At 54.8% G+C, this 69,554-nt stretch overlaps 3 protein-coding genes across 6 annotated transcripts; 1 reads left to right on the forward strand and 2 right to left on the reverse strand.

Annotated features, from left to right (window-relative positions):
* The first annotated feature begins 26,428 nt into the window (after positions 1-26,428).
* CALM3 (calmodulin 3) lies at positions 26,429-35,812 on the forward strand. The gene is made up of 6 exons (XM_081108146.1): positions 26,429-26,604; positions 31,284-31,314; positions 33,384-33,527; positions 33,651-33,757; positions 33,929-34,064; positions 34,169-35,812. Exons 1-6 carry the CDS (start codon positions 26,602-26,604, stop codon positions 34,195-34,197), a joined length of 450 nt encoding a protein of 149 aa, XP_080964272.1. The 5' UTR covers positions 26,429-26,601; the 3' UTR covers positions 34,198-35,812.
* An 8,367-nt stretch (positions 35,813-44,179) lies between these two features.
* On the reverse strand, positions 44,180-48,052 carry PTGIR (prostaglandin I2 receptor; the record flags this gene model as incomplete). Its single annotated transcript, XM_081108241.1, has 2 exons — positions 44,180-46,326; positions 47,273-48,052. The coding sequence occupies 2 exons, from the start codon at positions 48,050-48,052 to the stop codon at positions 45,940-45,942; spliced, it is 1,167 nt and encodes a 388-aa protein (XP_080964367.1). The 3' UTR covers positions 44,180-45,939.
* Positions 48,053-55,536: 7,484 nt separating this feature from the next.
* GNG8 (G protein subunit gamma 8) lies at positions 55,537-59,700 on the reverse strand. Of its 4 annotated transcripts, XM_081108535.1 has the most exons (5): positions 59,605-59,700; positions 58,158-58,319; positions 57,462-57,490; positions 56,321-56,406; positions 55,537-55,721 (listed from the first exon to the last, which is right to left on the reverse strand). In XM_081108535.1, the coding sequence occupies exons 4-5, from the start codon at positions 56,402-56,404 to the stop codon at positions 55,593-55,595; spliced, it is 213 nt and encodes a 70-aa protein (XP_080964661.1). In that variant the 5' UTR covers positions 56,405-56,406; positions 57,462-57,490; positions 58,158-58,319; positions 59,605-59,700; the 3' UTR covers positions 55,537-55,592. The 4 variants fall into 4 exon arrangements, with proteins under 4 accessions (XP_080964661.1, XP_080964660.1, XP_080964659.1 ...); XM_081108534.1 differs by lacking the exon at positions 57,462-57,490 and having other exon boundaries at positions 58,158-58,309; XM_081108533.1 differs by lacking the exon at positions 57,462-57,490.
* Between the last annotated feature and the right edge of the window lie 9,854 nt (positions 59,701-69,554).

Genomic DNA, 69,554 nt, shown 5'->3' on the forward strand with positions numbered 1-69,554 from the left:
AGGCTGACCCTCCCTCCACAGGAAAGAATGCACTTAGCATTCTTCATTCTTGGCCAGAGTGTCCCCAACCTGGGTATAGTGGCTGAATAGTGTCCCCCCAAAATGCATGCCTACCTGGAACCCAATAATGTGATCTGGTTTGGGATCACGGTGTTTAAAGATGTAACTGGGTCCTGGTCAGGTAGCTCAGTTGTTTAGAGCATCATCCTGATACCCCAAGGTTGTGGGGTTGATCCCCAGTCAGGGCACATACAAGAATCAACCAATGAATGCATAAATATGTGGAACAATAAATCAATCTCTCTCTCTCTCTCTCTCTCTCTCTCTCTCTCAAATTAATTTAAATTTTTTAAAATAAAGATGTAACTAGTTAAGACTCTCAAGATGAAGTATTTCTAGACTTAGGGTAGACCCAAACCCAATGGAGATTTGAAAGCACATATGATCAGGACCCTTTTTTACTCAAAAAAATCATTGAGTACCCCTAAAACCTTTGCTTATGTGCATTATATTTATGTTCTTCTTTACATTGACCTATATACAAATATTTTATTTATATATTTGTTTGTCATATATTTACCATAATAGAAATTAAAATTGAGAAATTAGAAAAATATGATAATTCTCTTAAATGACAATGATAAATCTACTATATATTCAACACAAATTAGCGATTTTCTTTTTCTTTTTTAGGCTTATAAATGCTTGTTTAACAACTAAATGATATGGATTATAATAATAGTCATGATGAAGGTGATGTGGGGGCAACGGCGCAAGGATGGCAAGAAATTAACTGTTATTTGGAAGAAACTGCCTCTGGAATCTCTTCTTCCTTCAACTCAGGCACCTTTAGTATTTCCAAATTCCATTCCAAGGTTAGATTCCAGAAGTCCAATCCTGAAATTCTGGTTTTGGCAGATTTTTCAGATATAGTATGACTCAGTGCCACTGCTGGAGGGCCCCGGCTGTTCCTCTGGAGGCTTCTTATTCCCTTTCTAACTTTTCCTCCTCCTGATAGGATTTAGACTCAGGCTCAGACTCCCCTACAGACTCATTCTGTATCCATCTCCTTCATCCACACTTCCTCTATATTATGTGTCTTCCTTCTCTTCAACTCCTTTATTTTGAAGGTGCTCTTGCACCTTTTTAAAGGTTTACAACAATTTATCAAAACCTTTTTAAAAAGCCAATTTCAATCCAGGAAAGGATCCATATTAATTGCAGTATCAATGAAGACTTAGACAGAGTGTAAGACAGTATTCAATTTCCTTAGGCTCATCTTTACCTCTAATTCTGGAGATTTGTCTTCTTCCTTATCTATACTCTTATCACCAAAACTTGAAACTAGAGTGACTTCCTAATTTCATTTTCATCGATATTGATGAATTTAAAGCCCATCCATTTTTGCGGACTCTGATTTTCCCCCCCAATGTCTTCTAGGGAAACATGCATAATCATTCACATCATCATCCCAAAGCTGCCATCAGATTTTCGTAAGAGCAGCTGGTTTTATATCACCCATTGGCTCTTTCATCGCCACCAAAGTATGGTGTACTTGTTGCAATGTTGTACTTGTTGCACTGTTTCTTTCCAATCAACATGTGTGTTTTTTTTTTCAATACAGTCAGCAAAGTGGTGAAACATATGCTTGGTGTAAGACTTCCTGAATGCTTCAGTTATTCCCTGATCCAAGGGCTGATGATAGCCAGTGCCTCCCAGAGGGAGAAACACACAGTATCATACTAGGATAAACAAAAAATATTAAGTCCGGGAATGGGACCTCTGCCCAAAATTGAATTCAACACTCTGAATTCAAGAATTCTGGTCTTAATGGGTAAAAATTATGAAACCAATGCAAAAAGAGGCAGTAGTTACTGATAGTCCGGTGACTGTCAGGAAACAGGAAGAGTTTCTGTTGTTTTTTCATCTTTTTCCAAAAGACAAGTGGGCCCTAATTGTTCTCAAAACTGCCTGGTACTGGCACAAAAACAGGCATATAGATCAATGGACTAGAATAGAGAGCCCAGAAATTGGCCCGAACCAATATACTCAATTAATGTTTGACAAAGGAGGCAAGAACATACAATGGAGTCAAGACAGTCTCTTCAATAAATGGTGTTGGGAAAATTGGACAGATATATGCAAGAAAATGAAACTAGACCACCAACTTACACCATACACAAAAATAAACTCAAAATGGATAAAGGACTTAAATGTACAACGGGAAACCATAAAAATACTAGAAGAATCCAAAGGCAACAAAATCTCAGACATATGCCGAAGCAATTTCTTCACCGATACAGCTCGTAGGGCATTGGAAACTAAAGAGAAAAGGAACAAATGGGACTACATCAAAATAAAAAGCTTCTGCACAGCAAAAGAAACCATCAACAAAACAACAAGAAAGCCCCCTGTGTGGGAGAACATATTTGCCAATGTCATATCTGATAAGGGCCTAATCTCCAAAATTTATAGGGAACTCATACAACTTAACAAAAGGAAGATAAACAATCCAATCAAAAAATGGGCAAAGGATCTAAATACACACCTTTCAAAAGAGGACATTCAGAAAGCCAAGAGACATATGAAAACATGCTCAAAGTCACTAATCATCCGAGAGATGCAAATCAAAACAACAATGAGGTACCATCTCACACCTGTCAGACTGGCTATCATCAACAAATCAACAAACGACCAGTGCTGGAGAGGATGTGAAGAAAAAGGAACCCTTCTGCACTGCTGGTGGGAATGCAGACTGGTGCAGCCACTATGGAGGACAGTATGGAGTTTCCTCCAAAAACTAAAAATGGAACTCCCATTTGACCCTGTGATCCCACTTCTAGGAATATATCCCAAGAAACAAAACACCAATCAGAAAGGATATATGCACCCATATGTTCATAGCAGCACAATTTGCCATAGCTAAGATCTGGAAACAGCCTAAGTGCCCATCAGTAGATGAATGGATTAGAAAACCGTGGTACATCTACACGATGGAATACTATGCTGCTGTAAAAAAGAAGGAACTCTTACCATTTGCAACAGCATGGATGGAACTGGAGAGCATTATGCTAAGTGAAATAAGCCAGTCAATGAAGGAAAAATACCACATGATCTCACTCATTCATGGATAATAAAGAATTATAAACTTATGAACAAAAATAGATACAGAGGCAGAGCTGCCTCGAACAGACTGTCAGCAGGAAGGCCGGGAGGGTTGGGGGGCAGGAGGGGGGTGGTAAGAGATCAATCGAAGGACTTGTATGCATGCATATAAGCATAACCAATGGACATAAGACACTCGGGGGTAGGGGAGGCCAGGGGATTGTTAAGGGCAGGAAAAAAAAGGAGACATATGTAATACTCTTTGTAATACTGTAAGCAATAAAACAATTTAAAAAAAAAAAAAAGACAAGTGGGCCCTAACCGGTTTGACTCAATGGATAGAGCCTCAGCCTGAGAACTGAAAGGTCCCAGGTTCGATTCCGGTCAAGGGCATGTACCTTGGTTGCCGGCACATCCCCAGTAGGGGGTGTGCCGGAGGCAGCTGGTTGATGTTTCTCTCTATCCCTCTCCCTTCCTCTCTGTAAAAAATCAATAGAATACATTTTTTTTAAGAAGGCAAGTGGGATTATGGTCTTTATAAAGCAGCAGTTATTTTATCTTTTTGTCACTTGCAGCATTGGCACAAAATGAGGAAAATCCTGTTATTAACTTCTTCTAAGACTTCTAGATTGTATTTTCCCCCTGAAAGTACACTAAGGGTGCACTTCCAAAATAAGCTCCTGCCCTTGGCACGGAAGACCCGGTGAGGCACACAATTTCTGGAGTTGCCTGCAGTACTTAGGTGTCCACTGGGCATTTAATTTCGCAAACCATAAAGATTTCCCAAGCCACCCCTTTTCCCCATGAAATTTATCTGGGTTTCCCTTCCTAGTGGTTTCCACTAGACGTTTGTAATGCATTTGGGATGGTTACAGATGGCCTTCAGCTTCAGAACTGTCTCTCTCCTTCCCCTCTCCCTCTCCCCCCGCCCGTTCCCACCCTCTACCTTCTGATCCCGTCCTTGACCTAAAAGGTTAACTCGTCTCCATCTTCTTGATGTTTACACCCTGGGGAGTGCAGTAGAGAGAGGGGCGAAACACTCCGTGACGGCCTTCTTGTTTTTCTCAATAGTGAGTGAGCATCGTTGACTCATTGATGCCCAAAAGCGCCTCACGTCGGCGTTACCCCTTCTTTCACCCAGTCCCGATTGGCCGGACCCCAGCTTCAAGCTAACCTACTGGTTGGAGCATCTGCCCCCTGGTGGTCAGTGCTCATCATAGCGACTGGTGGAACAGTCAAATGAATGGTTAAATGAATGGTCGGACACTTTATTACATAGGACTAGAGGCCCAGTGCACAAAAATTTGTGCACTGGGGGGGTCCCTCAGCCTGGCCTGTGCCCTCCCGCAGTCTGGGACCCCTTGGGGGATGACCAACTGCTGGTTTAGGCCCACTCCCTGGGGAATTGGGCCTAAGCTGGCAGTCAGACATCACTCTGGCAGCCTGGGAGCCCTCGGGGGATGTCCACCTGCCAGCGGGGAGCAGACCTAAGCTGCAGTCGGACATCCTTAGCGCTGCTGAGGAGGCAGGAGAGGCTCCCACCACCACCGCTGTTCTGGCAGCTGGCAGCCTGGCTTGTGGCTGACCAGAGCTCCCCCTGTGGGAGCGCACTGACCACCAGGGGGCAGCTCCTGCATTGAGCGTCTGCCCCCTGGTGGTCAGTGTGTGTCATAGTGACCAGTCATTCCCAGTCGTTCTGCTATTAGGGTCAATTTACATATTACCCTTTTATTATATAAGATAGAGGCCTGGTGCACGGGTGGGGGCCAGCTGGTTTGCCCTGAAGGATCAGGGTGGGGGTCCCGCTGGGGTGCTTGGCCAGCCTGGGTGAGGGGCTGATGGGTGTTTGCAGGCTGGTCACACACCCTTCAGGGTGGGAGTCCCCACTGGGGTGCCTGGCCAGCCTGGGTGAGGGGCTGATGGCTGTTTGCAGGCTGGTCACACACCCTTCAGGGTGGGGTCCCCACTGGGGTGCCTGGCCAACCAGGGTGAGGGGCTGATGGCTGTTTGCAGGCTGGCAACACCCCCTTTAGGGTGGGGGGTCCGCACTGGGGTGCCTGGCCAGTCTGGGTGAGGGGCTGAGGGCCATTTTCAGGCTGACCAAGCCTCCCCGGCGACGGAAGCTCCCAGCCTCTCCTTTTTTTCTTTTTTTTTAATTCTGGGATTTATTTACCTTCTATAATTAAAACTTTGTTGCTTTGAGTGGAGCTCATAGCCACCCGCAGCAGGCGGGAGGGAAGCCTCCTGCTCGCTCCAGCTCCATGGCCATGGCCGGCTGAAAGCAGGTATCTGGGGTTTATTTACCTTCTATAATTAAAACTTTGTTGCTTTGAGTGGAGCTCAGAGCCGGCCACTTCAGACAGGAAGTTGGCTTCCTCCATCATTGGGGCAACCAAGCCTCCTGCTTTCTCCAGGCCCGTGGCTGCCAGCCGCCATGTTGGTTGGGTTAATTTTCATATAGTTGCTCTGATTGGCTGGTGGGCGTGGCTTAAGGTGTAGCAAAGGTATGGTCAATTTGCATGTTTGTATTTTATTAGTGTAGATGGTTTTGAGATGTGAATTAAAAAGTCCTTCTCATTTCAAAGGCAAAAATATTTCTTCTATTCCTTTCAGTGTATTGCCTGTTACATTGGTCTTTAATGTATTAAGAATAACCTCTGATGATGTCAGGGAGGGAGCCACCTCTCTCATCTCTTACCAGAGACCAGTGTTTCACTTTAGAATTGTGACACCATTTCCTTGCTGTATAAAATCCCCGTGTACACACGGATCTGTCCCCGAGTGTGTTTTCCCAACAACTGCAATAGCAACATGATTTTTCCTCTTTACTAATGTGAGGAATTATACTGCCAGGTGTTCTGACATGAGGCCATTCTGGCATTTCCTGTCATAACCCAGCTGGATCCTAATACGGCTCTTCTGGTTGATAAAACATTAGGTTCCATCACCTAACGCTTTCCTTTGGACACTTGCCTCTCTGGTGTGATGGCTTATTCTATGTGCCACTTTGACTGAGTAACGGTGCCCGGTTGTCTGGTCAAACCCCAGGCTAGTATGTGTGACTCATGCTAGTGGGGGCCCCGGGAAGCATCGCGCAGGGGTTGGGGAGGCAGAAGCCACAGTTTCAGCTCCGCGTGCTGCTGGGGGCTGGTCCCGCCTCCTTCCTGAGGGGCAGCTGCAGGCCCACAGCTTCTCCAACTCCTGAGCCAGGAGCACAGTTAACCTCATCGCCAAGGCTCCCCTGCTTTCTTCTGAGAAGGAGTTCCGGAGGCCAGCAGCCGCCAAGGCCTGGGGCTTCCCCTGCAGGATGCTCTCTTCCAAGAAGGAGTCCCAGAGGCCAGCAGCTGCCAAGCAGGGCCCAGGCTTCCTTCCCAGGGCAGCCGGTTCTCACGGATCGGATCGCAGTCCGTCCTGCCTCAGCTCCATCTTCCCTCCCGACAGCCTGCCCCACTGATTCGGGCTCTACGGCAGGTGCAGGGGAGCCTCACCGGGGACTGTCCGCTGGCTCTTGCAACCAGAAGGGTCGGACCCCCACAACATGGACTGTCCCCCAGATCCTGCAACTGGGAGGGTCAGGTCCCCACAACGAACCCTGTCTTGTCCTCAGGGAAACGAAAGCTGAAGCAAGCTCATTGGTTGCCTAGGAAACCAGAGGCCGTGAAAATAACATCCCAAGCTGAAGGAGCTGTGTATATGCAGGATCTGAAGAGAGCTTTCATTTGCCAATGAAATATTTTCCTACGTGCTCATGAGTGTCTGCATGTTTGAAAAGCAAATACTAGAACTAACGAGTGTGTCCTTCACCCCCTCATTGTTCCACAAGCTCCTGAGCACCCGGCCCCGCGGGCCCTTGCTGGGCTGTGTCTGAGGACACGGAGGTGACACGACTGAGCTGTCCCTGCCCTCACGCGTCCTAGTCCAGTGTCGGGGGAGGAGACGTTAAACACGTGTATTGGTTACCTACTGCCACGTAACAAACAGCCCCAAAGCCGAGCAGCACAGAACAACCAACACGGATTACTCTCCAGCGCCAATGTCAGCTGCCGCACGTCCTAGCAGGGGGCCCTGGCTCTGGGCCCCCCGGGGGGCTGCCATTAGGGGGTCGCTGGCTGGGCTGCGGTCTTCTCAAGGCGGCAGATCCGCTTCCAAACCCACTCTCCTCGCTGTGGACAGGCGGCTGGCTGTGGGCGGGACACCAGTCCTTGGCTGTGGCCCCTCCGTCCAGCAGCTCACAACAGGGCAGCGGCCCCCACAGAGCAAGGAGGGAGTGAGGGCGGGCAGGGGAGACAGGGATGGGATTGTAACCTAATCCCACCCCTTCTGCTATGGAATTGTTAGAAGCAGCCACTGGGTGCTGGTTTTCTAATGAGTTTGGGTTCCTTTCCTCTGAGTTGTGTCGTCTGATGTCCCGGAAGAGCTCTTTGGTGGACCTTGGCGAGGTCATCATGCCCTCTGGGAAGGGAGCCTGAGAGAGGCATCACGACCTCACCCTCCTGCCACATCTTTCGGTTCAATATCATCAGAAGGACATGCCCGTCACGTTTGGTGGCCTGGGCTGTGACTCATCCCACCCCATGGGTGCTCAGAGGCTAAGGATGCAGCTCCCACATGGCCACCTCCTCCTCCGCGGGCTCATGGGCATTCTGCCCCCTCGTGGAGTCACGTCTCTAAGATATTTCCATCTGATGACTCCTGGTCATCCCAATGTCTCCATGGCCCAGCAGGGGTTTCCTTACGCGCTCCACCAGTGGCTGTCAAATGCATCACCAAACCCATGAATGAAGGCAGGGCAAACATCTCAGAGATACCAGAAATAGGTGAGGACTGCCCTCCAGGTAAGACTCCGAACTGCAAAGCTCGAAGAAATCTCCCATTTGTACATTGATGGGTTTCATCTCTTCCTTGAGACACTGTGGCCAGATGACCCATTTCCCAGGCAACCCCCTGACTTAGGCGTCATCCTCCACTCCGTCCGTCATATCCGTCCTGACTCTCTGAGATGAGCAAAACTGTATGAAGGACCTATAGTTTATTTCTCTATTAAATACTAAAGTGTTGCCCTAGCCGGTTTGGCTCAGTGGATAGAGCGTCAGCCTGCGGACTGAAGGGTCCCGGGTTTGATCCCAGTCAGGGGCACATGCCCAGGTTTCAGGCTCAATCCCCAGTGGGCATCTGATCAGTGATTCACTCTCATCATTGATGTTTCGATCTCTCTCTCTCCCTCTCCCTTCCTCTCTGAAATCAATAAAAATATATATTTAAAAAATATATATTAAAGTGTTAAAACAATACATGCTCATCGTAAACATTTAAATAATTCGGAATCAAAAAGGAGAATTGCTTCATCTTCCAGAAACCTCAGTGTTTGCTCTGAAGGCCTTCACCTGATTGGATGAGGCCCACCCATCTTATGGAGGGTTATGTGCGTGACTCCCAGTCACCTGACTTCAGCGCTGTCACACGTACAATACCTCCACAGCAATCGCCAGACTGGGGTTTGACCAGGCAACTGGGCACCATGAGTTTGCTATGGTGGCACATAAAGTGAGCCATCACACCAGGCAAATGTCCAAAGGAAAGCGTTAGGCGATGGGACCTGAAGGTTTATCAACCAGAAGAACCGTATTATGATCCAGGTGGGTTATGGCAGGAAATGCCAGCACGGCCTCACGGCAGAAAATCTGCCTCATAAGATTCTGAACTGCAAAGCTCGTAGACATTCGTCAAGAGGAAAAATCATGTTATTTCAACTGATGCCAAAATCGCACTCAGGGACAGATTCGGGTGTGTGAGCATTATATACACACAGGGAGGGGTGTCACGATTTAGAGTGATCACAGGGATATTTGCCTTGAAATGAGAAGGACTTTTAAATGCACATCTCAAAGCCGTAATCGACAAGACAAAATGCTGTTGAACTGGATTCTATCTGAGTTCGGGATTTTTGTCTAATGAAGGAGCCAGCAGATGTGACGGAGTGCGACAAGTCACGGCTGCCTGAGGAGTGCAATGGAGGAGAGTGGTTCTCAAACTGTGCTCTGAGGAACCCTGGGTGTTCTCAAGACTTGCTGATGCTCTTCAACATCAAAACCATTTCCTGCTGAAACCGGTTTGGCTCAGTGGATAGAGCGTCGGCCTGCGGACTGAAAGGTCCCAGGTTCGATTCCGGTCAAGGGCATGTACCTGGGTTGTGGGCACATCCCCAGTAGGAGATGTGCAGGAGGCAGCTGATCGATGTTTCTCTCTCACTGATGTTTCTAACTCTCTATCTCTCTCCCTTCCTCTCTGTAAAAAAAATCAATAAAATATATTTTAAAAAAACAACAAAACAAAACAAAACAAAAACAAAAAACCATTTCCTGCCCGGCCTGTGTGGCTCAGTGGTTGAGCGTTGTTCCATGCACCAGTAGGTTCCAGTTCAAATCTGGGTCAGGCCACATGCCCAGGTGGTGGGCTTGAGCCCCAGTAGGGGGCGTGCAGATGGCAGCCAATCAATGTTTCTCTCTCATCGATGTTTCTCTTTCTCCCTCTCCCTTCCTCTCTCTGAAATCAATAAAAACATATTTTGAAAAAACACACATTTTCTAATGACATCTAGATGTTATGTGTCTTTTTCTCTCTCATTTATGTTACAGAATGAATGCAGAAACAGATGTGAGAAACTATCTTCTATTAAGCCGGACGTTTTTGCAAAAATGTGAAAAAGTGCCACTCCTCTCACAGTTGTTGTTTTTTTGAAGTCTATTATTTATGCTAATATCTACTGACTTATCATTCTTATACTTAGGACAATCAATAAGCGTATTTTACAAATTTCTGAGTTATAGTCTCTAGCATGGTAAGTACAAAATGAATAAATACATAAATAAAACATTTCTCTAGGTTCTAGGTAAGCATAATGTGTAGAAGCAAAAGCTCTTTGGGTCTCCAATGATTTCTCAGAGCATAAGGGGCTCCTGCATATATGTGTGTCCACACCTCCTCCCTTCTCTCACAGACAGCAGTGGTTGGGTTTGGGCCTGCCCTGAAGCCAGATGATCCCATGTAGGACCATGAGCTAATCACATCCTCAAATGCCTTCTTGCTGAACAAGCTTATGTGCTGAGGTCCCGGGTGGACGTGAACTTGGGAGAACACTGCTGCGCCCGGTGTACCCAAGGTCAGACACGCTGGCCAAGGATGATGAAGAGGTCCTCGGTCCTTCCTGTGGCGGGGGAGGGAGGGCTCGAGGCGGGGGAGGGGGCGGGGGGGGGGCGCTGTGTGTATACAAAACTCGTCTAATAATGAGGACTTTGATTTCCTGGGTTCAACTCAACAACTCACCGGTTTTGTGGTTTTCGTGTGAGATCATAGAGTGCGTGTGACTGCATACTCTGTGTGTGCCCGTCCTCTGAAGGCCTCAATAGCAGCAGAGCTGAGGTGTCCCCGAGAAAGAAGAAACTTGGCCCTTGAACAACCTCAGCTCCTGCCTGGGGGTTTCCAGTTGGCTCTGTGAACTTGGGACGTGCCAGCCTGCCCCCGAATGGCAGCAGCCAACGCTTTGTGATAAATAAATACGCACACATACACGCATACGTACATACATGCATGTTTATGTGTATACGTGTGTGTGTGTGTCCTATAGGCTCTGCTCCCTGGTGTGCCCCTGGCTGAGCAGATCTCTCGCTCCTGGCTGCTTGGTGGCCCTGACTGAGATGACCGGACCTCCGGGAAACTGAAATGGAGCTAAGCCCAGTGGCCTCCCGGAAACCCAGGGTGATGAGCACCACTTTTCCACATGAACGGTCGCTGCCTGTGCGCAGAACTGAAATCAAACCAGATGCAGCTCCTGTCACAGTGAAAACCCCGCTTGTGAGGCAGAGGCATCTGGAGAAGACGGGGGCCTGTCCCAGTCCTCCACCCCCACCCCCGTTTCAGTGCAGGCAGAGGTCTGCGTGAGGAGGGAGGGGAAGCAGAACGGGACGGAGAGATGGGGGAGGGGGGCTGTGCACATGCAGTGTCCTTGGGGAGCCGGGTATGGATTGTCATGGTCAGTGTCGAGTGGGCCATCTGGTTTTTTGTTTTTTATCTTTTTTTTTCAGAGAGGAAAGGAGAGAGAGAGAGAGAGAGAGGAACATCAATGATGAGAGAGAACCATTGATTATAGCGATCAAGCCCCCAACCTGGACTTGTGCCCTGACCAGGAATCGAACCGTGACCTCTTGATTCATAGGTCGGCGCTCAACCACTGAGCCTCACTGGCTGGGCCATCTGTGCGGGGGTTTTTGTAATCAGCAAATTCCTGTGTGTGGGTGGTTGTCTTAGCCAGGGCCTAGAAAGTCAGGCTGCTCCTTGGGCTCCCACGGGGACTGGAAGTGCTGGTCTGTGAAGTATACTGAAGTGCTTTCCCTGGCCCGTGTGGCTCAGATGGTTGAACATCGTCCCATGCACCTAAAGGTCGCCAGTTCGATTCCTGATCAGGGCACACACCCAGGTAGCAAGTTGGATACCTGGTTGGGGTGCATACAGGAGGCAGCTGATTGAAGTTTCTCTCTCATGTCAACGTTTCTCTCCCTCTCCCTTCCTCGCTCTCTAAAATCAATCCTATCTAATAATAGACAAACATGGTAATTGACCGTGCCTTCACTACGCCTCCCACTGGCTAATCAGCACGATATGCAAATTAACTGCCGACAAAGATGGCAGCTAATTTGCATACCGCAGGCAGGGTGGGACAGTGCCATCCCACCTGCCCTGCCGCCATCCGGGCCTGCTATTTTCGACCCAGGGCGGCAGGCGTCCTGTGTGTGACCCTGCCCGGGGTGGCCAGGCGGGGCAGTGAAGGCTTGAAGGCGGCTCTGGCCTGGGTCCCGGGTGCTGGAGGGAAACCGGTGCCGGCTGCCAGGGGAAGGGGAAGCCTATTGCACAAATCTTCTCATGCAACAGGCCTCTAGTAACAACATTTTTAAAAAAAAACCTTTCACATGTAAGCTCTAGTTTTAAGAGAAAAATCAGGTTCGAGTGACGAGCTGAGTTTAACGTTTGCTGAGATTAATGTGGGGAGCTTTGTGTAGAGCATTTTCAGTCCCCCGTTACAGAACCAGGGGATTTTATTTGCCAATAAATTATTTTCCCATGCGCTCTTGAGTGTCTAGCACAGGGGTTCTCAACCTGTGGGTCACGACCCCTTTGGGGGTCGAACGACCCTTTCACAGGGGTCGCCTAAGACCATCAGAAAACACATATATAATTACATATTGTTTTTGTGATGAGTCACGATGCTTTCATGATGTTCAATTTGTAACAATGAAATTGGGGGTCACCACCACATGAGGAACTGTATGAAAGGGTCACGGCATTAGGAAGGTTGGGAACCACTGGATACGAGAACTAACGACTGTGTCCCTCACCCCTTCGTTGTTCCACAGGCTCCTGAGCACCCGGCCCCGCGGGCCCTTGCTGGGCTGTGTCTGAGGACACGGAGGTGACACGACTGAGCTGTCCCTGCCCTCACAGGCGTCCTAGTCCAGTGTCGGGGGAGGAGACGTTAAACACGTGTATTGGTTACCTACTGCCACGTAACAAGCAGCCCCAAAGCCGAGCAGCACAGAACAACCAACACGGATTACTCTCCAGCGCCAATGTCAGCTACCGCACGTCCCAGCTGGGGGCCCTGGCTCTGGGCCCCTCGGGGGGGCTGCCGTCAGGGGGGCGCTGGCTGGGCTGCAGTCTTCTCAAGGCGGCAGATCCGCATCCAAACCCACTCTCCTCGCTGTGGACAGGAGGCTGGCTGTGGGCGGGACACCAGTCCTTGGCTGTGGCCCCTCCGTCCAGCAGCTCACAACACAGAGCGAGGAGGGAGCGAGGGCGGGCCGGGGAGACACAGAGTCTTTTGTAACCTCATCCTAGAAGCAAGCCCTCAACCCTTTGGCTGTCCTTTATTTGTTCTAAGTCCCAGGTCCCCCAAGGCTGTGACTGCCAGGAGGGGCCCCCGGAGGCTGTCCTGGAGGTGGCCTTCGGGTTCCCACGAGGTGAAGTGATGATGAATGTGACCACGGCTCCCTCTGGTGGGAAAGCGTGGCAAACAGTGGGGAGTCTGACAAGGTGGGAGTTTCCCTTGTAATAATGTTTTTTAAATATATTTTTACTGATTTCAGAGAGGAAGGAAGAGGGAGAGAGAGAGAAAAAAACATCAATGATGAGAGAGGATCATTGATTGGCTGCCTCCTGCACACCCCACTCTGGGGAACGAGCCCCAAACCCCTTGGACAGAATCGAACCCAGAACCCTTCAGTCCTCAGGCCAACGCTCTCTCCACTGAGCCAAACCGGCTGGGACTCACTTGTAATAGTTCTGACTCCACGGTGTGTGGCCAGAAAACAACACAGGACACCCAGTTAAATGTGAAAACTTGAATTTCAGAAAAACAACAAGTACTTTTTTAGTATAAGGACGACATGCAACATTTCGGATATACTTATACTAAAATTCACTCGTTGAACGCCTGGAAGGGACCACCCAGGAGGCCTGTGGTCCCAGGCCTGGGCTCTCAGAGGGCTGGGGTGCCGGTGAGTAATGGGCCCCCGGGACACCCCGGTCCCCGAGCCTGTGGGCATGTGGCGCTGCCTGGCGAACAGGAATGGACTCCTGTGACTGTGTTAGGGCTGCTGGGATGGAGCGTGCTCTGGATGAGCAGGTGGCCTGTGCACACCATGGCCTTTATATCGGAATGGGTAGAACTGTGCTTCCCAAAAAGATATGTTGAAGTCTTTTCCCCCAGACCTCAGAATGTGGCCTGATTTGGAAAAAGGGTTGTTGCAGATTTAATTAGTTAAAGTAAAATGAGGTTCTTGTCCTGGCTGCTTGCTCAGTGGTTAGAGCGTCGGCCCGAGGACTGAAGGGTCTCGGGTTCGATCCCCAGCCCTGGTCAGGGCCTGTGCAGGAGGCAAGCAATCGATGTGTTTCTCTCACATTGATGTTTCTCTCTCTCTCTCTCTCTCTCTCTCTCTCTCTCTCTCTCTCTCTCTCTCCTTTCCTCCCTTCCATTCTCACTAAAAAAAAAAAGCAATGGAAAAAGTATCCTCGGGTGAGGATTAACCAAAAACAAATAAAGTAAAACGAGGTTCTACTGGAGCAGGGCGGGTTCTTAATCCGAGAACTGGTGTCCTTATAAGATACCAGGGCAGGACATCATAGGAGGCGGCGGACAGTGCAGTCCCGCAGCTGTGAGCCACGCAAGGCCACGACCACGGCCAGAGCTGGAGGAGGCCTGCAAGGTGCCTGCGGGTTCAGGCCGAGCGCGGGCCTCTCAGCACCATGATGGTGGACTTCTCTCTCCTGCGCCGTGAGACCAGGCATTTTTTTAAAATATATTTTATTGATATTTACAGAGAGGAAGGGAGAGGGATAGAGAGTTAGAAACATCGATGAGAGAGAAACATCGATCAGCTGCCTCCTGCACACCCCCCACTGGGAATGTGCCCGCAACCAAGGTACATGCCCTTGACCAGAATCGAACCCAGGACCCTTCAGTCCGTAGGCCGATGCTCTATCCACTGAGCCAAACCGGTTAGGGCAGACCAGGCGTTTCTGTTGTTACGAGCCACCCAGTTGTGTTGCTTTGTTACAGCCACTCCAGCAACTCTAGAAAATGAATACAGTCAGACAAAGAGAGAGGTCAGAGAGAGAGAAAGTGAGAGCGAGAGCAGGAGAGAGAGAGAGAGAGAGAGAGAGAGAGAGAGAGAGAGAGAGAGAGGTGGAGATGCCACTCTGCTGGCTCTGCAGATGAAGGGGAGTGCACAGCCCCGAAAGGCAGGCGGCCCCTGGGAGCTGGAAAAGGTTGGGAAATGCATTAGCCCCATGGGACCAGGGCAGACTCCTTGCTCTAGAACTGGGAGATCATACACACCTGTTATTTTTTAAAATATATTTGTATTGATTTCAGAGAGGAAGGGAGAGTAAGAGAGAGAGAGAAACATCAATGATGAGAGAGAATCATTGATCAGCCGCCTCCTGCACACCCCACCCTGGGGATGGAGCCCACAACCCGGGCATGTGCCCTTGACCAGGAACCAAACCCTGACCTCCTGGTTCATAAGTCGATGCTCAACCACTGAGCCACGCCGGCTGAGCCACACGTGTTAATTTAAGCCACTGAGCCTGCGGCGATTTGTTACAGCAGCAACCGGAAATGAACACAGTGGGCTGAGGACAAAAGTGCAGACAAGGAGGGGAAGGGATCAGAGACAGAAGCGTGGAAGGAATGCGATGCGGGCGGAAGGGTGATGATGTCGTCAGGGCCTGGCCCCAGGGCAGCTGCGCGCCATGCGCAGACGGTGAGAGAGGAGGTCCTAGGGGAGGCTGGGAAGAAGCAGCGAGATGACAGGAGCTGACAGCTGTCACTCATGCAGGCAGTGTGGCGCCCCCACTTCCCGGGGAAAGTCCCAATGTCACCTCTGGGCTGATGGCTTCCCCTGCCCTGGGTGACTGTCCTGCCCTGACGCCAGAGTCCCATTTGGCCTTGGTTGCAATTCTGTAAAGATCATAGGCTGCAACTTGCAAAGGTATAAATGCGGAGCTTGAATGGGGAGCCCGGGGGCAGCGTTTCGCAGGGAGGTGTGCTCAGTGGGCTGGCTCGGTTGTAAAAATGGAGGCGAATACCTCCCTTTCCTGCAGCTACACACAGAGATACTGTTTTGCACACTCAAGCCCATCTAAACAACCGACCCATCACAAACAAAACGTGGTCAAGAACCCCGAACCCCGTCGTATTTTCCTGGGCGGCTCGAGACCCTGTCACCAACTGCTCTGTCCGTGTCCGATGGCCCTTGGCAGGATAATTTAAACAGAAGAGCTCTGTGAGAGCCCCCCCCACCCCCGAAACTGTCGCCATAGCTTGAGAAAAATAACCTCCCGGAGAAGCCTGCCATTCTGATTGGTTGTCTTTCTGGATCATGTGTTGCCATGGTGATAACATCATCTCTCTCTTATTAAAAGGAATGAATGCTTGTCGGTTTTCTCGCCCTCTCTTCATCGGAAGAGGATCGTTGGCACTCTTCTCCCACAAACATAATCGAAATAAAAGCCTGTGGCTGCTAGATTTCTTATTTTAACAAGGACACGGAAAGTCCTGTCTCATTTAAGTGAACCAGAGCGCTCAGCCGGGCGGACGGATGGTCACTGTAATGACGGTGATGTGCAATCTTAACTCCACCGGCGCGCCCTCTGGTGGGAAAGGGGAGAACAGCAGGCCTGTAGCAGCCGGAGTCCCTCTCCCCTCCCCTCCTCTCCGGAGCGCTCACCACCACCGCCCGCCCGCCTAGGCTTGCGGTGGAGGGCGGAGCCAGGACAGAGATCCCCAGAGATTCTGCAGAGGGTGGGGGAGTACACCCTCCCTCTCTCAGCACACGCTGTGCACACCTACTGTGTGCCAGGCACTGGGTGCTATGCCCTGTCCACTGTCCACCCTCACTGCAACTCTTACAGAGGGACTTAAGCCTTCTCCCACTTCCTGCAGATGAAGACTCCGAAAACAGAGAGGTGAAGGCTCTTTCCCCAGGCCACACAGCCAGAAACTGGAGGAGCCGTGAATTATTTTTTTAAAATATATTTTTATTGATTTCAGAGAGGAAGGGAGAGGGATAGAGAGTTAGAAACACCGATGAGAGAGAAACATCGATCAGCTGCCTCCTGCACACCTCCACTGAGGAAGTGCCCGCAACCCAGGTACATGCCCTTGACCGGAATCGAACCCGGGACCTTTCAGTCCGCAAGCCGATGCTGCATCCACTGAGCCAAACCGGTTTCGGCTATTTTTAAGAAAATTCTTTCTCTTGCTCACAAATCCACACCGTGGAGAAGGCTCCGCGTGGTGCCTGCCAGACGACACCCAATTCCGCTTGCAGGACGGCCACCCCGCAGGCTGTGTTCCCGGGGCTCCGCTGGCGCTGCAGCTTGAGGCCTCATGTCCCCTCCACGCGGGCCTTTCCTCCGGCCGCTGACCTTCCTCACAGCATGGCGGCGGGCGGCTCAGAGCAAGCAAAGCATCCGGGAGAGCAGCACAGCAGAGGGCGTGGCACTGTTCACGGCCGCTCTGTTCACCGAGGCTGTCACCACGGCCCCCCACTCAGGTTCCGGAGAAGGGGGCGCAGACCCACCCCCGGGTGCAGGAGCGGCGAGGCTCCGGAAGGCCACGTGGGGTGCGAGACAGTGCGTGGCCTGTGGGGAAATGAAACCTGCCGTCCTCCTAAAGGCGGGGGGGGGGGGATGTCGCCCTGGCCCGCTCTCTGGGAGGAGGGGGTGTCCCTGGGGGGCGACGGGAGGTAGAAGACCCTGCATAGCCTTGGCCTTGCAGCTGTAAGAAGCCAAGGATCTAAGAATTGTTTTGGAGACAAAAAGTGTCATTTGGGCAAAGAGTCTCCCTTTGGGGGGACGTTCAAGGATCCAGGGGGCCTGGATCTGCGTTTTGTTGAATGATTTGCCAAAGTCCCCGTCCCCCCCCCACACACACACACAGATAACTCAGGGGGTGATGCTGGAGGCAAATAGCGTCAAGGCCAAGATCCCCGCCTGTGGGGCCGGCAGGGAGGTGCCGAGTCCCAGCTTGCCCACTCTGTGCACCCCTGTCCATTGCAACCTCAGTTTCCTCGCATTTGTTTTGTTTTGTTTGTTTGTTAACATATTTTTACTGATTTCAGAGAGGAAGGGAGAAGGAGAGAGAGAGAGAAACATCCATGATGAGAGAGAATCATGGATCGGCTGCCTCCTGCACGCCCCACATTGGAGATGGAGCCCACAACCTGGGCATGTGCCCTGACCTGAATCGAACCCTGACCTCCCGGTTCATAGGCCGACGCTCAACCACTGAGCCACCGCAGCTGTTTCCTCATTTGTAAAACAGGAATCAGTGGGGGTCAGGTGAGGCCTCAGGCGCCAGGGGATGCCAGAGCAGGACCCAGAGCAAGAACCAGCACCGCTGTTGCTGGTGGGCGCCTCGGGCCGCTGTGGCCGGCACCCATTTCCATCCGCGCGGAGCTTCCACCTGCCCCTGTGGGGACGCGAGCCGCTACTGGCTCAGACAGGCTCACGGTCCCTGTCCCCATCACCGCCATCCACAAGCAGGGGTGTCACCAGGCGAGTAGAATAAACCACATCAGCGCACCCCAGCACGACCCCCGCAAGGAGCCCACTGAGCACAAAGCCACCCCCTCTGGGGGGCTGGCTCCGGGACCCCCTTTCCAGGAGGGAGAAGCAGCAGCAGACACCTGTGCGGAGCCCCAGGCACCGCGGCCTCATGGCCACAGACGCGAATGGGGACCCGCGGAAGCGTCTTCGCTAAATGTAGTCCCTGCCCTTGCTGTGGGGGGACAGGGCCAGTGGCAGGCTTGAGGTTAGGCCGTCCTCCATTTCCGGGGGGAAAGATAAGGTGAGGGTTATGATTTGTATAAAGACAGATCGCCCCCTCCTCTGAAGAGCTCGTGCCCCTGCCCGGCTGGCGTGGCTGGGTGGGTGAGCATCAGCCTGAGATGCAGGAGGTCACGGTAAGGGTCACGGGTAGGTTCCCGGTCAGGGCACAGGCCCAGGCCGCGGGCTCCATCCCCAGGAGGGGGCATGCAGGAGACGACAGAGCAATGCTTCTCTCTCATCATTGATGTTTCTCTCTCTCCCCCTCTCCCTTCCTCTCTGAAATCAATCAATCAATAAATATATATATTTTAAAAACACACACACACACACACACAACACACAAATCTGCTCATTAAAAAAAAGAGAGAGAGAGTTCCGTGCCTCTGACGACACCGGAGGGTTCTGGCGGCAATCTGTGCGAAAATGAAGTCACCCGAAGCAAGCGGGCGAAGGTCTGGTGAGAACTGACCTGGTGCTGGAGTGTCTTCCCGCCGATGACTTATTGTCACAAAATGAAAAAGTCATGTCACAGCGCGAAGCCCCGCCATCGCCAGGAATGGGACAAACTGCAGGTCTGCCTTCTGAGGAGACGCAGGAAGACACGGGATTCCTGCTGTGACATCACCTTTTTAAAGTTAAAAAGGTATCACCCGAACCTAGTCACGAGAAAACGTCAGACAAACCCAACTTGACAGACATTGTACAAATAACCGACATGAAATTTCCCAAAATGTCCATGTGGTCGACAGAAGAAAGACGGAACTAAAGCAATAGGACCGCAGACATGTGATCCCGGCTGGGTGGCCAAACAAACATAAAACTCTTTTTTTAAAAAAATATATTTTATACAGAGAGGAAGGGAGAGGGATAGAGAGCTAGAAACATCGATGAGAGAGAAACATCGATCAGCTGCCTCCTGCACACCCCCTACTGGGGATGTGCCCGCAATGAAGGTACATGCCCTTGACTGGAATCGAACCTGGGACCCTTCAGTCCCCAGGCCGATGTGCTATCCAGTGAGCCAAACCAGCTAAGGCAAACATAAAACTCTTTTGCTGTTGTTTTCTGTAAAGGACATGATTGGGACAATGGGCAAACTTTGATGACGTCCATAGATTAAATAATTGTATCAGCACTAAATGTCCTGATAGTGATCACTGTATTGTGGTTTCCTAGATGAGCGCCTTTGTTCTAGGAAATTCACATTGAAGTCTAGAGGTGGAGTGGCATTTGGTCTGCGGCTGATTCTCAAGAGCTTCAGAAAAGAATTATATATAAACACTAGAGGCCTGGTGCATGAAATTTGTGCACTCAGGGGGGGTCCCTCAGCCTGGCCTGCGTCCTCTTGCAGTCCAGGAGCCTTCGGGGGATGTCCAACTGCTGGCTTAGGCCTGCTCCCCATGGAGCCCAGCTTCTGGCTGAGCAGCGCTCCCCCTGTGGGAGCGCACTGACCACCAGGGGGCAGCTCCTGCATTGAGCGTCTGCCCCCTTGTGGTCAGTGTGTGTCACAGCGACCGGTCATTCTGCTGTTCAGTCGATTTGCATATTGGCATTTTATTATATTGGATATGGGAAGTAATGTATAGTCAGTCTGTTCTCAGCTCCTCCTTTCAGCGTATCTGAATGCAGACTTCCTCTTCGACCACTGCCGGGCAACCCGGACGTGCCATTGGCCGGCCAAGTACCTTAAGACGTGTGCAGAGGGTGAGGACAGCTCGAAAGAAAATCCTGGAGACAGAAACAGAAAACTTTTAAGAAATGCTGCATCACGACAGCACAAAGAATGATATCTTGAAAAGCAACAACTCAGCCTGGCCAGATGGCTCTGCTGGTTGGCTCATCATCCTATACACCAAAAGGTAGCAGGTTCAATCTCCGGTTGGAGGCAACCAATCAATGTTTCTCTCTCACATCATTGTTTCTTTCTCTCTCTCTCTCTCTCTCTCTCTCTCTCTCTCTCTCTTTCCCCCTCCCTCTCTCTAAATAGCAATTTTAAATGTTTTATTTATTTTTTTAAAATATATTTTATTGATTTTTTACAGAGAAGAAGGGAGAGGGATAGAAAGTCAGAAACATCGATGAGAGAGATCGATCAGCTGCCTCCTGCACGCCCCACAGTGGGGACGTGCTTGCAACCAAGGTACATGCCCTTGACCGGAATCGAACCCAGGACCCTTGAATCCACAGGCCAACGCTCTATCCACTGAGCCAAACCGGTTCGGCAAAATATTTTAATAAAATAAAGGTACATAGAGAAATCACTAAAATACTAGTATAATGCAAAGTAGAGAGCCCAGGACTTAGTTTCTTTTAAAAAAAATACTTTTATTGATTTCAGAGAGGAAGGGAGAGGGAGAGGGAGAGGGAGATAGAAACATCCATGATGAGAGAGGATCATTTGATCGACTGACTCCTGCACACCCCCTCCTGGGGATCAAGCCCACAACCCGGGCATGTGCCCTTGACCAGAATCAAACCTGGGACTCCCCAGTCCACAGGCCAACGCTCTATCCACTGAGCCAAACCAGCTGGGCTCAGTGCTTCGTTTCTAACATCATTCTCCAACAAATGGAGCCAGGGCTCCTTGGAGAAATGATTGATTCTAGGAATGGAGCAGGAAATGTACAAGATGTGTCTGGAACATCTTATAGCGCTGGAAAAATAAGAAAGTGCTAAACCACGCGCGCGCACACGCGTGCACACACACGATGAGGGGGTGTCCAACGATACAGAAGCCAACCGAAAGAGTATCCCACGGTCAAAGCTGGAACAATTTGAGCAACAAAATAAACACTGTGCACTGGATTATAACCCATAGCGTAAAATAAACATCCACAAGCCCACACTGATTGAAAAAAAAAATTGGAGTGATTGAATAAGTAAACAAATGGGGGAGAACAGACAGATTTCCTGTGCTGAGGATTTCCAAATAATTGATGCAGACAGCACTCTCTCCACTTTAAAGTGTGGACTGTGCGGAGTAGTACAGTGGGCGGAGCAGTACAGTGGGGGGGAGTAGTACAGGGAGAAGAGTGGTACAGTGGGGGGAGTAGTACAGTGAGGGGAGTAGCACAGTGGGGGAGTAGTACAGTGGGGGGAGTAGCACAGTGGGGGAGTAGTACAGTGAGGGGAGTAGCACAGTGGGGGAGTAGTACAGTGAGGGGAGTAGTACAGTGAGGGGAGTAGTACAGTGGGGGGAGTAGTACAGTGAGGGGAGTAGCACAGTGGGGGGAGTAGTACAGTGGGGGGAGTAGTACAGTGGGGGAGTAGCACAGTGGGGGGAGTAGCACAGTGGGGGAGTAGCACAGTGTGGGGAGTAGCACAGTGGGAGAGTAGCACAGTGGTGGGAGTAGCACAGTGGGGGAGTAGTACAGTGGTGGGAGTAGTACAGTGGTGGGAGTAGTACAGTGGGGGAGTAGTACAGTGAGGGGAGTAGCACAGTGGGGGAGTAGTACAGTGAGGGGAGTAGCACAGTGGGGGAGTAGTACAGTGAGGGGAGTAGCACAGTGGGGGGGAGTAGCACAGTGGGGGGAGTAGTACAGTGGGGGGAGTAGCACAGTGGGGGAGTAGCACAGTGTGGGGAGTAGCACAGTGGTGGGAGTAGCACAGTGGGGGAGTAGTACAGTGGTGGGAGTAGTACAGTGTGGGGAGTAGCACAGTGTGGGGAGTAGCACAGTGGGGGAGTAGTACAGAGGGGGGAGTAGTACAGTGGGGGGAGTAGTACAGTGGGGGGAGTAGTACAGTGAGGGCGGAGTAGCCTTACACTGAAGAAGTCTGATAAATACAATGATCACGGTGAACACTATGGGGATAAGTCACGTTGATGGGCTGTACCCTTCATATCCCAATGAGGACGACACCTTATCTCTGTCTTCCCCTGAAAACTATGATCCCAGTCTAATCAGGAGAAAAGCATCAGACAAACACCACATGGGAGACATTCTACAACACGCGTGTCTAACTCAAAGACTAACAGGCCAAATAAACAAGGTGTAAGTGTCTGTGGGGCCGCAAAAAAACAAAAGCTTCAATCTTCATGGAAACGTAGGTTTATTTCGATAGAGGCGTGCTGAAGATAAAGGTCTGAAACAAATGAGTCATCGTTAACCTAAAATAATAGAATGTTGTAATAAAAATTAATATTTGTTCTTGAACATGAACTTACCAGACACTGAATCACTGTACACATTAATAAGTGTAATGCAAATAAACCTATTTCTCTTGTTCTCCGAAAGCGAAATATTTCCTGCTGCGCACACCAAACAAGTCAGTCCAAGACAAATGACGTGGCCATCGGCTGCTGACATATTCGCTGCTGGTATTAGTGAGAGAAATGGTGCGCCTGCGCGTAAGGCACGTAAGGGAAATGAATGCAACACGATTGTAGTGATCAGTCATCAGCGAACGTTGTCATTCGCTATTAATAATTATGTATAACAAGATATTGTAAAAATGAAGTTACAAAATTTTTATTAAAACATTTCTTACCGTTTTATTGGCTGGGCCGCAAAAATATTCGTTGTGGGTGCCCTAACCAGTTTGGCTCAGTGGATAGAGCGTCAGCCTGTGGACTCAAGGGTCCCAGGTTTGATTCTGGTCAAGGGCATGTACCTTGGTTGCGGGCACATCCCCAGTAGGGAGTGTGCAGGAGGCAGCTGATTGATGTTTCTCTCTCATCAATGTTTCTAACTCTCTATCCCTCTCCCTACCTCTCTGTAAAAAATCAATAAAATATTTTTAAAAAAAATATTCGTTGTGGGCCGAGAGTTTGACATGCTTGCTCTACAAAGCACTTGACCAGCTCTCCTCAGAACCGCCAAGGTCGTCAGAACAAGAAAGCCTGAGAAACTGTCAGAGTCCACGGGCGACCAGGTGACGTGGTAACGAGGTGTCAGGTGACATCCCGGATGTAACCCTGGAACAGAAAAAGGACGTTGGACAAAAACTAAAAAATGGGTGTCGGTTAACAATAATGTCTCAATCGCGGTTCACTGGTGGTAACAAATGTGCCGTATTCATGTAAAAAGTCAAGAACAGAGGGAGCGGGTGTGGGGTATGTGGAAACTCTCTGTTCTATGTTTGCAACTGTTCTGTAACCTAAAGCTATTCTCAAATACGAAGCTTATTTTTAAACACAGAGGAAAATGGAATGCTAAGAACAACACTCACAAGAAATTCGAAAGAAGAGGCTTGAGGCGAAGGAGGGAAAGGCCAGGTGGCTATTGTGGAGAGAGGATCCGAAGAAGAGGAGGTAAGACAAAGGCCCCGAGGCAGGAACCAGCCACAGCGGCCAAGGAACAGCAAAGAGGCAGGTGTAGCCGGAACAGAGAGAGCAGGGGGGAGAGCGTTAGGAGGTCAGGTTAGAGGAGTAGCGCCCTCGCCAGACGGTGGGGTCTCAACAGGTCGGAGTGTTGGCAATGCTGTCTGTCCAGCTGATAGATATGAAATGGTATGTTGTCGTTTTAACTGGAACTTCCCTGATGATCATGGGGTTGAGCATGCGTTTATGGGTCATTCCTAAAGCTCAGAAGATTTGAAGTCACTACCAAGACTTTTGCTGGGCTGCAGCGTGGGACAACCAGAGGCCCAGGGAGTCCCCTGTAAGGTCACGAAGAGCATCTGACTCGGAAAAGAAGCGTCTTTGGGACGAGCGTCACCGGATTGAGCAGATTGAAATACAGGACTTCAGTTAAATTTGAATTTCAGATGAACAGCAAAAATAGGTATTTCAGGATAAGTGTGTCCCATGCAACTTTTTAAAAAATATATTTTATTGATTTTTTACAGAGAGGAAGGGAGAGGGATAGAGAGTTAGAAACATCGATGAGAGAGAAACATCGATCAGCTGCCTCCTGCACAACCCCCCCCCCCTTACTGGGGATGTGCCCGCAACCAAGGTACATGCCCTTGACCAGAATCGAACCTGGGACCTTTCAGTCCGCAGGCGGACGCCCTATCCACTGAGCCAAACCAGTTAGGGCCCATGCAACTTTTGCTCAAAAATATTACAATGAGTGAAAGAAGATTTTTAAAAATGCATGCTATATGACTCCATCCCTGTGATACTCTAGAGGAGGCTAAACTATCCTTTAATGATGGAGGCCAGAACAGTGTTGCTTGAAAGGGACAGGAATTGACTGAAAAGGGCCCCACGGGCTCACGGGTGATGGACCTGTCCTACAGCTTGTCCTGGGGGATGGGTACACGGCTGTATGCCACTGTCAAACTCATTGAACTGAACACGGAAGACGTGCGGAGTGGTACTAAATGTAGATGATGCACTGTTTCATCAGGTGGAAAATGGAAGTAACAAGCCCACAGGAGGTCGTGAGAATTAAATGAGCTAATGTGTGCAAAGTGCTTGAAACAGAGGAAGTGCTCAAAGGCCTTAGGAGCCGGGGGAGTGAACAGCAACGGGACTTTCTCTCGCCATTCCTTCTTTTTTCTTTTTCTTTTTTAAATATATTTTATTGATTTTTTACAGAGAGGAAGGGAGAGGGATAGAGAGCCAGAAACATCCATGAGAGAGAAACATCGATCAGCTGCCTCTCGCACACCCGCCACTGGGGATGTGCCCGCAACCAAGGTACATGCCCTTGACCGGAATCGAACCCGGGACCCTTCAGTCCGCAGGCCGACGCTCTACCCACTGAGCTAAACCGGTCAGGGCACGCCATTCCTTCTTTGCTTCTCCCCGGGTCCGCTTCATGCCCCCCTCCCGGGTGGGACCGTGGCCACAGGGAGCTCTGGGCTTGCTCCTCCGCAGCCTCGCCACCAGCCACAGGCAACAGGACTCCTGCGCCCAAAATCCAGATGCAAACACTGAGGGAACGGCTCTCACGGACTCTGAGTGGGACACAATGATTGGCCCCGCCTGACTCACTAGCCCACCCCTCAGCCAATCACGGCGAGGAGAGGAGGGGCACGTCAGCGAATGGCAGCTCCTGTTCTAAATAAGGGGCGTTTCTGAGCTCCAATAAACAAATAGTCTTCGCTAACCTTATCATTAGTTATTTTTCCTCTTATTGCTGGAACCTTGGAAGAAGGAATGAGAGATTCAGGTTGGTCTAGATGACAGGAAAGTGGTTGGAAAGTGTGGTCCCCAAAGCCCAGCTAAGCGCAAGCCCCTGCATACAGCAGGCGCCCAATTCATGCTTATTGCATGATCGGCTGAATTAAACCCCTGTTCCTAAAGGCTGTTCTGGGACAGCCCCAGTTTCGTAGATCAGGAGCGAAGCGGGGAAAGGGGTCCCGCACACCCGTGGAGGGCAACTCGGGGCGCAGACACCTGCCCGCGGAGTGGGACGGGGAGGGGAAGACAAAACCTCGAAGCCCCCGGCACCTCCCAGGGCCCAGTTGGGGGCGGGGTTTAAGGCCACAGCATTTTGGATTGCACCATCTCCCACCTGCTAGAGGGGGGATCCGAGAAGGTCCCAGCACCTTCCACCGGTAGTTTACCACTCTAGCCACAAAGACGATGTATTTGTCTCCCTAGCAGCCACGCAGCTTCTCCCTTCACCTCGTGCCGCCTCACCCTCTCCACGCGGCCACACATTGCAGGTTCCATCCCCCCCGCCACCACGCAGTGGCTCTTCCCAGTTTGACGCATTGCAGGGAAGGTCGGACCAATCGCCGCTACGCTCTCATTTCCGCCGTGGCCCGGGCCCAATAGCGGCGCGGCTCTCACAGGGACGCCGAACGCGCAGCCCACCGTGCCCCTCCGCCGGGAAGCAGTGGGGAGGGGAACAGGGGGCGGGGCGCGCGGCGACGGAAAGTAGTCCCCCGGCGGGTGCGCGCGCGCGCGGCTGGTGGCAAACCCGGGCCTGTGAGGGGCAGAAGCGGGAGATTCGCGGGGACCCGCGGCGCGGAGCGGAGCGGGGCGCGGAGGGATCTGCGGGAGTCGCAGTGCGGCAGCACGTGGGCCGGGCGGGGCGGGGCCGGGCGAGGCGGGGCGCGCGCGGCGGCCGTTGGGGGACCGTTGGGGCGGGCGGCGGCGCGCGCTGCGGGCAGTGAGTGTGGAGGCGCGGACGCGCGGTGGAGCTCGAGCTGCTGCAGCTGCCGCCGCCGCCGGAGGAACCTTGATCCCCGCGCTCCGGACACCCCGGCCTCGCCATGGTGAGTGAGGAGAGGGCGCTGCGCGGGCAGGGGGCTCTGAGGCGACCCCCGCGGAGCAGGACCCCCGAGGAGGGCGACTGGACCTGGAATGGGGGACCCCCGGACCCCGCGGTCGCCTCCGATCCGCTTTATGCCTCCCCATCGGGGGCGCTGGAACCCTGAGCGGTATGTTGGGGTTGTCGAGACCCCAAGATGGGCACCTGAGCCCCCCGTCGGAGCATTTGAACCCCGGATGGACCGTTTAGACCCCCCAAAGGGCTTTTGAGCCCAGGATGAGGCGTTCGGCCTCTGAGATAGGGGTGTTGGACCCCAGGGGGTCGCGATGAGAATCACTGTCCGGGAAGGCGGTTAGGGGGGCCCGGAGAGGGTGCAGGGAGAGGCTGGGCGCCTGGGGAGCTCCCCCAGAAGGCGCGGGGGGAAAGCCGGGCCTGGGTGGGGATGGGGGTGACTTCAGCAGATCAAACCCTGGAGGACGGAGTGGGGGTTCTCCGAGGACCGGCCTTGCGGAGGATGGAGGAGGGGGTACAGCTTAGGGAGGCAGGGCCGGGGGTGGGTGGCAGTGGAGGCTGAAAGATGCTCTTGGGCCCGCGGGGACCGAAAGGGATTGCGGTTGGGGGGAGGGGGGTGGTTAAAGGGGGTGATGGCAAGACCTGCTTGCAGGGCTGGGGCGGCGGGGGGCGGCCAGAAAGGGTTCTGGGGTTACTAGTGGGTTGAGGCTGTTGATCCGGGAAGGGGGTGGCGGGGGGGAGGGGGGGGAGGCGTTGGGCTTGGGTCCCAGGAGTCGGAGCTTTCCACGTGAGGGTGGGGGGCGGGGAGAGGAGATGCATGACGGCCAAGGTGGGTCTGGGTTTGCAGGCAGATGTGGCGGCTCCCGGAAGTCTCCCGGGAAAAGCTGGGACAAAGGCGATGGGGTCTGGGTGGGGAGTGGGCTGCACCGTCGGTGGGGAGGGGGGATCGCAGAGCCCCTCCCCAGGAAGTGGGGGCTGGCGACGGTCCCCACTGCGCACTGAAGCCACATGGAGTGGGGGGAGGGGTCAGAGTTGAAGGTGCATCACGTGAACCAGCTTCGGGAGCCAGGGACCTCGCCCCTCGCTCGCCGCCCCTTGCAGACCAGGGGAGCTGCTTGTCCCCGCAGGAGGCTGGTTTCTCGGCTCCAGCTCCGCACCCCTCGCTGGTACCAAATGGCAGCGCAGCGCAGTGCAGTGCGGCGTCGCCCGTTCCTGGAGCCCGCGGGCGGGGGGACCTGCAGAGGCGCCCCTACCTCCGCCCGCGGCCCCCACGGGCGCTTCTGTTCATTCACACAGCTGGGCCCGGAGAGCCAGCGGGCTGGTTCTTCCCGCTCCCTGCCGCCCCCAGCACCCAGCCTCCCCGGGCTCAGCCTCGCTCCCCGGCCAGGCCGGAGGCCGGCAGCCGGCCCTGTATCAGATCTCACAGTTGCTGACACAGGCTGGACGGCTCCTGTGGCTGCTCCCCACTTTCCCAGCAGAACCTGCCGAAGGGGCGTGGAAGCCCTGGCAGGTGCCAAGAGGCCCCCCACCTCCCAAGCTTTGGCCCCAAGAGTTTCTCTTTCCCTTTGTAATCAGCAAGGTTTGGGTGGGACGGTCACCAAGCGGGCCTGGGGCGGACTTTGGCCTGAGAGCGGTGGCTCCTCCTTGGCCTGGCTCCTCCTTGGCCGGGTGAGGGGCCCTGGCCTTGGTTTCTGATCTCATCTCACGCTGCCCTCCGGCCCTGCCTGGGGGCTGGGCCAGGCAGCGATGCAATACCCGCTTCCCTCCCCCGCCCCACGGTTTTTTTCTTGTCCAGCCTCTTGCTGGAGCCCAAGATGAGGACTAAGGAAGCAGTGACCAGCTGGGTTATTTTGGAGGCAGTTTTGGTAAAAGCTTAAAATCTTCAGTTCTGGGAAGGGAAGCAGCCCCCAGAACGGTCCCCCCAGCGATGGTCACTTCTCAGGTGATCGGATCGGTTTTCTGGGCAGCAGCCAGGCCTCGTGGTCCAGAGCTCTGACCTGGGACCCTTCCTGCACCCGGCAGGGGAGGTCTCCTGGCCTGGAGGGAGCGGCCTGACAGCCACCAGGCAGAGCCACGCCTATTTGCAGCAACCCCGGAGCAGGGTGGCAGTGCCTCCTCTGTGGTGGGGAGTCGCGGCCGGACGCCGGCCTTCTCTTCTATAACCTGCCCCAGCCCCAGCCCCTGACAGCACTTCCCAGAGAGGGGGGATTTGGCTTCCTGCGGCGTGGGGAGTGGTGCGAGGGGCTGCCCCTGGGTCGGGCTAGCCTTCCCATCCAGGCCAGGGGAGAGGATGGAAGCAGGTGGCATGGCGGCCTCTTCCCCAGGCTGCCGCGCTGTTCTCTTCTCCAGCCTTCCTCTCCCCCTCCCCCGGCATTGCCTGGCCTTGGTAACCAGAGCCCATCCTCCCTTCTCACTTTCCCCAGCAGCTTCCTCAGGTGGCAGGATCTGGGGGATCAGCCGGGCTTCTTTCCCCTTCGGAGCCAGGGGAAGAGGGTAGAGCAGGGGCCCGTGGGCCGGGCCGGGGCAGTTAGAACCCAGCAGCCTGAGCCTTTTTTGTTAGTCCTCACCTGAGGGTATTTTTTCCATTGCTCTTTCAGAGAGAGTGAAGGGGGGGCGGGTACTAGGGGGAGAGAGAGAAACATCCATGTGAGAGCCCCATCGACTGGTGGCCTCCCTCATGTGCCCCAACTGGGGGTGTGGAGCGAACCCACAACCCAGGTATGTGCCCTTGACAGGAACTGAACCCGAGACCCTTTGGTCCAAGGGCTGATGCTCTAACCACTAAACAACACTAGCCAGGGCCCAAGTTTTTTATGTGTATTTGAGGGGTTAATCCTCACCCAAAGGTATTTTCCCAATGATTTTTAGGGAGAGTGGAAGAGAGGGAAGGACAGAGAAACATCGATTGGTTGCCTCGAACCCCAACCAGGGCCCGGGCGAGGAGGAACCTGCAACTGAGGTACATGCCCTTGACCGGAATTGAACCTGGGACCCTTTGGTCCGCAGGCCAACGCTCTATCCACTAAACCAAACCGGCAAGGGCAAGTGTCTTTTTTAAGGCAATGCAGAAGTGTCTCCATTTGGCCTCTGAACCTTCCGTTTAGACTTTGGCTTTTTCTCGAATGTGCATGTGTGGTACTTTTCCTTCTTCCCCCTCCCTGAGCCATCTTCCCGCTGTCACCATCTCTTTGATTTCCTCTCCTATTCTGTCTATTTGGGGCTTGGCCTCAAATCCTCTTCCCTTAGATTTAAAAAAAAAAAAAAAGAACATTTAGACCAGTTTAATGGGACCATTTCTTAATGTTTAGGACGGGTCGGGGTGTGGGGTAGCTTCTAGCTGCCGTGGACGCCTGGGCCCTGCAGCCTAATGCAAATGCAGTAGTTTGCATCAGTTTGGGGGCCCTCGGGAGAGTCCAGCTGTAGACTTGGAGCCACTTGCTCCTAATTGTGAACGGGAGCGGCCCGGTCTGGACCCCCAGTGGTCTGGGGAAGGTGGTGCCTTCTTGGCAGCATTCACAGAAGCCAAGGAAAATGTATCTTTTTGCTGCCTGAATAAAGCTAAATGCTGGGCTCAGCCCCCCACCTGAGTCCTCCCACAGGACCCTGTGCCTGGCTGGCTCCCAGCACACCAGCGCAGGCAGAGCTCGGCTTGGCCTCTCCTCTCCCCGCCCCCAACCCCATGCAGCAGGAGCTGCCTGCCACCCACTGGCCGCTTCCCAGAGCAGCCAGGCCTGGGAAGGGTTAAAAACTGCAGCGCAGCTGGGGAAGCCGACCTGAGTCCTGCCGCCTCTGCTGCTGCAGTCCCATCCCCGACATCGGCCCCTCCTCCCCAAAAGGAGCAGGGCAGCGCAATGCCCGGTGCCACCCTGTGTGCCAGGGAGTGGAGCAGCTGCCTCCAGCCTGACCAGGGTTCTTGCAGGTGCTCAGAGCAACTCAGAGCCCCGCTCAGGAGAATGTCTGCCATTGGGTGCACTGTGCTTGACTTAGCACCTCCGATAGCTGACACAGAAACTAGCCTAGAGCCCACACCGTCTCGCTGCCCTGGCCAGGGACTGGCCTGTTTCCGTTTGGAGCCTTTAGTTGATTAAGCCTCTAGGGCCGTGGTCGGCAAACTGTGGCTCACGAGCCACATGCAGCTCTTTGGCCCCTTGAGTGTGGCTCTTCCTAAGCCTTAGGAGTACCCTAATTAAGTTAATAACAATGTACCTACCTATATAGTTTGTTTAAAAAATTTGGCTCTCAAAAGAAATTTCAGTGGTTGTACTGTTGATGTTTGGCTCTGTGGACCAATGAGTTTGCCGACCACTGGCCTAGGGCCACTGCTCCCTTCACTCAGCCGGGGCTCCCGGCGGCGGTGGCGTTGACACAGAGCAGACCTGTGCTGTGCCAGTGAGGAGCGGCACTTCTCCCGCCCACTGGGTCAAAATCCGAAACCCTTGCATCTGGCATCTTATCGGGCCCTGTGTTGGGCCAGCCTGGGTGCCCTGCCCACCTGAATCCCCAGGCCCTGGCTCTGCCTCAGCCCCTAACTCTGACGTGCCCCTCCCGTGCCCAGGTGCTCTCATGCCACGTAGAGGTGGCCTCAGGGGGTGGGGGGGGCGGGGGGAGCTGAGCGAAGGGGCAGCTGTGATGGCCACCAGCCTGGCGGCTGACTTTCTCCTGCTTTTCCAGGCTGACCAGCTGACTGAGGAGCAGATCGCAGGTGAGCGTGCCCCCACCCCGCTTCCTGCCTCAGGACGGCCTCTGCATCCCCAGCCACATCTTCCTCCGCCAGGAGTGTCCCCTCACCTGGTGCCGTGCTGCAAAGCACCGTAGCTAACGTGTAGAAGACCCCGCCCCCCATGTGCCAAGACCCCGCCCCCCATGTGCCGGCAGCACCATACCCCACGGCCCTGAGACGGGCACTAACCAGACAACAAAAGCTGCGCCCCCTCCTGGCTGCGGGTCATCCGGGCCTTTAATCGGTGCTTGCAGGGTGGGCCCAGCTGTCTGTCCCGGCTCCTGCCTCCCTGTCCCTCCCACCTCTGCACTCCCCTGCATGCAGCGCTCACCAGAAACGCGGTCCCCAGTTCTCTGCCTGGGCAGCAGCTTCTCCTCCATCTCCGGTCTCCATTCACAAGTCACCTCGGAAACAGCCTTCCTTTCCTCCTGTCATGTCACTGGTTACTTCCTCGTAGCCTCTCTCGCTGTCGGCCATTATTTTATGATGCTCTTACCTGCTGTGCCTCCGGCGCTGGGTGTGCGTTCCTGGAGCGGGCTTTGCTTCTGTTGGTCCCTGTAGGACCTTCAGTGCCTAGAACCTACAGGTGCTCCGTACGTGTTTGTAGGCCAAACAAGTGAGCAAAGGCCCGTCACGATCTCCCAGGAACCGAACAAATCCCTGGGTCCCACCTAACTTCTTTGTGTGTGTTCCACCTCCCCACCCCCCCCCCCGCCCCCCGCCCCCCAAAAGGCCAGAAGGGTCACAGCTGCAGGAACTGTGGTGTGACTCAGTGGGTTTCCGGGTCCTGCTCGACCCGGGCTGAGCTGCCTGAGGACAGAGACCAGCTCCGGGCTTATCTCCGTAGCCATGGGCCAGCACAGAGGCAGCAGAGGGTTCAGAGAATGGGCCCTCGGGCTGCAGCTACCCGAACCGCAGCCCGCTCTGTTCCCTGGGCGGGGACAGGTACTGGCCGCCCTGCTTCTGAGGTGGGAGAGGTGCACTCCTACCCCTTCCCCAGCTTCTGCACTTTAGCCCCCGTGGCTGCGGAGACCCACTGAGGCAAGCCAGAGAACTACCTTCTTTAGTGATCATGAGTTTGGGGTGCACACTGACCCACTCGAACAACGAGGGAGGTGCAGCATCCCCAAGGAGACTTACCGGCTCCCCAGGGCCCAGAGGCTCCCACTGCACCTGACACCCACGCCCCAACTCTCTGACCTTGAGCAGCACAAACACCCCACTCCGCACCCTGTTCCCATTAGCACACTGTCCCCCGCCTCACCCCAGCCCACACCCTCTGGGAATAGGCTGCTGGGCATCTGCTCTCTGAGGTTTGGGGGTAGAGAGTGCCAGGTGCCAAAACGGGCCCAGTGGGAGGGCCGGCGCCACGTGCTCCTCCCGCTCCTGACGCGTCCCCAGCTGTGGCCTTCCCACTCAGTGCCACTCGCTCCTCATCCTCCTGACTTGGCAGCCGTCCCCTTCCTCCCATCCCCCCACCCACCCCACGCACCGTCCCTCAGCTGAGCTCTGCTGCCGGGCACCCCGCACTCCAGCATGCAGCCACTCACTCGCTCCCCCGGAAGCTGGTAGCACCGGCCCCAGGGAACGGGTTGCCAGTACCAGGCGAGGGACACAGTGCCAACCAAAGGCGTTCCGCAGCTTCCCCTCCCCTGCTGCCCCCTCCCTTCCCCAGCCCGTTGACTCTGGCTGGCAGACTTTAGATGGAGACTTCTCCTGGCTCCCATCCACTCCATGACATTGGTCCATCTCATCATTTGAGGGAGGGGCCGAATCCAAAGGCCATGAAGAAATGTGGAATCATCTGAGGACAGTCAGCCTCTTCCCTCTGTCCTCGCTGAGCCAGGTTGGCACAGAGGTCCCTGTGCCTGCGGCGGCGAGGGGCTCAGTGAGAGTTGACGGAAGGAAGGAGGGGGCTTGGGCTGGGACTGAAGCCCGTTCTGGTGTCTTTAGGAGGGACGCGACCTCAGCCTCCTCCAGGGGGTCAGCATCCCAACGCCAGGGCTTCCCCGTGGCCCTCCAGCTCTGACTCGTTTCCTTTCGTCCCCCAGAGTTCAAGGAGGCCTTCTCCCTTTTTGACAAGGATGGAGATGGCACTATCACCACCAAGGAGCTGGGGACAGTGATGAGGTCCCTGGGACAGAACCCCACTGAAGCAGAGCTACAGGACATGATCAATGAGGTGGACGCGGATGGTGAGCCCCACTCCTGACCCGCCCCCCTCCCCACGAGCACAGGGCCCTTCCTCAGGGCAGGGGGGGCTGTCGTCTCCCAGGGCCCAGGCCAAGGGTGTTCCCAACGCCTTTCCCTCCTTCCAGGGAACGGGACCATTGACTTCCCGGAGTTCCTGACCATGATGGCCAGAAAGATGAAGGACACCGACAGCGAGGAGGAGATCCGAGAGGCCTTCCGTGTCTTTGACAAGGTGAGAGTGGCTCCGGGCCCCGGGCTGCACAGCACAGCTAGAGCCACTGAGTCACCGCCTCCAGGAAGCCCGGGGCGCTCTGTAGTCCCACCCCTGCTGCCCCCTCACTGCCCCCGGGGAAGACCAGGTGCCAGCCTCACGCTCAAAGCCTTTACCTGTGCCCAACGCCAGGATGGCAACGGCTATATTAGCGCGGCAGAGCTGCGTCACGTGATGACGAACCTGGGTGAGAAGCTGACCGATGAGGAAGTGGATGAGATGATCAGAGAGGCTGACATCGACGGAGACGGCCAGGTCAATTATGAAGGTGAGCGGTCGCTGGGCTCCGTCTCCCGGGTCCCTCCTGTCAGGGAGGGCCGCTCGGCTTGTCCCCACTCCCCTGCTGACCTCTCCCTCCCGCTTTCCTTGCAGAGTTTGTACAGATGATGACCGCAAAGTGAAGGCCCGGGCAGCTGGCAATGCCCGTTCTCTTGATCTCTCTTCTCGCGCTCTCTCTTCAACACTCCCCTGCGTTCCAGTTTAGCAAACACCAACCGATTGACTGAGAATCTGATAAAGCAACAAAAGATTTGTCCCAAGCTGCATGACTGCTCTTTCTCCTTCCTCCCTGAGTCTCCTTCCCTGCCCCTCATCTCTTCCTTTGCCCTCCCTCTTCCATCGACCTCTGCCAGGGCCTGATGCATTTATAAGATGAACTCCCCGTCCTCCTGGGGGAGCCTCCGCCCTCCTCCTCCTCCAGCCCGGGTGGCTCTCCTCTGTTTCGGTTTGTTTCCTTCTGTTTGTCATCTTATTTTGGGTGCTGGGGTGGCTTCCAGTCCTGTCCTGGGACCTGCTAGGGAGGGGACGAGGCCCTCACCCAGGCAGAAGAGCACGCCTTTGTCTGTTGCATGCAACCAGCCCTGTGATCCGTGTGCAAATCCCAGCAGCCTTTGGGACAGTGGTGCTGAGAGAGGCGTCCAGGGGGACTGAGGGGCTGTGATGTGGATGTGGCTCCGGAGGGGGTTGCGGGGAAGGGAGACTTGGACGCTGGGTTTCTTTACCACTTGAGGGGCCAACTCAGAAAGGGACGGACGGGGGACAGCACTCAGACCCACTGGCTGGTATCCCGAAACCATCGGATTGGCTTTGGGGCGCTGGACTGGGTGGGACCGCTCAATTGGCCACTCTACAAACCGTACCTGCCCAGACCTGCCCGTGTTCCCACCGCGATCGCCAGCTGCTCTGTAAATACCTGGTGCTAACACCCCACGCCCTCCCTCCTGCCGCACCCGCCCGCCCACATTGAGGTCCCCTCGTGGGAACCGAGGTGGGGATGGTCGCTTTGTAATGTGCTGGTTATACTGTTGTTTTTTCCTTTATGCCCCTGAAAACTTTAAATTTTGTCAGAAACCATGCCGGGCTAGCTGAAGGGTGGGGAGAGGGAAGATGCACCCCACCACACTCTCAAGAAAAAAATACCTGCAATAAACAAACCAGTGGGCCAGCTGCCGGGAGGACCAGCAGCCCGGCCAGGGCTCTGCTTCCTGGTCTGCGGCCCCTCCCGCTTCTCCGTGGTGACGTGGCTGCTCCCTCACATCTGCGCTGCCTCTGCCCTTTCCTGCCTCCCCTGCCCACCCGCCTGCCCCCACACGCCCTCAGCGGAGAGCATGATCCGTGACCTTGCTTCTGACTTTCGCCTCTGGGACAAGTAAGTCAATGTGGGCAGTTAGGTCGTCTGGGTTGTTTTTGTTTGTTTTCCCTTTTTCTGTTCGTTTCATCTGCCCCTGCCCCCAGGTCGATCACGTGGCTTTTTCTGGGACCTGCCCAGCTTTGAGAATCTTCTCATCCACCCCTGACACCCAGCCTCGGGGGGACGGGACGGGAGGGACGGGGCATAGCGGGAGACCCGGCCAAGAGCTGAGGGGAAGGGCAGGTAGGCGTGAAGCTGTGGACATTTCGGAGTGTTTGGGTTTTGGTTTTGTTTTGTTTTTTTAAACCGGGCAATATTGTGTTCAGTTCAAGCTGTGAAGAAAAATATATATCAATGTTTTCCAATAAAATACAGTGACTACCTGATTGGCTCTGGCCCTCATCTTGGTTTCTGGGCCTGGGGCCCCGCAGCCCTGGCCTGGTCCCTGCAGCCAAGGAGGGACCTCCGAGTCGGAGCTCGGCTCCCAGCTAGATCGATGGCAAGTCGCTGAAGGCTGGCCAGCCTTGGGTGAGCGCCACAGGCCAGCACCGGGTGGACACCTGGGCCAGAGACCAGCCCCGCCCTTGGAGCGGGGGACATGGGACATCGGACTGCAAGACAAGAACTGAGGAGGAGTGTCGGGCCCTGACGGGGGCGGTCCTCTGGTCCTCGGGGGAAGGGGTGGCATCACTGAGGGAGCCGATGGCGGGCAGGAGCCTGAGTGTGCTCAGTGGTCCTGAGCTGGAGAGGGCACGGAGCAACTGCAAACTACAGGTGGCTCCTCAGCATCCCTGAGGTAAGCAGGACGGAGAAAGAGCTGCGCCCCAGCCAGTGTGGCTCAGTGGGTAGGGCGGACTAAAGGGTCCCAGGTTCAATTCCTGGTCAGGACACATGCCCAGGTTGCGAGCTCAATCCCCAGTGAGGGGCATGCAGGAGGCAGCCGATCCATGATTCTCTCATCATTGATGTTTTCATCTCCCTTTCTCTCTGAAATCAAAAATATTTTTTACCCAAAAAAAGGCCTGCAGTCCAGCCATGCTCTCGGGGAGGGATGTAACGGAACCTCCGGGGCTTTTCCCAAATGCATGCACCCTGCCTCCTGCTGCAAATCCTGCCGCTCCTGCTCACACTTGACCACAGGCTGGGCAGGAGGCAAGCGGAGGCGGAGTTGAGTGGTTAAGGGACTCCCTTCTGCTCATCTCCGCCTGGCCTTGGGAGAATGGGGAAGCCTGCAGGGGCCTTCCTGGTGTGGGCCAGACACCAGGGCCCCAGCTGCTTAAACCCTTTTTAAGTGTTTTTTAATATATTTTTATTCGTTTCAGAGAGGAAGGGGGAGAGAAACATCAATGATGAGAATTATTGATCAGCCACCTCCTGCACGCCCCACACTGGGGATCGAGCCCACAACCCGTGCATGTGCCCCGATCGGGAACCGAAACCTGACCTCCTGGTTCATAGGTCGATGTTCAAACACTGAACCACACTGGCTGGGCAGCTGGCCGGTTTTAGAGTAAATGGTCATTTAAAACAAAGATGGCTCAGGCAGGCCAGCGACAGCCAGTGGGAAGGTGGGGTCGCCGTGTGGGTCTGAGATGGGAGCTGCCTTCGCAGCCAGACCTGTGGGAAGGCTGGCCTAGTCGGTGAGAGAGGGTAGGCTTTGGTGACCCACAGAGTGGGCTCGAGGCCCGTGAGTGTGTGCTCACCAGCCTTGGGCCACTTCTGCGCCTCCTACTGATAACCTCGGGGCAGTGGCTTCACTTCTCTGGCCTCAGTTTACAAAATGAAGAATAGCCCTGGCTGGTTTGGCTCAGTGGATAGAGCATCAGCCTTCGGGTCCTGCGTTCAATTCTGGTCAAAGGCATGTGACCGGGTTGTGGGTTCAATCCCCAGTAGGGGGTGTGCAGGAGGCAACCAATCAATGATTCTCATCATTGACAGCTCTCTCTCTCTCTCCCTCTCCCTTCCTCTCTGAAATCAATAGAAATATATTTTTAAAATATCCACCTAAAAAAACACAAAAATCCACCTCAGGCCTAGACAGTTTGGCTCAGTGGACAGAGTCAGCCCTCAGACTGAGGGGTTGGGTTCGATTGTGCTCAAGGGCACGTACCTTGGTTGCAGGCTCGATTCCTTTCCCTGGTTGGGGCTCCTGTGGGAGGCAACCAATCAATGTGTCTTTCACATCAGTGTTTCTCTGTCTCTCCCCCTCCTACTTTCTAAAAATCAGTGGGAAAATATACTCTGCTGAGGATTAACAAAAAATATATATATACACACACACACACCACAGAGGGTGTGCAAACACTTTCTAGATATCTCATGTCTCACCCAGGCCAGATTGAATCCCAATAAAACAATGCAGTGGGTATATAGGCCTGAGGTAGTCATGCAGATCTGACAGCGCAGGAGTGAGGGCCCAGGCAGGTGAAGGCTCTTGCACCGCACTTCTTGGGAACGGCTGAGCTGGGTCTCAAAACCCCAGATCCTTCAGATCCCAATGCCCACGCTCCCACCCGCCGCCTCCCGATGCCCACACATCTCTACTGCCTATCATTTCCCCCCTTGGGTCCTGTGTTTTGAAAAACTTTTACTTCCAGGCAGGCCATGCTATTAAATAATCATGACTTCCCTCTCCCATTCTTTACTAATCAAAGGCAGGCAGCACTCGGAGCTTCTAATGGGCTCAGGGCGCTGACTCGAGCCCAAAGCAGAGATGCAGGGGGAACCGTTTCCAGTTCAGGCCCCCAGACCCGCGGGACCAGCCCACAGCCTGTCCTGACGATGTCACCAGACGAGGGGACACACCAGGAGGTGCCTAAGCAGTGCCCACGGGAGGGAAGGCAGGTTTCGCTCACCCTGAGGGTAGTGGCCTGCCTCTAGAGCAGTGGCTCTGGGGCCACTTCTAAATGTCATTCCCAGTATGGCCAGCAGGTGGGGCAATGACTGCAGGGTCCCCCTGAGCTGCAACTCCAGGGGAGCAGGCAGGGGCCAGGGTGTGTTGCGTGTTGTGCTTAAGTCCCATCTGTGGCCCAGGCCCCATCACTGGGGCCCTGTCTGTGGGCTAAGAAGACAATGACTAAAGAAATGACCTTAAAAATGAATGGAGTCCCCAAGGGAGAGGGATCTATTCCTGGTGTGTCACTTCCTGACCTCCCAGCCCAGACGAGGCACCTCGAATATGTTCTCAGGGATCCATGCACTGTGCTCTCTCAGTACATGTCTCAGCTTGTACTTTTGTATTTTTGCTGCTTGTGAGTATTAAATGGTCACCCCACTGATCGTGAGCGAGGGAGGACCAAGGCCGTGTCAGCCACCGCTGCATTCCCAGCAAGCACATCAGCCTCGGGGGATTTCTATTGAGTCAGTGCATGAATGGAGGCATTAGCCCGCCGATGCGGCTCCGTGGCCTGGCATTGCTCCATGAACCAAGAGGTCACTGCTTTGATTCCCAGTCGGGGTACATGACCAGGCTGCAGGCTTGATTCCCAGTAGGGGGCTTGCAAGAAGCAGTCAGTCCATGTTTCTATCTCCCTCTCCCTTCATCTCTCTAAAAAAAAATCATTAACACATTTTTTTAAAAAAGAAGGAAGGCCAATGTCAGAGCCGTGATCACAACAGAAACCCTCCTCTCACTTTCTTCCAATCCTTGTGTCTGCTCAGCCATCCCCTCTGAGAAGCCCTCCCTGATGTCCCCCAGGAGGGCAGGGCAGGGCAGGGCAGGGCCGTCTATCACTGCCATGTCCCCAGCATCGGGGAAGTCGGCCTCCATGAGAGCCTGTGAGTGAGCAAGTGTCTGGCCAGGCAGGCTGCAGCGAGAGCCACCCTGGAGCCCAAAAGTGCCTGAGAGCCCCGGGGAAGCCTTCAGGAGGAGGGAGGAGTGTTAGCAGGACCTTGAAGGGCCTGGTGCTTTCAACGGATGGAGAAGGGGAAACACTGTTCCAGGAAGGATGAGCTCAATACGCGAAGAGCTGGAGGCCCGAAAGGTCATGGGCTCTTTGGGGAAACCTCGGCTGTCTGCTGTGGCTGAGCAGAGTGAGTGGGAGTTGGCCCTTGGCCTCCAGGCCGTGGGAGCCCTTGAACCTGGCAAGCAGGGGGGTGACCGCTCAGACAGGACTTCTGGACGGGACCTTGGCAGCCAGCAGAGGCTCCGCGGACAGTGAGGTCAGGACGCCAGCTGAGGGACAAACCATCCCTGAGGGCCAGCGGTGGCCGGGGTGGGAGTTGTTTGAAACCCCTGACCTGGCAGACAGTGTAAGCATCCAGTGTAGACATCTAGGCCAGAGGCGGTGGGTGGAGTGGAGGAGGGGAGGGAGGACTCTGATGTTAGGCCGGTGCTAAGAGCCAGCAGGAAACTGCCTTCAGAGCTTCATCCTCCCCTCTCCTTAAACCGCATCTGAAAACGGCGTGGTGATAGCGTCCGCATCCGGCCAGGAGGCTGTGGGTCCCAGGCCCAGCCCTACTCTGGCCTTTTTTTTTTTTTTTTTTCAGCATTTATTTGACTTTTTTATTTTTTTAATTTTATTTTTTTAATTACATCTTTATTGTTCAGATTATTAGAGTTGTTTCTCTTTTTTCCCCCATAGCTCCCCTCCACCCGTTTCCCACCCCACCCTCCGCCCTCACCCCCCACCCATTGTCCTCATCCATAGGTGCACGATTTTTGTCCAGTCTCTTCCCGCACCCCTTTCCCCCCCAAGAATACTCAGTCCATTTCCTTTCTATGCCCCTGATTCTATTATAATCACCAGTTTATTTTGTTCATCAGATTATTTATTCACTTGATTTTTAGATTTACTTGTTGATAGATGTGTATTTGTTGTTCATAGTTTGTATCTTTACCTTTTTCTTCTTCCTCTTCTGAAAGGATACCTTTCAGCATTTCATATAATACTGGTTTAGGGGTGATGAACTTTAGATTTTTCTTATCTGTGAAGCTCTTTATCTGACCTTCAATTCTGAATGATAGCTTTGCTGGATAAAGTAATCTTGGTTGTAGGTTCTTGGTATTCATCACTTTGAATATTTCTTGCCACTCCCTTCTGGCCTGCAAAGTTTCTGTTGAGAAATCAGCTGACAGTCGTATGGGTATTCCCTTGTAGGTAACTGAGTTTCTTTTTCTTGCTGCTTTTAAGATTCTCTCTTTGTCTTTTGCTCTTGGCATTTTAATTATGATGTGTCTTGGTGTGGTCCTCTTTGGATTCTTTTGTTCGGGGTTCTCTGTGCTTCCTGGACTTGTAAGTCTATTTCTTTCACCAGATAGGGGAAGTTTTCTGTCATTATTTCTTCAAATAGGTTTTCAATATCTTGCTCTCTCTCTTCTTCTGGCACCCCTATAATTCGGATGTTGGTACACTTGAAGCTGTCCCAGAGGCTCCTTACACTATCTTCGTATTTTTGGATTCTTTTTTCATTTTGCTTTTCCGGTTGGGTGTTTTTTGCTTCTTCATATTTCAAATCTTTGACTTGATTCTTGCGATCCTCTAGTCTGCTGTTGGGAGTCTGTATAATATTCTTTATTTCAGTCAGTATATGCTTAATTTCTAGTTGGTCCTTTATCACAACCTCGAGGGTCTCATTAGATTTCTTGAGGATCTCATTAAGTTTATCAGCAGTTTCTAGAAAATTCTTGAAAAACCTTAAAAGTGAGGTTTTGAACTCTATATCCAGTAGTTTGCTTTCCTCCATTTCTGTCATTTGTGTCCTGTTTCTTTGTCTCCACATTTTTTTATCCTTCCCTGTGTTGATAGAGTGGCTTTCTGTGTTAGGTGTCCTATAGGGTCCAGTGGCTCAGCCTCCCCAATTACCTGAGGTGGACACTCTTAGTGCACCCCCTTGTGGGCTTTGTGCACAGTCTTGTTGTAGTTAAGCCTTGATTGTTGTAGGTATCACTGGGAGGGATTGACCTCCCGGCCAATTGGCTGTGAGAATCAGCTGTGTCTGCAGTGGGAGAACTTCTGTGCTGAAGACACCCCTCCGGGACAAGACTTGCTTCAGTGGGGCTTTGGTGCTCACTGAGTCTGCCCCCTGAGTGTCCTTTATGGATCCAAGGAGCTGCAATCTGGATGGTCCCACTCTGACCACCAGGCACACTGGCTCCTTGATCTCTAAGGAGGTGCTAATCTAGCCTTTGCCTGAGGCTACCCAGCAGGAGCCAACTGTGACTCAATGCAAATTGCCCTGGGGCCTTGGGCCAGCTGCAGTTTGTTAGGTAATTATCAGATTGCAAAGGGCCAGGCCTTTCATATGCAAAAGCCTCTGTGCAGGGCTTGGGCAGGGTGGGGTCCCAGGGGATCAACAGGGCGGAGCAAGCAGTTATGGCTGCTCTCAGTCCTGCCCTCAGAGGCCCTGCTTCTCAGTGTCCTAGCAATCCCTGCAAGCACCTCTGAGAGAAAGCTGCCCTCGTGTTCCGACCGATGCCAGACAGCCCAGTTCCTCCCGTATGAGTCTGGGTCCCCAGAGACTCGCCCGGAACTGGAGCTCAGAGCTTGAGACTCCCTCCCAATTGAAAAAGACAACTGTGTCCTCAGCTGCCAGCCCACTCCACATGCGCCTCTGTACCTCTGTATTTTACTTCCGCACCACACCTCCTCTGAGTCTCGGTATGCTTTTCTCTTTCCTTCTAGTTGTAGAATTTCCCCTCAGCCAGCCTTCCTGTGGTTCTGGATGATGTCCGTTCCGTCTTTTAGTTGTATTTTTGAAGTGGTTGTGCGAGGCAGCAATCTCTGGTGTTTACTTATGCTGCCATCTAGGTTTTCCCACCTGGCCTTTATTTTTATTAAATGTACTAGAGGCCTGATGCACGAAATTTGTGCATGGGTAGGGTCCCTAGGCCTGGCCGGCTATCAGGGCCAATCTGCAGGGCTACCGGCTCCCCGCTGGCACCCGCCTTGGCTGGCCTGGGGCCTGCAGGCTGGGTGCAACTTCTGCATTGAGCATCTGCCCCTGGTGATCAGTGCATGTCATAGCAATCGGTCGTTCCACCCATCATTCTGCCATTCGGTCTATTTGCATATTAGGCTTTTATTATATAGGACTAGCGGCTCAGTGCACAAATTCGTGCACCTTGAAAGGAACTGTTGGCTGTGAGGCTGCAGTGGGCACAGGGGCGGGTCTCGGCCCATCCTCCGCAACCCCGCCCAGCCCCTACCACCACGACCCTGGTCCGCTGTCTGCCAGCAGCTCTGCTCCTGGCTCCACTGCTCCTACACGCTCAAGCACTGGCCCCAATCCCTGGGCACCATCAATGGATGCAAGTGGGGCTGGTGCCCTCAGTGGGTGCGAGCAGCGGCTGCTGCCCTGATCACCCCTCAGGAGCAGGGGTAGGTGGAGAAGCCCTCAGGGGCAATCGGGGCCTGCAGCCACCACTCACACCCGCTGATGGTGCCACACAATCGGGACTGGCACTAGATACTGGCAGCGGGTGCAAGCAGCGGCTCCCGTGCCAGCTGCAGGTTCAAGCACTGGCTGTTAGCCCCAACCACCCCTCAGGAGCAGGGAGAGGTGGAGAAGCCCTGAGGGGTGATTGGGGCTGGCAGCCACCACTTGCACCCGCTGACAGTGCTGAGTGATTGGGGGCAGTGCCGGGCACCAGCAGTGGGTGCAAGGGCCAGGCAGGATCACGGTGCATGGGAGCAAAGAATTTTCAGTAACCACCAGAGGCTCACCCCAATGACAGTGACGGGCGCCCCGCCTTGGTCTGGTGCCCTCGCTCACCTGCTCCATCCCACCGTGGCCGACACTCGCCATGTTCCGTGCACGCCCCCTGGTGGTCAGCACACATCATAGCAACCGGTTGTTCGGTTATTCAGTTGTTCCGCTGTTCGTTCTATTTGCATATTAGCCTTTTATTATATAGGATTTTATTTGATTTCAGACAGGAAGGGAGAGGGAGAGAGAGATAGAAACATCAATGATGAGAGAGAATCATTGATCGGCTGCCTCCTGCACACCCCACACTAGGGATCAAACCTGCAATCTGGGCATGTGCCCTGACCAGGAATTGAACTGTGACCTCCAGGTTCATAGGTCGATGCTCAACCACTGAGCCACACCAGCCACCCTAAGGCCAGGTGGAAAGCACTGACACACCTTCAGGGTGGCACAGAGACTGGAGGGACCCAGGATGGCAGGCCCCTCTCTCCACTCCCGCCCTCTTCAGCCCCTCCACCCTACCCCTTCTCCACCCTCCAGGGGTCCCTGTGGGTGAGTCCCCACTGAGTCTGAGCCATGTTTGGTGACCAAGACTGCACCCCACCAGAAGTTTCTTCACCTGTTTTTTGTACAATTCAACTTTATTATGAAATTCAACATCCTATATAATAAAAGGCTAATATGCAAATTAACCGAACAGCAGAGCGACCGGTTGCTATTATGTGCACTGACCACCAGGGGGCACTCAACTCAGGAGCTGCCCCCTGGTGGTCAGTGTGCCCCCACAGGGGGAGTGCCGCTCAGCCAGAAGCTGGGCTCATGGCTGGCAAGTGCAGCAGGGGTGGCGGGAGCCTCTCCTGCCTCCGTGGCAGCGCTAAGGATGTCCAACTGCCGGCTTAGGCCCGCTCCCCACGCCTGGGGATCAGACTTCCCCTGAGGGCTTCCAGAGTGCGAGAGGGCACAGGCCGGGCTGAAGGACCGCCCCCCAAGTGCACAAATTTTGTGCACCAGGCCTCTAGCATATTATATATATTACTTTGTCGAGACTGCTATAAAAATTTCTACACACTCAATTTTTTCATTACATGTTTTTTTTTTTTATTGTGGTAAAGTATCCATAACAGAAAACTTATCATTTTTACCATTTTAAAGTGTACAGTTCAGACATTTGGTACATTCACCGTGTTATGCAACCACAACTCTCTAGTTCCAGAACATTTTCATCACCCCAAAAGGAAACTCCAAACCCGTTAGGCAGCCATCGTGACCGATGTTTAACTCTCCCAGACACCCTTGTTCTTCTTCAATATGATTAGAAACATAGTGACGGAAGAAAAATGTCAAAACAAGGGAGCAAGCATTGCTTTGCTGTCAAACCACATTTGCCCAGAGAGCCAAAGCCCACACCCGCAATGCCAACAGCAACAACGGGAACACTTCCTGTCGCTCCATTCCAGGCCCTGTGCGCACGGCTTCTCGGGGGGACCGATTCGTCCTCAGCACAACCCTTACGCAAAGTGCTGGGTTACGATCACCTTCTACGCAAAAGGAAGCCAAGCTACCGAGAGGCACAGTCACCGCGACCAGGGAGCTGGGCCCCAGAGATAGACCAGCTCCGCCCTCCGCGCAGGCTGGGCTTCTTGCTGTGTGGGCTGCGGCTGCTTAACTGCCCCTCTGGGCCTGGATTCTGGCCCCTGTGAAAGGCTCTAATAGCGGGCGGGAGTGAGAGGGTGCCGCTCACACAGAGGAGGACTCGCTGAGGTTAGCTGCTATCGAAGGCTCTTGCCTTGCCTACCCCACCCTTCCCCAGGTTCGGAGGAAGTGAGAAAGGGGGACTGAAGGGGGCCGGGATCAGGGAGTGGGGAGGCACTTTTCCATTAACCCCACCACCACCCTAAGCACACGTCCTTTCAACTTTTCAGCCCACTGGCTCACTCCCGGCCACCCGTGGTTCTGGGCCGCTCTGAGGGCAGGGGTTGGCAACGAGAAGGGGCAGGAGTGGGAGTCTGGAGATCTCCCCGCAGAGTCCAGGGTGGGGCAGAGCCTGTCCGTGTCCCCAGCACCCGGCAGAGTCAGCGCCCACTATTTGTTGAATGAAGAATGAATGAATGAATGAATGACATTTTTGTGAGGCTCTAAGGACACATCAGGCTCTGTCTAGAGAGGCAGCTATTTAGTTGGGGGCAGGCACAGGACTTAGGTCTGCGTTCTTGGGCCGTCCTTGGGATTCACACCCCACACCCGTGTCCCCACAGTCCAAGTCTTATAGCTACGAAGCCACACCAAGGTTCCCGGGCACGCGCCCAGCAGTGTCACCCACATCAGCATCTCCCCTCCCTCCTGCCTCTCCTGGGGGTGGCGGAGCTCCGAGTTAGGTGGGGAACGAGAGTCAGAAGTGAGGGGAGGCGGAGAGGGTGTGTCTCTGGGTGGGGAGGGCAGGACCACCCCCGGGGTTGGGGCACCCTGAATGGATGGGGATCGGCAGGAGCACTGACCCTAACAGACTCGGTGCACAGGAGCGCTGGGAACTTTTCCGCCTTCTAAATATTTAGACAGTGAGATGGATGGGCGGCCGGGACCAAACCCGGCCAGCCAAGCGGTCATTCTGAGAGAACGGCTCCTGTGCTCCCTCTCTCCCTCCCCCTCCTCCCAGAGCTGGTGTGGCCACCCTGGAGGAAAGTAGCAGCTGATCGCCCCCCCCTGCCCTCCCCCTCGCCCCCCCCCCCCCGATTCAGGTCAAGGCCCTGGTAGGCCAGGGCTCCAGGGTTCATCGCTCGGCTGGTCCACCAGCCGTGGGCCTTCCCCTGACTGTCCGGCTCCTGTCCCAGGAGACGGGGCAGGAGATCACCGGATGCCCGAGATGTCAGCAGAGCGAGCAGGCTGCCGTGGACTCCACTTTGGACAGCGTTCCCACGGCGCTGCCCGGCCGCTGGGCCGGAGGCAGGCGTGCCCCCTGCGCCTCGCCCCAGGCTGGCAAAGGCACCCAGTTCCCCTCCTTCCCCCCGAGACTGGCGGGGGCCCTGGGGTCCTTCCCCCCGGAGGCCGGCTGGGAGAGGGGGCGCTGCGAGTGGCCGCGGGCAGGCCAGGGGCAGAGGCAGCAGAGCCAGAGCTTGAGACGCTGGAAGACGGCCTTTCGGAATAGGATGAAGACCCAGGGGTCCAGGATGGGGTTGAAGGCATTGAAACGGAAGGCGAGGAGGTCCCCCATCTCGCTGCTGTCCGGGGCGATGGCCTGGGTGAAGCCGCGGATCTGAGGGCGGGCGAGGGTATCAGAAAGTGCCCACCTGCCACCCAGCCAGCCTCCCCCGCCTCCACCCACTTGCTCGCCCAGGGAGTAGGAGGGAGGAGGGGCCTGGCAGAGGGGAAGGAAATAAGATAAAAACTAAGAAATGGACGCATCCGGGGAGCCGAGAGATAGAGAGCCCCAGGAAACAGCCAGCAGCAGCCTAGAGGGAGAGAGATGGGCTGTGTGGGCGGCCGGGCCCGCCTGTGTGTGTGTGTGTGTGTGTGTGTGTGTGTGTGTGTGTCCCTGCGTCATCCGTAAACCCCCTAAAGTTCTGATGATTCTCCAATTTAGCTCAGCCTTGAATTCTACAGAAAGAGCAGGAGGCCCAGAGTACAGATGGGGTGCCCAGGTGCCACAGGACGGGGTCTGTCCTGCTTCCATCCGGGAGAGGATGGGCGGGCATGGAGGAAGGGGGTGGGGGGGAGTCCACGGCAGATAGAGGGTGGCACCGGGGGGGCGGGAGCCTGGGTGTCAGGGGGGTGGGGGGGCCTCACACTCTGGAACCAAAGGAGCCTGGGGTCCAGACCCGACTCTGTCGTCGTGGGCGAGAGCCATTGCCCCTCACGTGTAAAATGGTGACAAGCGGGAACTCCTGCCTGTTTCGTGTAAATACTTGGGGAGTTGTCAACCCCAGAGCAAAGGCTCCATGAATGGGGGTCTTATCTTCACTAGGGGCCGGGGGAGGTCGGGGAGCCTCTGTGTGGGGACAGGAGAACTGGAAGGGGGGGGGCAGGGGTCAGGAGGAGGCCAGTGGAGCAGCAGCAGGCGGGAGAGACTTCTCCAGGGAGCCGGGGGTTGACAGATGCCAAAGTGTCCCCATCCGTGAAATGGGCACAAACAACGAGGCCAGAGCTGGGCGCTGCCCCCCCTCCCCGCCCCCCACACCCGCCCCGGCTGCCCAGGGACTCACCGTGAGAGGCAGGGAGCACACGGCCATGATGCCCGTCATGAGGCCCAGCAGGATCAGGTGGTCCACCTCGTCCTCGCGCGCCCGCGCCCCGGAGCCCGGGGCCAGCGCGCCCTGGTGGCGCCTCTGCTGGCGGTACATGCGGCAGAGGCTGAGGGTGACCGAGCCGTTGCACAGGACGATGGCGGCCACCAGCAGGGCCACGAGGCTGGCGTAGGCCAGGGAGTAGGCGCAGCCGCCCGGCTCGGGGGCGCGCAGGCGGATGAAGCACCAGCTGCCCGGGCAGTACTGCTGGTGCTGGCCCAGGCCCAGCAGGGGCAGCGAGCAGAAGAGGGTGCAGAAGGCGTAGACGGCGGGCAGCGCCAGGCGCGCGCAGCGGGGCCCGTCCAGCTGGGCGTACAGGTAGGGGTGGCTGAGCGCCAGGCAGCGCTCCACGGCCATGGCGCAGAGGATGAGCGTGGAGGCCAGGCCGAAGAAGGTCATGGCGAAGGCGAAGGCGTCGCACAGCACCGGCTGGCCGCGGGCCAGGCCCAGCAGCGAGCTGTTGCGGGCGTAGGCCACGAACACCGCGGGGCTCAGGAAACAGGTGCCCAGCAGGTCGGTGACCGCCAGCCCGGTGACCAGCACGGCGAAGGCCGAAGGGCGTGACCGTGACCGCCGCCGCGCCCCCAGGATGCCCAGCGCCAGCCCGTTGCCCACCACGCCGGCCACGAACATGAGGGTGCTGGTGGCCGGGCCCACCGAGTCCCGCACGTAAGTGAGGTTCCGGCAGGAGTCTGCCATCCTGGCCAGCGCCGGCCGCCGGGGCTGCGGGCCCCCGAGGGAGGGAGGCGGCGGGCGGAGCCGGAGCAGCCACTCAGCAGCCCTCCGCCTGCCTCCCCATGGGCCTCCCCGCAGCGGGGTCTCCCAGTCACCCCCAGGCCTCCTTGTGGGTCCGGCTGTCTTTGCTCTCTCTTCTCTCTTCTCTCTCTCTCTCTCTCTCCCCCCCGCCCCCCTTCTGTCTCTTTCCTTCTCTATCCCTGTTTCCTCTTTTCCTCTCCTCCTTCCCTCTGTCTCTCTGTCCCTCTGTGTCCTACTGTCTGTCTCTGTCCCCTCCCTTGCCCACACCCTCTGCCTCTCCCTCCGGCTCTCTCTCCCCCCACTGCTCCCTACCCCCTTCTCTGCATTTCTGCTCCCACCGCCCTCCTCACCGCACCTCTGCCGGCTCTCTCTGTCCCTCTGTCCCCTCGCTCGGGCCTGGGATCGCTGTCCGTGAGGTCTCTGTGTGTCAGCTTCTCCCTCCTGCCCTCCCTCCGCCCTCCCTCCTCGTGGTGCCTGCTCGGCCCCAGCTTTTTCATTTCCTCTCGCTGCCCCGCCTTCCCTCCCCCTGCTTTCTCCAGAGGCCCCCTGGGCTCCCTCCCTCCCGCCCTGGCTTGCTCCCTCTGTCCCATCTGCCCAGCACATCCATCTCCCGCCCTGCCCCCTCCCTGGGTCCTCTCCTGGTCCCATCGCCGAGCCACCTGCCACCGCTGCCCCAGGTCGCTGCCCGCCTCCCTTCCCCAGCACCTCCCAGGGGCCTGGGCGGGGATCCCTGAGTCGTGACACAGGCAGTTTGGACTCACCCGGGACCAGGACGGGCCCTGAGGAGCACAGCTGGCCAGTGCGCAAGGCTGACTGAGGTGGCCCCTGGGATCTATTCTGGGCTCCGGGGTTAGGACGCTGCCCAGGATTGAGAAATGACCAGGAAATTCCTCCCCGATGCAGTGTTTTCCAGGCACTTCTGAGATCTCTGTTCCCTGGACACAACGCATTTGCTCCCTCCAGAAGGAGCCCAGGAAAAACGCAGGTCGCGTAGCCGGTCCTCAGGCTGGGCTTGGACCCCGCCTGGAGCCCGGGAAGTGGAGACGAGACGCCTGCTTCTCACCTGGGTGCTGCCGGGCCCCAGGCCGAGGCGACCTTGACCTCCAGGGACAACATTTTGGCCACAGACAGCCGCCCAAGGCTCCACCTTCGCTGTCACACCGAGCTCCGCCCCTCCACAGACTCAGCCCAGCGGCGCCACTGCCACCGGGGGCCAGGTGCTCCCCCTCCTGTGTCCCAGCGGCTCAGCAGCCACCTGTCCCGCTCCCACTGAGCCCGCGCTCCCAGGCCGCCTCCCGCCCCCAGGGCCAGACGGGACCTGGGAGACCCTCTCAGACACCCCTCATCGTTCAGGGGGCAGTTTCAGGACAGAGATTACTAACTCGGGGTCTCACTTCCATTTGTCTTGAGTTTCTGTCCCAATGTGACCACCTCCGTGCTTTGTGATGGTCTGGGGCAAGGATGGGAGCCGGTGTACCTCAGTTTCCCCATCTGTACAATGGGTGACAGCAGCTTCTTGGGCCCATCCCAGAGCCTCTGTAACAAGGAGGGAGCCTGTGCGGTGTGTCCATCCCAGGCCAGGAGCGACGCCCCTGGCTTCGGGGCTGCGGGCTTCCCCTCTGGTCCATGTCCCCCGATAACCGTGCTCCCTATCACCGTGCCCAGCTGGCACCCCCAGCTTCCTGCAGGATGGGTGCCCCAACCCCAGCCACACCAGGGCCTGCAGGAGCGACCACACAGCCCTGCCCTTGGGGTGCCTGTGTGTGCGGAATCAGACCTCCGGGCCATGTGGTCCCTCCGGCGTATGCCCTGCAGCTGCCAGGCAGAGCAGAGGGCGCTCAGGAAGTTCTATCTTATTAATGCAGGAGGACGCCTGGCAGGCTAGCGCCATGCCCGGCATCTGGGCAGAGTGGGGGGGCGGGGGGAGCTCCGGTTCCGGCAGCCTCCCTCTCGCTGGCTTCCTGCCCCCGCCAGGGACCCCTGAGCACTCAGGGGCGCCCCGTGGGGCCTCAGACAAGCCCCTGCCCTCCTCGAGGCCTCAGTTTCCCCCTCTGCGCCAAGGGGGCTGGAACCCTTGCAACTGGCATCAGTTCTGTGCTTGGGGAGCAGGTGGGCGGCCATGGCTGGAACTCATTCCTCGTGAGAGTCCCTAAGGTCTGTGCCCTGCCCAGCGGGACACACCTTCTGGGGGCCCAGGGCCTCCTGCCCAGCTGTGGCCACAGGCCGCCCACAACAAGGGCAATAAGGGTTCCCCTTTCCTCCAGGTGCCTGTGGGTGAGAGGTCACCCCGCTGGGCAGGGTGGGGGAGGGGGAGGGGATGGTTTCCGGGGCAGGGAGGGGCCAACTCTGGAAGGAACTGCTCTGGTGGGTGAGTCAGCAGCTCTCCTCACCCCCCACACTGCTAGGAGCAGGGGCCGCCCCAGGCACCCAGGACAGGAGGACAGCAGGGGCCACTGGGAATGGACACACAGCGTGGGGAGGGAGGGATGGGCCCCAGAGGCGTGTGCCAGGGACCGTGCCTGTGATGGCAGGTGTGGGAGGGCATTCTTTGATGTCATCATCAAATGGCAGCCTTGCCCTTGTCGGGCTGCTGTGTGAAGACTAGAGACGGGCCCTAACCGGTTGGGCTCAGTGGATAGAGCGTCGGCCTGTGGACTCAAGGGTCCCAGGTTCGATTCCGGTCAAGGGCGTGTACCTTGGTTGCGGGCACATTCCCAGTAGGGAGTGTGCAGGGCTGATCGATGTTTCTCACTCTCTATCCCTCTCCCTTCCTCTCTGTAAAAAATCAATAAAAATATATTTTTAAAAAAAGACTAGAGACGGAAACCCCCTCTCCCCGCCTCCAGGAAGGCCCCCAATGCCACTGGTGTTACTATTCACTCAACACATGCTAACCTGCCTCCGTGTGCCGAGGGCTGGGACGCAGAGGCTCAGAGGACCTCCTCTGATGGGGGCCTGCTGGCCGGCCCGCAGCTGCGTCCCCCCACACCCAGCCGGGACTCACATCTGGACCAGCGGCCTTGAGGGCAAGTGCCAAGCCGGCCCCACCCAGCCAGCGGGCCAGGCGGCCTCTGATGTGCTGCCTGGAGAAGCTGCTTGCCCGCCCTGACCGTCCCTCCTCGGCAGGTCCCAGCACCCACAGCCGGGGCTTTGTCAGCCCCCCACCCTTTTCTCCACCCCAAACGGGTCCTTGCGCATCTGTCTGCTTCTGTTCCAGGGGCTTCGGCTCTCTGTGTCCTGGGCCGTGCCCCTCACCTGGGACCCCCTCCCTTCTGTCCCTCAGGCTCCCCACAACCCCTCCAGCCCCTCCCGGGCACATGCCTGGGTCCCGCTGCAGCTCAAGCCCCAACTGGCCAGGTGACGTCACCTCTGCGGGCCTGCTGTTGGCCGGATGCAAAATAAGGATGAACAGTCCCTTTGGGAGCATTCGGAGAATTGAGATGGAGCCTTGAAACAGGACTCCCAGGAGGCGATGGCCACTGGGGTGGCTCTCCTGGGGGTGCAGGGGTCTGAGCACTGGGGTGCAGGTGCAGGGCGGGAGGAGAGGCCGCCTGAGAGGGGCAGCCCGCAGCCCTGAGGGTCTGGAGCGCGTGGGAGGGTCCTTCTGAGAGCAGGTACTTCCCCAGGCGATCACCTCTCTGCCCTTGGCCAGGCCCTGACCCCGGAGCTGGCCTCCCAGCTGGGGTGTCAGGAAAGAGCAGCGGCGGCCAGAAGCGGCTGTCGCAGCGTCATACCCGCTAACAAGATTATCCATGTTTGCGCACATGCAGGCTGGTCACCAGGAGCTACCCTGTCCCTCTGGCTTCTTCCGCCAGCCTCAGTCCCGACGGGCTTCCGGGGCCAGACTCACCGACCCCTCCCTCCCCGCTCCAGCGGACCTCTCCTCCCTCCCCCACCCCAGGCCAGCCAGCCCTGCTCGCTCCTCCTCAGCCTCCCTTTCCCAACACCCGGAATTTGAAACAAGAAGCTCCCAGATCCCAGGGCCGAGAAGGTTAAATCACAACAGTCTAGGTGCAAAGAATGCTTACACTCCTGAAGTGCTGGGCAGGGGGCAGGACCCGGAATCCTGACGCCACGGGATGGGGAGACAGGAATTCCAGCCCTCCAGGGTCCTGGGATTACAGATTCCCGTGCATCTCGGGTTCTAAGATGCAAGGATGCAGGACCTGAGAAATTCCGGAATCCTTCTGGGGACTTCCGTCCCAGCATCCCTCCCAGCCCCACCCCACCCCACCCCCAGCTCATCCTTGGCTCTCCGGTCCCCTGCGTCCCCCGGGGCCCCCACAGACATGATGCAACCAGCTAAGAGGTGGGAGGCAGCAGGAGATGTAATTACAGCCTCTCCTGCCTCCATTCAACAGGAAGCTCAGAGTTGGGGCCCAGGGGACCCTAATCCGATGTGAATAATGAAACACTTGCTAGGCACATGCCCGCCCCGCCCCCCTCTGGGGAGTGGAGGCCCAGAGAGCTATCCAACTCCCTCCATCCAGATTCAGGGGTTCAGCCTCACTCTGGGGAGCAGAGGGTGCAGGGGGGCCAATGGATGTGTTCAGGAGGGGCTGGAGGGGTTGTGGGGGAGCCTGCAGGACAGAAGGGAGGGGATCCCAGGTGAGGGGCACCGCCCAGGTAAAGGCAGGGGAGGGACACCGAGCAGGAGCAGAAGCCCCTGGGACAGTGGCAAGAAGCAGGTAGATGCCCAAAGACCCATTTGGGGTGGCGGAGCGGAGGTGGGTGAAGAGAGGGGAGGAGGTCCTGGGCCAACCAGGTAAGATAATTAACCAAACCCACAGCTCATCTGCATCTCCTCATTTTCAACAGACATTTCCGCTTTCTCTCTTTTTTTAAAAAGATATTTCTTTATTGATTTCAGAGAGGAAGGGAGAGGGAGATAGAAACATCAATGATGAGAGAGAATCATTGATGGGCTGCCTCCTGCACGCCCCCTACTGGGGATCGAGCCTGGGCATGTGCCCTTGGCCGGAATCGAACCTGGGACCCTTTAGTCCGCAGGCCGTCGCTCTATCCACTGAGCCAAACTGGCTAGGGCTCCGCCTTCTCTTCATCCCACGGTAAGAAGCCCCTGACACAGGCTCCATGTCAAATAGCAACTGGACCTTGACCTCCTCGACTGAGAGGCAAAAGGGCAGGGTGGGGACTTCATGAGCCGGAAAGCCCCGGTCTCAGCTCACAGCCTGTGGTCCCCTGGGGGGGGGGGGGGGTAGGTCTGAGGTCACCAGATCTTCCAGCTCCGAAGAAGCCAGAAATACGGAGTCTGAGGCGAGTACTCTATTTTTCAATTTGGCAATCAAGTCAAGAACATTTTATAGATTTTTTTTTGAGAGAGAAGAAGGAAAAGGGAGACAAAACATCGATGTGAGAGCCAAGCATTGATCAGCTGCCTCCTGTATGCCTCCTACTGAGGATCAAGCCCCAAACCCGGGCATGTGCCATAACTGGGAATTGAACCTGCAACCTTTGGTGCACTGGACAAGGCCCAACCAATGGAGCCACACAGGCCAGGGCAAGAACATATATTATTGATTTTTACAGAGAGGAAGGGAGAGAGAGAGAGAGAGAGAGAGAGAGAGAGAGAGAGAGAGAGAGAAACTTCGATGAGAGAGAAACATTGATCAGCTGCACACCTCCTACTGGGGATGTGCCTGCAACCAAGGTACTCGCCCTTGACTGGAATCGAACCTGGGACCCTTCAGTCCGCAGGCCGACGCTCTATCCACTCAGCCAAACCGGTCAGGGCAGGGCAAGAACATTTAAAACATTATGTAGGCCAGCCCTAGCCTGTTTGGCTCAGTGGATAGAGCATCGACCTGCAGACTGACTGGTCCCAGGTTTGATTCTGGTCAAGGGCACATGCCCTCGTTGGGGGCTCGATTCCTCCGTGCGGGGCGTGCAGGAGGCAGCCGATCAATGATTCTCTCTCACCATTCATTGATGTTTCCATCTCTCTCTCGCCCTCTCCTTTCCTCTCTGAAATCAATAAAAAGATATTTTTAAAAAATAAAATAAAAATAAACATTATGGCCCTAACTGGTTTGGCTCACTGGATAGAGCGTCGGCCTGCGGACTGAAGGGTCCCAGGTTCGATTCTGGTCAAGGGCATGTACCTTGGTTGCCGGCACATCCCCAGTAGGGGGTGTGCAGGAGGCAGCTGATCGATGTTTCTCTCTCATCGATGTTTCTAACTCTCTATCCCTCTCCTTTCCTCTCCGTAAAAAATCAATAAAATATATTTTTTAAAAAATAAATAAAAAATAAACATGGCCCTGGCCGGTTTGGCTCAGTGGATAGAATGTCGGCCTGCGGACTGAAAGGTCCCAGATTCGATTCCGGTCAAGGGCACATGGCCAGGTTGTGGGCTCGATCCCCAGTGGGGGGTTTGCAGGTTAGGCAGCCGATCCACCATGATTCTCTCTCATCATGGATGTTTCTCTCTCTCTCTCCCTCTTCCTTCCCCTCTGAAATCAATTTTTTAAAAATTTTTAAAAAATATTATGTAGGCCAAAAGTAGAAAAGCCACAAAATATATAACTGCCAGCTATATATGTCCTGCGGCCACCAATATGGGACGTGGGAAACAGCGCAGACACCAGAGCTGTCACCGTCACCCTGTGTCCCCAGAACAAAGAAGAGGATTGTTGAAGGAAGGGCTGTCTCCTCTCTCTCGCCACACTTCTCTCTTCCCTAGGTCCCACGTGTTATTACCGCCATGGCCCAGCGTCCTCCTCCAGGAAGCCCTCCCTGACCCCCAAGCTGAGTCAGGGGCTCCAGCCTCTGACTTCCCCACCCCAGCCCTGCCCACTTGGGTTGCCACTACTGGGGACAGGTCTGTCTCACCCACTGGGTTCTGAGCCCCAGGAGGCAGGGCCAGGCTGTCTTGGTCACAGCCATGTCCCCAGCTTCACGCAGCACAGGGCCAGTCACAGAGCAGGTACTCAGGGAGTGTTTGGAAGAATGAACGAATGAATGAATGAATGAATGAATGAACAGGGTTCAGTGCTAAGGACAGAGATAGGCCTGTGGCGGGAAGTAGCCAAATGTGAAGAAAGGGGGTGAAACTATTCAGGGATGAGAAAGGTGGGACGGGCGCAGGGCCTCCTCGGGATCTGCAACCCAGGAGGGAGGAGGGGAGGGGGCCAGCTGAGGGTGCAGGGAGCCGGGAGCCCACAGCCTTCACCCTATTACCTCCCCGCTGTGTGACCGAGTAAGGGACTCATCTGTAAAGAAGGTGGCATCCTAGCAGCCAGCTGCCTCTGGGACTGTTGGACGATTAAATAAATTCGGGGGTAGAGGAGGCTCATTTCCTCCGAGGCGCCCTATGCACCCTCACCCCCACCCCACACTCCGGATGTGAGACGGGATCAGATTTCCCCGCGGGGGCCCCAAGCTCAGCGAGGCCTCAGGTACCACCATCACCACGTTTATTGGATTCAAACTTTGGCAAAGCAGGGTCAGCCGTCGGGAAGGCTCAGAGCAGGATGCAAAAGAGGCGCTTGTCGCGGAACGGGTTCTCGGCGGCGGGGACCGGCGTTACCAGCGGGTCGTCTTTCGCGTGCGTCTCGCAGAAGGCCAGCAGCTCGGCCGCCGCCTGCGACACCTGCGGGCACGCGGTGAAGTCCATGCCCGGGCCCCGCCCACTCGGGCCCCACCCCGCCCCGTTCTTCAGGCCCCGCCCTTTGTCTAGGGCCCCGCCCTTCAGGCCCCGCCCCTCATCTAGGGCCTCGCCCCCCGACCCCCAGGCCCCGCCTCTGGCCCCCCCCACCCCTTGCCTAAGGCCCCGCCCCTCTCAGGCCCCCGCCTCTGACCCTCCCCGTCCTTCAGGCCCCGCCCCTCTCGGCCCGCCCTCCAGGTCCCGCCCCTTGCCTAAGACCCCGCCCCTTCATGGCCCCGCCTCTGATACGCCCATCTTGCATGCCCAGCCCCTTATTTAAGGCCCCGCCCCTCTCCGCCCCGCCTCTGGTCCGCCCCGCCCTCCGCTCAGGCCCCGCCCCTTGTCTAGGGCCCTGCCCCCTCCCTCAGGCCCCGCCCCTTGTCTAGGGCCCTGCCCCCTCCCTCAGGCCCCGCCCCTTGGCCCTCCTCGGGTCCAGCTCAGTTCAGAAAGGGATCTTACCCCCCCAACCCCGGGCTCCTGGCTCCACCCCCGACAGTGCCCGGGGCAGACGCAGCCCCCGCCTTCCTCTACCCGAGACCCCGCACCTTCATGCGGTCGATGTTCACTTCCAGCTTCAGCTGCTCCACCGCCTTGCGGGCTTCCGCGATCTTGGCCATGTTGTTGGACATGGCTGCGGCGGGCAAGGAGTCAAAAGCCGGTGGGGGCGAAGGGGGCGCCCAGGGGCGTCCGGGACCCCGGAGAGGGTGGCGGTGTGGTGGGACCCAGCAACCGGGGCGTGGGTGGAAGAGCGCGCGAGGGTGCCCAGAGGCGGTCGGAGGGGCGGGAAGACAGGGGAAGTGGAGATGAAGAGCCGCTCAGATGGGGACCGAGAGGCAGGGGGAGGGAGGGACAGAGGAAGGCAGCAGGGAGCACAGATGCAAGGCTGGGGCAGGTGGAGGGAGGGACGGAAGGACAGGGCCACAGGTGCCGGAGCACGATCCAGGTGTCCTCGGCCCCCAGGGACACAGCGAGCCAGGAGGGGGCCCTCCCCAGGCCAATTAGCAGTGGTTCCAGGGAGAACAAGGAATTAAGATCTCGGCGGGAGGGGCGCAGAGGGGGCCTCATTAGGGCCTCGGACGCAGCTGCCCCCTGCGCTCCCCTCGGGAGCTCCCCCACCCAGCCTCTACCTCAAAGGCTCCTCTGCTCATTAGCACTTGGAGAGAGGGGGAGGAGGGAGGGCAATCCAGGCGCGACTGGGAGAGAGGCGGAGAGGATGGAGACAGGGGCAAATGGAGGGGCAGAGGGAGAGACAGTGACGGAGGGAGAGACTGAGGCACAGGAGGAATAAAGAGACTGGGGCTGGGGAGAGAGATGGAGACGGGGGAGAATGAAGTGATGGACGGAGTTGGGGGCACAAACAGAGGAGTAGAGAAAGGGATAGAGTGGCACGGGTCGGGGAGAGGGTTTAGAGAGGGGAGATGGAGTGATGGGGAGAGGATAGAGATCGGGACACGTGTAGGGGGAGAGGAAGGGGCACAGATAGAGGGGCAGGGAGAGGCACGGGGGACAAGGGGACAGAGGACAGGGGGACAGAGAGAGGGAGGTGGAGGGGTTGGGGAGAGACAGGCTGGTGGAGACGCAGACATATAAAGTCATTCATTCACTCACTCATTCATCCCCAGGCAGACCCACCGGCAGAGAGGGGACAGAGGACCGACCTGTTGGGGCAGGACCGGAGCCTCCTACCTGTTGTTGCCCAGGGCTGGGATGGCGGGCTGCTGGCGGAGGTGAGGCTGACAGGCAGCTGCTGGGTCCCCCAGCCCAGCCCAGCCCAGCCCAGCCCAGCCCAGCCCCGCCCCCTCCCCTGGGGCAGCCCCTGAGGACCTGCCTGCTCCTGCGGCTGCCACCACCAGCCCCACTGCTCTCTCACTGCCTCGCTCTGTCTCCCTGCGTTCTATCTCTGTCTGTCTGTCCCCCCTTTGTCTCGTTCCCTCGCTCTATCTCTCTCCGTCTCCCCTCTCCATCTCTGTCTCTGCCCGTCTCTCTCACTCACACTCACTCCTGGGAAGACAGCCTCTCAAGGTGTGTCCGTACCCTCTGCCTTTATTCTACACACGCATCTCCCCCGTGCCCCACACAGCCTCTCCTTCCATCACACATGCTCTCCCACCCTGCCACCCCCCACCTCGGGGTCACCCCATCACAGCGACCCCCCTCGGCACACAGCCTCACACGCACAGCCCCTCTCTCAGGGACGCCCCGTGCCTCACTGTGTCACCGGTATCGCCACAGATTCTCACACACGATCTGTGCGCAACACACCACCTCCCACGGTGCCCCAGTCCCATGGCCTCTCAACACGCCACACAGGGTCCCTCACAAGCGCTTGGAGAATGACGCGTCATCACCGATGACATCTTGCTCAACCGCAGTCAGATGTACCTTCTCGGGGTGAACTGTCCGGTTTCACGGTCACACAGCCTCTCAAGATGCCACACACATTCCCCGGCGATCAGGGCTTCTCTTCCATCCGGCCTCAGCCTCGCACTTTCTCTGTGTCCCACACGGCGACATGTAATTACTCATGCACCCTCCTGTGAAACACTGTCCCATAATATTTTATATGATTACACAGTGATAGCCAGCGACTCCCACATACAGGCCACGCATTCCTGCACAATCTCTAAACGTCACACGCAATCTTACACGTTCCCTGACACACAGTCACCACCCCCCTCCCCACGGTCATGTACAGAATCTCTGGCTGAGCCTCAGACAGTTGGCATCTGTCACACATGGCTGTTGCCCGCACACAGCAATCTCCCAGTGTGGCACACTTACGCACACAAGGTCTCTCTCAGACTCTGTCTTTCAATTGAATTTATTTTGGTTCATCCTCACCAGAGGGTATTTTTTCCACTGATTTTAGAGAGGGGGAAAGGAAGGGGAAAGAGAGAAACATCGCTGTGAGAGAGACACATTGAATGGTTGCCTCCCAAACACGCCCCCACCTGGGCAGGGGGTAGAAGGTGCAACCCAGGTCCGTGCCCTGGACCTGGAATGAACTCCAGACCCTTCCATGTCCGGGCCAACGCTCTACCCGCTGAGCCACACCAGCCAGGGCTCTCTGGTGCTCTAGTCTCTGCGTGCCCTGCACAGTCACACGCTCTCTCGTGCGCGGTCACAATGCCGTGCCAGTCTGTGAGGCTCCCACATAATCTGTGTCACAGTCACACACCACCCTCACCGTCCATCGTGTGGCTGACGCATGCTGCATCCCACTCACATGGTCTCTGTGTCACACCCAGGCCCCACGCTGCCCTCTCACGCCCCCTCTGTGGATCGCACTCACTCAGAGTCACCTCGTCTGCGAAGGTGACGCACACAACACTCATCCCTCAGCAGGCCGCACGCTGTCACACACAGTCTCTCACTCTCACATACGTTCTCTCCGGACCACAAACAGCGCCCCCGCTTGGCACAGGCAACCTCATGGCGTCACACGCCGTCCCATGCATGTCCTCTCTCTCCTCTCACATGTACAGTCACATATAACCTCTAGATCAGTGGTTCTCAACCTTCTGGCCCTTTCAATACAGTTCCTCATGCTGTGACCCAACCATAGAATTATTTTCGTTGCTACTTCATCACTGTCATGTTGCTACTGTGATGAATCGTCATGTCCATATCTGATATGCAGGATGGTCTTAGGCGACCCCTGTGAAAGGGTCGTTCAACCGCCAAAGGGGTCGCGACCCACAGGTTGAGAACCGCTGCTCTAGGTGTAACACACTACTTCTCAGCCATACTCTCTCTATAACATCTCACCACGTCACAGAGCCCCACGCAGCCTCTGACGTCACGCACCGTCTCGCATTTGTACACTCACAGTCTCTCGGGGTTACAGGCCATCGCCCCGAGTCCCCCACGGACACCGGGTCTCTCCGGCATTCCGCGCACCCCTGCGTGCACACTCAGCCCTCGGTCCTCTCCTGACAGTCCCCTGCCGGCCACGTGGGGGCGCCCGCGGCCCGCCGAGCCCGCGCCAAAGCCCTGGGTCCTCAAATCCGGAGGGCAAGGCGCCCCCGCGGCCGGTTGGGGTGCAGACATTGGAGAACAAGAGAAGTAGGAGAGTGGAGGGGTCTCGAGGGAGAAGATGAAGAGGGACTGGGACACCGAGAGAGGGTGAGAGGTGCAAGGAGAGACAGACACGCAGAAAGACGCCGAGACAGAGAAATTCGGAGAGACCTAGGGACAGGCAGAGGACAGCGGAGAGACAGACACACAGAGACACGAGGGTACAAGAGAGACACCCGGACAGAGACAGGCGGCCAGAGAGATAGACACTCAGACCGCGCCTTGCAAGGGACGGGGGCGGGGCCTGCAGAGGTGCGTCTCGGGGGCGTGGTCCGGCGGCCTCGGGGGCGGGGATATGGGCGGGGCTCGGGGCGGGGTCTGGGGGCGTGCCCCGACCACCCCAGACGGTGGCAGCGGGGCGGCGGGGCGGCGGCGGGGCGGCGGCGGGAGCTCAGGGAAGAGGTGGCGGGTTGGTGGGGGACGGAGAGTCTCTGCCGCAGTCAGCCCATCCCCGTTCGGTCTTTACGACCTGGTCTGGGAAGCAAGGCCGGCGGGGCGGGGACCACGGCCGGCCCCGATCCCCGGTGTAGCCATTGGAGCGGGGGTGTCGGACCCTGGCTCCTCTCCTCCCTGCTCCGCGGGAGCGAGGAGCCAGGTGGGGGAGGGGAACCAGGCGCACATCTGGAAAGCATCAGGCGCACCGGACGTGCCAGGGCCCCGGGCCGCGGCGGAAGGGGGGCGGGGAGCTAGGGCGCCCTAGTCCCCCCACCCCCCCCACCCCCCGAGCGAGGTCCGCCGGCGCCGGGGAGGGGCCTGGGCGTGCGCCCAGCCTCCGCGCGCCTCCCGCAGCTGGTTTCCATCAGCAGTTCTGGCCCCGGCAGACCCCGAAAGGAAACCCAGCTTAGAGCGCGGGCAGACAGGGTGACAACCCACCCTCCCCTCTCCCTCCCCAGAGGCTGGGGGCCGGGGTGACGGACGGACGCCGCCTGGGCCGAGTGTAACCTCCATTTCTCTCCTAGGCTGCGGCCCTCGGCCCTTCTGTACCCTGCGCGCCACCTTAGTTTTGCTCTGTGCTGCACAGGAACAGCCCGGCCTCATGACAACCTAGTAACCCAGCAGTCTTGCTATTACTGTCCCCATCTTTCCCACTAGGAAACTGAGACCCTGGCTTCAGATTCAGGTCTGGCTTTAATTATTCAAGAAACGTTGCCAAAACCGGTTTGGCTCAGTGGATAGAGCGTCGGCCTGCGGACTGAAGGGTCCCAGGTTCGATTCCGGCCAAGGGCATGTGCCTGGGTTGCGGGTACATCCCCAGTGGGAGATGTGCAGGAGGCGGCTGATCGATGTTTCTCTCTCATCGATGTTTCTAACTCTCTATCTCTCTCCCTTCCTCTCTGTAAAAAATCAATAAAATATTAAAAAAGAAAAAAAAAAAAGAAACGTGCACTGAGAGCTAAGATTTGGAAACAGCCTAAGTGCCCATCAGCAGATGAGTGGATTAAAAAACTGTGGTACATCTACACAATGGAATACTACGCTGCGGTGAAAAAAAAAAAAAAAGGAATTCTTACCATTTGCAACAGCATGGATGGACCTGGAGGGTATTATGCTAAGCGAAATAAGCCAGTCAGAGAAAGATAAATACCACATGATCTCATTTGTGGAATATAATGAGCAACATAAGCTGATGAACAAAAACAGATCCAGAGACAGAGAAGCATGATCAGACCGTCAAACCTCAGAGGGAAGGTAGGGGAGGGTGGGGGTAAGGGGGAGAGATCAGCCAAAAGACTTGTATGCAAGCATATAAGCATAACCAATGGACACAGACACCAAGAGGTGAGGGCATGAGTGGGGGTGGGGTGTGGGGCAATGGGGAGATAAGGATACATGTAATACCTTAATCAATAAAGAAAACAAGAAACGTGCACTGAACGCCAACAGTAATTCTCCCATCACATACCCAGTGGCCCACTGCACACTCCTACCGGGGTGTCTGCTGGGAATCTCAAACTCAGCACATCCGAAACCGAGCTCCGGGTTCCACCCGCCAAACCCACTCCCACCGCAGCCTGACCCATCTCCGTGGTCATTCTCCACGCCCCTCCCTCTCTCCCACCCCACAAATGATCTTGCAACAAATCCATCAGCTCCGTCTTCAAAGCGCCTTCACAATCCAGTCACTCTCACCTCCGGGCAGCCCCGCTCTGGTGCGGCCACCAGGCTCTCCCACCTGGACTAGCCTAGTGGCTCCCTACGGCGTCCCCAGCTTCTTCCTATCTCCCTCAGCCTGGTCCCGTCAGGACAGCCAGAGGGACCCTGCGTGAGCCCAAGTCCTCAGATAATAGCAAGTGTTGGTGAGGATGTGGAGAAATCGGAGCCCTCGGGCACTGCTGGTGGGAATGTAAAACGATGCAGCCACTTTAGAAAACAGTCGGGCAGTTCCTCAAAAGGTTAAACAATTACCACATGACCCAGCAGCTCCACACCTGGGTATCTCCCTAAGAGACATGGAAACATATGTCCACACAAAAACTTGTCCAGGAATGTTCACAGCAGCATATTCATAACTAGAGACCCGATGCACAAAAATTCGTGCAAGAGTAGGCCTTCCTTCCCCCGGCTGCTGGCACCGGCTTCCCTCTGGCACCCAGGACCCTGGCTTCCCTCCTCCGACCACCAGCAGGCACCCGGGACCCTGGCTTCCCTCCTCCGACCACCAGCAGGCACCGGGGACCCTGGCTTCCCTCCTCCGACCACCAGCAGGCACCCGGGACCCTGGCTTCCCTCCTCTGACCACCAGCAGGCACCCGGGACCCTGGCTTCCCTCCTCCGACCACCAGTAGGCACCCGGGACCCGGGCTGGCTCCCCCCACCCCTTCGTCAGGAAGGACATCCGGAATGACAGCTGGAAGACGTCTGGTCTAATTAGCATATTACCCTTTTATTTTTATAGATAGCCCCAAAGTGAAAGCAACTCAAATGTCCATCAACTGATGAATGGATAAACTAAAAGTGGTCGACCCAAACAAAGAGTGAAAGAAGCCAGAAAAGACCACATATTCCACGACTCCATTTACATGTCCAGAACAGGCAAGTCTGTAGAGACAAAAGTGGATTAGCGGTTGCCAAAGGCTGGGGAGATGGGAGGCTGGCAGCTAAAGCGTGCTGAGTTTCTGTTGGGTGTGATAAAAATGTTCTGGGATTTACTGTGGCAATAGTTGCACAACTCTGTGACTATACTAAAAGCTATTAAGACATTCATGAAAGAAATGGAAAAAGACACAAATAAATGGAAAGGTATTCTGTGCTCTTGGGTTGAATGAATTAACATCATTAAGATGTCCATAGTACCCAAAGCAATCTACAGATCCAAAGCAATACCTATTAAAATTCCAGTGGCATTTTTCACCAAAATAGAACAATCCTAAAGTGTGTATGGAACCACAAAAGACCCCGAATAGATAAAGCAGTCTTGAGAAAAAAGAACAAAGCTGGAGGTATCACTCTCCCTGGTTTTAAACTATATTACAAAGCTATAGCAATCAAAACAGCATGGCACTGGCATAAAAACAGACAAATAGATTAATGGAACAGAATAGAGAGCCCAGAAATCAACCCCACATATGGTGGCCAATTAAATTATGACAAAGGAGAATGAATACACAATGGGGAAAGGACAGTTCCTTCAACAAATTGGGTTGGGAAAACTGGACAGCCATATGCAAAAGAATGAAACTGGTCCACTTTCTTACAACAGACACAAAACTGAACTCAGGATGGATTAAAGACCTCGAGGTAAGACCTGAAACCATACAACACCGAGAAGAAAACACAGGCAGTAAGCTCCTAGGCATCCAAATTGGTGATGATATTTTTGGATTTGACATCAAAAGCAAAGGCAACACAAGCAACAAACAAGTGAAACTACAAACTAAAAAGCTTCCATTCAGCAATAAAATGGAAAGGCAACCTACCGAATGGGAGAAAATATTTGTGAATAATATATCTTTTTTTTTTAAAATATATTTTATTGAGTTTTTACGGAGAGGAAGGGAGAGAGATAGAGAGCTAGAAACATCGATGAGAGAGAAACATCGATCAGCCGCCTCCTGCACATCTCCCACCGGGGATGTGCCCGCAACCCAGGTACAGGCCCTTGACCGGAATCGAACTTGGGACCTTTCAGTCCGCAAGCCGACGCTCTATCCACTGAGCCAAACCAGTTTCGGCGTGAATAATATATCTTCTTGTTCGCTCATTTATTGATTTGAGAGAGAGGGAGAGGAAGGGAGAGAGAAAGAAAGAAACATTGATCTGTTACTCCACCCACCGTGCATTCACTGGGGTCAAACCCAAAACCTTGGTGTATCAGGATGATGCTCTAACCAACTGAGCTACCCGGCCAGGGATGTAAATCATATATCTGATAAGCGGTTAATGTTCGAAATATATAAAGAATGCATACAACTCACTAGCAAAGAACCAAGCTGATTAAAAAATGGTCAGAGGATGTGAATAGACATTTTTCCCAAAAGGACATACAAATGGCCAATGGAGATATAAAAGGTGTTCAACACCACTAGTCATCAGGGACATGCAAGTCAAAGCCACAGAGATATCACCACACACCTGTTAGAATGGCTACTATAAAAAGACAAGATTGCCCAGCTGGTGTGGCTCAGTGGTTGATTTTCGACCTATGAACCAGGAGGTCACGGTTTGATTCCCGGTCAGGGTTGTGGGCTTGGTCCCCAGTAGGAAGCATGCAGGAGGCAGCGGGTCAATGATTCTCATCATTGATGTTTCTATCTCTCTCCCCCTCTCCCTTCCTCTCTGAAATATATATAGATTTAAATATACATATATATAAAATTTAAAATATAAAATAGAGCCCTAGCTGGTTTGGCTCAGTGGATAGTGTCGGCCTGCGGACTGAAGGGTCCTGGGTTCCATTCCAGTCAAGGGCATATGCCCGGGTTGCAGGCTCCATCCCCAGTGGGGGCATGCAGGAGGCAGCCGATCAATGATTCTCTCTCATCATTGATGTTTCTATCTCTCCCTCTCCCTCTCCCTTCTTCTCTGAAATCAATAAAAACATATTTTAAAATATTTAAAATAGAACCACTAGACGATGCAGCAATTCCACTTCTGGGTATGTATCCAAGAAAATGAAAACGCTAAATCAGAAAGATATGTGCACCCGTGTGTTCATCACAGCATTATTTGCAACCGTCAAGCTGTGGAAACAACCTAAATATCCATTGATGGATGAATGGATAAAGACTATATCATACACACAATGGAATATTATTCAGCCATAAAAAGTGAGGAAACTGCCTTCTGGGACAACATTGATGGGCCTTCAGGGTATCATGCTAAGTGAAATAAGTCAGACAGAGAAAGACAAATACTGTATGATCTCCCTTATAGGGAAGAAGGAAAGAAGACCTCATAGCTACTGAGAACAGATTGGTGGATGCCAGAAGGAGAGTGGGGGGAAGGGGGGAGGTGGTCAAAGCTACCAACTTCCAGTAATAAATGCCATGAGGGTACAGCATGGGGACAACAGTTAAGAATACTGTGATTATTCTGCATATTTGAAAATTGCTAGGAGAGCAGATCTTAAAAGTTCCCACCACAAGAAAATATTTTTTTTAATATATTTTATTGATTTTTTACAGAGAGGAAGGGAGAGAGATAGAGAGCCAGAAACATCGATGAGAGAGAAACATTGATCAGCCGCCTCCTGCACATCTCCTACTGGGGATGTGCCCGCAACCCAGGCACATGCCCTTGACCAGGACCAGAATTGAACCTAGGACCCTTCAGTCCGCAGGCCAACGCTCTATCTACTGAGCCAAACCGGTTTTGGCAGAAAATATTTTTTTTGAAAAGAAAGCCCTTAAAGTCTATATTCTATACGGGTGAATTTCATGATGTGTGGCTTATATCTCAATAAAACGGTTAACTCCCTCATTCTCCCCCAAAACCTACGTCCCTCTTCAGCTGAGAATGTCCCAGGGCTCTCACCTCCCTCAAAGTGAAAAATCAAAATCTTCACCATGGCCCCCGAGGCCCCCCCCACCCCACACACGACAGGGTGCGCCCTCCCATTCCCTGCCCTCGCCCACCACCCCAGAGGTGCTGGACTCCCAGCTATTTTTGCCAACACACCAGGCACCGTTTTGGCCTCAGGGCCTTTGCACCGGCAGACCCCTCTGCCTGGGATATTCTTCCCTGAGGTCTCCACAACCTCACTCCTCCTTCAGGTCTCTGATTAAATGTCACCTTCCCAGTTAGACCATCCCTGATCACTCGACTTCAAATGACAGACTGCTCAGCTCCCCAGCCCACTCAGTTCCCTCATGGCTCTGCTCTGTGCTCCCTCATCGTCCTACCACCTTTATTTTTATTTATTTATTCATTTTTGTTAATCCTCACTCAAGGATTTTATATATATAATTGATTTCAGAGAGGAAGAGAGAGAGATAGAAACATCAATGATGAGAGAGAATCATTGATTGGCTGCTTCCTGCACGCCCCCCACTGGGGATGGAGCCCACAACCCTAGAATCCAACTGTGACCTCCTGGTTCATAGGTTAATGCTCAACCCCTGAGCCATGCTGGCCGGGCATGAGGATATTTTTTCCATTGTTTTTTTTTTTTTTTTTTAATATGTTTTATTGATTTTTTACACAGAGGAAGGGAGAGGGATAGAGAGTTAGAAACATCGATGAAAGAGAAACACAGATCAGCTGCCTCCTGCACGCCCCCCACTGGGGATGTGCCCGCAACCCAGGTACATGCCCTTGACCAGAATCGAACCTGGGACCCTTCAGTCCGCAGGCCGACGCTCTATCCACTGAGCCAAACTGGTTGGGGCTCCATTGGTTTTTAGCAAGAGTGCGAGGGAGGGAAAAGGGTGGGGCGCAGAGAGAGAGAAACATTAATTTGATAGACACACATCAATTGGTTGCCTACTGCACATACCCTGATAGGGCCGGGGATCGAACCTGCAACCCTTCGGTGCACTGGCCAATACTCAAACCACTGAGCCACACTGGCCAAGGCCTTGCCACCTTGAAAAGATTATAAAATTTAATTATTTATTATGTCAACTCCCCTCCCCACTCAGCTTCCATCTCTGTGACCAGTTCCTTGTATATCCTTCCAGAGACAATCCATTTGCAAATATATTATGCAGGACAGTGGTTAAGGGCCTGAACTCGTAGGCAACCGGAACTTAAATTCCGACTTTGCTATCTGAGCTTCGGGTAAGCTACTTAACCGCTCCGTGCCTCCGTTCTCCACCTGTAAAATGGGATCATAACAGTATCTAACCCCAGGAGGTTGTGAGGATTAAATGAGTCAATATACAGTGGGGCCTTGACTTACGAATGTCCCGACTAACGAGTTTTTCGAGATACCTCGGCCAATTTTTTGCTTTGAGTTGCGAGCTAAAATTCGGGTTACAAGCCAGCTTCAGATATCCCACCGCTAGTTGGCGCAGTGAACGTCACGCCACAACATCAGCCCAGCATCACGTGTCATTGTAATGGTGAAAATTGATTTGACATACGAGTAATTTGAGTTACGAGCTCCGTCACAGAACGAATTAAACTCGTATATAAAGTGCTAAGAATAGAGTCTGGCATGGGCACCAGGCGTGCTAGCTGTTCTTGTTCACAGCAAACCCTAGCAAGCTAGAAAGGAAGGGAGGTCATCCATTTTTACTGCAACCATTTGACCAGCGAGTGACCTGCGTAGACAAGTCCCTTCCCCTTTCTGGCTTTGGTTGCCTCTTTCATAGAACGGAGATGGGCGAATATTCCCAAGGGCCTGACAAGCTACCTGACAAACTTTTAAAAATAACTTTGATTTATTATACTCTAAAAGAAACACATGTTTATCTGCACACGTAGAATGGGAGCTCCACAGGCCAGAGACTTTTCTCTTCTGTTCCTTGCGGTGTCCACAGGGCCCTACTGAGCACCAGAGATTCAGAGGCACACAGTAGGTCTGGTCCCCGCTTCTCAGATCTCAAAGGGGCAGAGAGGCGGACCCACCCATGTAGGCACAAAGGTCACAGTAACAACAAATACCCACCCTTCAGACCTGGACTTGGTGGCAGTTGGGTCCCTCTTTTTTGGGGGGGAGGGGGCCACCCTCTTGCTGTGTGACCAGGGCAAGTGATGGCCCCTCTCTGAGCCTCTGTTAATCCAGCCTTGAAATTAGTATAACTTTTGGGCTTACCCAATAGAAAAGGGGCAAAGGATGTGAGCAAGCAATTAACTCGCAGAAGAAACACAAGTGGTTCAATAAGCAAACAAAAAGATGTATTTCATTAGGAAACAGGGAGGGAGACATGCTAATTAAAACAACAGTTCTCAAACCATTGTTTGGTAAAGGAGTGGAAAAACAGGCATCTTAAAAATAGCTGTGTGTTTTTTTTAATACATATATATATATTAACACATTTTTATTGATTTCTGAGAGGAAGGGAGAGGGATAGACAGACAGAAACATCAATGATGTTTGGCTCAGTGATGACTGGCTGCCTCCTGTTATGGCCCCTTCTGGAGATCCAGCCTCCAACCCGGGTATGTGCCCTGACTGGGAATCAACCATGACCTGGTTCATAGGTCAAGGCTCAACCACTGAGCCACACCAGCCGGGCGCTGTTGCAAATGTCAGTTGAGGGCAGTCTCAGTGAAAGGAAGTGTGGCCGTGCCAATGAAACGTTTCTAAATGGGTCCTGCCAGTGTTGCTCAGTGGCTGAGCATCAACCCAGGAATCAAGAGATAACCTGTTTGATTCCCCATCACGGTATGTGCCTGGGTTTTGGTTGCTGGCTCGATCCCCAGTAGGGGGCGTGCAGGAGGCAGCCAGTTGATGATGTTTCATCGACGTTTCTCTCTATCCCTCTCTCTCAAAATAAAAACATTTTTAAAAAAATAAAGCTTCTAGCCCTAACCGGTTTGGCTCAGTGGATAGAGCGTCAGACTGTGGACCAAAGGGTCCGGGTTCAATTCTGGTCAAGGGCACATACCTTGGTTGAAGGCTCCTCCCCGCCCCGCCCTGGTCAGGACTTGTGCAGGAGGCAACCAATTGATGTGTTTCTGTCACATCAATGTTTCTCTCTGTCTTTCCCTCTCTCTTCCACTCTCCCTAAAAATCAATAGAAAAATATCCTCAGGATTAACAAAAAAAATTTTTTTTCATTTAAAAGTTTTAAAATGAGCCCTGGCTGGTGTTCCTCAGTGGTTAGAACGTCAGCCCTCACACAGAAGGGTTGTGGGTTTGATTCCCAGTTAAGGTCAAGGGTACAGTACCTCCCTTGTGGTTTGATCCCGCCCCCTTCCCACCCAACCCCTGCTCCCCCCACCCCCTTCCACAGTCTGTGCACCAGAGGCAATTAATTGATGTGCCTCTCTCACATTAATGTTTCTCTCTCTCTCTCTCTCTCTCTCTCTCTCTCTCTCTCTCTCTCTCTCTCTCTCCTCTCTTTCCTCCCTCTCCTCTCTCTCTCCCTTCCACCCCCACCATTCTGCTCTTCCACTCTAAAAAAGCAATGGAAAAAATATCCTCAGGCCCTAGCCGACTTGGCCCAGTGGATAGAGCATTGGCCTTCAGACTGAAGAGTCCTGGGTTCGATTCTAGTCAAGGGCACATACTTTGGTTGCGGGCTCCATTGAGGTCCTGGTTGGGGAGCATGTGGGAGACAACCAATCAATGTGTGTCTCTCTCTGTGTGTCTAT

The sequence above is a fragment of the Myotis nattereri genome, assembly GCF_964212035.1.
Source record: "Myotis nattereri genome assembly, chromosome: 15".
NCBI classification, from domain to species: domain Eukaryota; kingdom Metazoa; phylum Chordata; class Mammalia; order Chiroptera; family Vespertilionidae; genus Myotis; species Myotis nattereri.

Bases quoted from the DNA above. Each gene is read 5' to 3' on its own strand.
- GNG8 (XM_081108534.1), bottom strand. From the start codon at position 56,404: ATGTCCAACAACATGGCCAAGATCGCGGAAGCCCGCAAGGCGGTGGAG. The intron at 55,722-56,320 runs GTGCGGGGTCTC...GCGTGCCCGCAG, and splicing joins TGAACATCGACCGCATGAAG to GTGTCGCAGGCGGCGGCCGA.
- CALM3 (XM_081108146.1), top strand. The intron at 31,315-33,383 runs GTGAGCGTGCCC...TTCGTCCCCCAG, and splicing joins GACTGAGGAGCAGATCGCAG to AGTTCAAGGAGGCCTTCTCC. The intron at 34,065-34,168 runs GTGAGCGGTCGC...CTTTCCTTGCAG, and splicing joins CGGCCAGGTCAATTATGAAG to AGTTTGTACAGATGATGACC.